Genomic DNA, 72089 nt, shown 5'->3' on the forward strand with positions numbered 1-72089 from the left:
TTGCCATAGCTTTCCTCCCCAGGAGCAAGCATCTTTTAATTTCTTTGCTGCATTCCCCATCTGCAGTGATCTTGGAGCCCAGGGAAATAAAATCTGTTACTACCTCCATTTCTTCCCCATCTATTTGCCAGGAGGGGGCTCAGGAGGAGGGCATTTGGGAAGCGGTGTTTCAGGTCAACCTCAACCAAATGCCTGTTGGAGGAGCTTCCTTTTGCAGGTCCTGCAAAACTGTTTAAGTTCCATCAGGACCCTGTTCTCCTCTGGGAGCTCGTTCCACCAGGTGGGGGCCAGGACAGAGAAAGCTCTGGCCCTGGTTGAGGCCAAGTGACCTTCCCTGGGGCCAGGGGTCACCAGGAAGTTGGAAGTGCTAGAGCACATGGTTCTTTGGGGGGTATAAGCAAAGAGGCGATCCCTCAGGTACACTGGGCCCAGACTGCATATGGCCTTGAAGGTGATAACTAGAACCCTAAGTCTGATCCAGAATATGATTTTTCACAGTTTAGGTACCCTGCAAGAATTTTTTTCTTGGGCCAACTCTGTTCACAGTTCTATTACGTTTGAATGTAACTGGAGTGAGATCTAATCCTCCTTTCCCCACAGCCATAGCCTATACCCAGACTGTCTCCTTTTCCTCAGATTGTACTTCAGGGCCAAATTATGAATCAAGAATTCTACAAGTATCATTTCTCGTTTGGACAAAGGTGATTACTTATGAAGTCCAGGGCAGGACAAGTGCAGGAGCACCACAGAACTGGTGTGGATTAAATTCCTCTTCTCGCAACATTGCAAATATTTCAGGACCTTCTCCTTCTTTATATATTACCACCCCATGCCCTTAAACACTGAAAAAAGAAGGATTTCCAGTGGGGAGTAGCTTTCTTCATTCTTGCAGAACACGCTGCACTGTCCCAGATGCTACCTCTCTACCAAAACCACGGGAGCTCAGTCCTGTCATTAGAAGTCCTTAGATGGATTTATCACTTCCAGGCACCTCTGATTTCTAACAAGACCACCAGGTGGCACTACAGTCTACAGAATACTCATACCAGCGACTGAGGGAAATCAGCCTTACTACCTCCAGATTTTCACTTAACAGCAATGGAATACTACGGTCATGTGGCCTGTAATCCCAGGCTCTCAACATGGAGATAGGTTCTGATCACTTATTTCCCCTCAAAAACTCCTCTATGCGTACAATTGGAAAGTTAGGTTCATTGTCACAGCTTCTGTAGAAGACACAGAAGTTCATGCAATCTTCAGGAGGTGGATCCAGTGGCAATGTTCACTGACAAAAGGGATTTCCATCAGTGGAATGGGCATTTGTTGCCCCCTTTATCCTGCTGCAGCTGCTGCTCCCCAAAATGCTGCTTTTGGGAGACATAGGGGACTCAGGAACTGAATGAGGGATAAGTCCAAGGTCTGCAGTGAAAAGAGGGAATTGGCAAAAATTGCCCCGTATCATTAGTGGAAATCTACTATTGGATTTACGTTTGAATTTACGTTTGGATTTAAAGAGCCTCTTGTGGCGCAGAGTGGTAAGGCAGCTGTCTGAAAGCTCTGCCCATGAGGCTGGGAGTTCAATCCCAGCAGCTGGCTCAAGGTTGACTCAGCCTTCTATCCTTCCGAGGTCGGTAAAATGAGTACCCAGCTTGCTGGCGGGTAAACGGTAATGACTGGGGAAGCCACTGGCAAACCACCCCGTATTGAGTCTGCCATGAAAACGCTAGAGGGCGTCACCCCAAGGGTCAGACATGACTCGGTGCTTGCACAGGGGATACCTTTACCTTTACCTTACTATTGGATTTATCCAGGAATTGCCAAAACCAAGTTTAAAAAATAGCCACCAGTGGAGTAAAATGCTATGGAGTCCTCCCTCCAAAGCAGCCATTATCTCCAGGGGAACTGATCTCTTTCATCTGGAGATGAGCTATAATTCACACCTGGGGCCTGGCATCCTAACCGTCTCACCCCAAAGACAGAGCTTTCAGCACCTCTCCTCCCCATAGGTCACTTGCATGGAAAGAATGCCTTCAGAATTCGGCTCGCTCTGCAACCAGACGTGGGTGGGCTTGTGCAGTATGCAATGTCAAACAGTACCTGCTTGTTAGCAACAGCTATGTGGTGCATGTATGCTCCCTAATGCCTCAGTATAAAGGTGAGAACATCACTGAAAATTAAATGTTGTCATATCTTCTGGAAGCTTCTGCAACTGCGTGAACTGAAACCAGAATTACTTCAAGCAACTTAGGGGAAAAGGGGGAGAGATACAATCAAAGTCAAGAACCTTAAAGTTCTTTTGATGTTGAAATTGCTCAAGCTCCCCCGCAATAACCCACATTGTCCCCTTTCCAGGATTTTTTTACACTCCTTTGCAAAAAATGCAGAAAACTGCTTGCAGGGGGAACAGATGTCATGGGAGAGGGAACATGCCCTCTTTAGCAAGGCAAACGAGTGTAATGGTTAAGTGTGGTGGCCTCTAATCTGGAGGACCATGTTTGATTCCCCACTCCTCCCCATGCAGCCAGCTGGGTGAACTTGGGCCAGTCAGTTCTTTCAGAGCACTCTCAGCCCCAGCTTTGTGAAAAGAGGAAGGGTAGGGGATTGTAAGTTGCTTTGACATTCCTTTGAGGATGAAAAGTGGAGTATAAAAACCATCTCTTATTCTCTTCTTCCTCTGCTTGTGCATAGTTGATCACCTGGGGCCCAATGCAGAAGGGGAGGTACATGAAGACATAAATCCAAACCCATACCCCACCGAAAGTAATGCAGGCAGACAATATTTGCATCTGGCTCATAGGCTTATTTATTAAATAGCATATGCATACCCTGCCTGCCCTGTAGCTCAGGGTAGCAACAGCTGGGCATCACTGGCAGGCAATGAAATCACCAGCTCAGCAGAGCATGATGAGAAAAACCGAGGCAACCAGAGTGTCGGTTCTTGACACTCCCAGACGGGGAATGAGGGTGCACAGGGGCTTTGCATGCCTTCCATGGTATCACAGAGCCAGGTCAGACGGGCTGTGCGGCACAACGCTGTCATATTCATTATGCGATCCCTGACTGACTGGTGGAGAAACCCTTTCGAAAGATCATATGGCTCTGGAGAACAGCCATTGGAAAAGACAGAGTTTTTAATACATGTGAACAAACTATGTGACCCAGTGGAGTGGTGTTCTTTGTTTTGTTTTGCTTGGCCCGATCTCTTTGGCTCCCCAGAGTGCTTCCACAGAAGACACGGAAGCTCGCAGCAATGTGGTGCTGCACTAGTTAATACGCATGAACAATAATGTGAGGAAATTTAAAAACCAGTGTCTTGCACGCATGACCGTGTGATGCCCTTATTTTTAACTTTGCTCACATTGCTGTTTCCAGCCCTCAGCACCTTGGCAAGCGGGACTTTAAAATGTAGATGAATTATGCATCACGATGAGTTTTGCTTGGCCTGGAAATGCGAGAAAAGCAGGCTTCTTCGTTCATGGGACATCCTGCGCCTCTGTCAGAATAACTTCATTTGACTGAGTAAAAAAACAACTGACTTTTGACATGACGACCTTGAAGTGCCCTTTCCCTTTTGCAAGCATGGAGGTGCTTGCCTTTGGGCACCTGCAATGCAGAGCAAAAACCAGGAAGCAGAATCCAATAGGACAGGGGTAGTCAACCTGTGGTCCTCCAGATGTCCATGTACTACAATTCCCATGAGCCCCTGCCAGCAAATGCTGGCAGGGGCTTATGGGAATTGTAGTACATGGACATCTGGAGGACCACAGGTTGACTACCCCTGCAATAGGAGCCTTTTTGTGAATAATATCACTGGCACCATTCACATTCTGCTCATTCCTTGTACTCTTTAATATGTATTAACCCTCCCCCATAGACACACTACTCAGGGTGGATACAGAATACAGAAGTAACAGGGATCCTGCCTGAAGGACTTTTGGCCTTCATAGCATAGGTAGGTCAGACACTGAGAAAGGAAGCAAGGCTTCATACATTTGGTAGGATAAATAGGACAGAAGTCTAAAATGCCAAATTGTAGACAACAAAGGGAAACTACCATGTTCCAGGAAACTTTGTGGAAGAACTGGGATGTAATGAGAAAATGTTCCAACAAACCTGAAGGCATGCCACATATGCCTCTGATATATCATGATACTAATATTTATTGTTATCTTCAGGTGCCATCTTTACTTGCTTGGTGAAGCCTACTGGCATCTGTTTTAACCCCCCTTTGTAGAAACGGTTATGAGTTCCATCTTGGCTCAGATCAGCTTTCAGAATTGCTTCTGGATTTGGTATTGAGGATGATTTGGCAGGTTACAATTGATTTATTCAGGGTCTGTCAAAATTTTGTGTCAATGAAATGTATGGATCTTATCAAAGGGGAAGTTTGGAGACGTGGAAGTTTGGAGATACAGTTTCCCAGTATCAGCTTCCCTGTAGCACCTTCTCAATAGCACCTTCCCAGTAGAAGAAAAATTAGTTTTTATACCCTGCTTTTCCTTGCCCAAAGGAGTCTCAGAGTGGCCTTCTTTTTTTCTCCCCACTACAGACACCTGTGGGGTAGGTGAGGCTGAGAGAACTGCTTCTAACAGGATTGTGACTAGCCCAAAATCACCCAGTATATAGATAAGCAAGGAATCAAATCCAGCTTGCTACATTAGAAACTGCTGCTCTTAACAATTACACAAAGCTGTACAAATTGCCATTTCCTTAATGAGATGTAGCTAGAGCACAGGCAGAAAAAGGTGTTGCAGGAGGAAGGTGTAAGTCTTGTTGACTTGCTCATTGACTGTTATGGGGTTCTTTTAGCCAATGGCAATCCAAGAAGGAAGAAACTCAGCTATTTCCTAGGTGACCAGATTTTAACATTGGTAAAGCGGGACACCATTGACCAGGGGGGTTCTTGATTAAAAATTTGGTCTATATGGAGCAACAAAAAGTTTCATAGAACGCATAGAATGCAAAAATAGTATTGTAATATATATATTTAATTTCAACATAAGTACAATTGACCAGGTACCCCCAGATGTCCCTCCAAAAGTGGGACAATATGGTCACCTTAACATGGAGAGAAGATTGTGGAGTTAATGTTTGCAATTTGAGAAGGGAGTATGTTATTCTCTCTCTCTCTCTCTCTCTCTCTCTCTCTCCCAAGCAAACCCTTTCATGTCCAGGGGGCTGGAGATGTGTTGTCATTGCAGTCTCCGCTCCAAAACAGCCATATCCCCCTGGGAGCTGATCTCTGTAGTCTACAGATGACCCCAAATTCCAGGAGATTTCTAGGCCATACATGGTGGCTGGTGACCTCTGGGTCAGGAATGTTCCTTGAGGTTTGGAGGCGGGGCCTCAAGGCTCCATGTATGGACAGGAGCTTTTGCCATGTTGCCAGCCCCCAGGAAGGTCACAGTGCAGGTGTATATCCTAGTGCCTGTTGTTTCCCTGGGTGCAACGGGCTTTGCCTCTAGTCATATATATAAGAATGTAAAAATATAAAATATACATTATGTTAATACACATGTTCTCACTGTGCTGCATTGCAGTGGGGTACCAAAAGCCCACAGTGAATCCTTGGCTTTGCATTTGCATTAAGAAGAGTTGGTTTTATGCCTCACTTTTAACTACCCTAAGGAGTATCAAAGTGGCTTACAATTGCCTTTCCTTTCTCTCCCTACAACAGATACTCTGTGAGGTAGGTGTGGCTGAGAGAGCTCGGAGAGACCTGTGACTGGCCAAGGTCACCCAGCTGGCAGTATATGGAAGAGTGGGGAATCAAACCCAGTTCTCCAGATTAGATACTCTGGCTCTAACACCGCTCTGACTCCATGACTGTCTTAGTGTCTATATCAGCTGCATGTGAGCATGATAATTGCATGTAGCTACCATGCACTGACCTAGCTTACAGAAAAGAAAAACAACATGATAAAAAAGATACAGAGGTAGGTATGGAAAACAGGGACAAAATGGAATAAAATCAGAAAGACTTGCTGAGCACCCAAAACATGGTTGGATCTAGACTACAATTACCACTCATACAAAGCACAGTTGTCCATGCAACAAAATGTTCATGCCTGTGCCTCCCATTGCAGCCCACTGATCCTCCAAACAAACTGCTCCTCAGGGACAGAAACCCTCTGGAACAGCATGAGAGGCAGATCAAAGGTTTGCGACAGGAAGAGGAAATTGGTAGAAACCTACGATTTACAAGTTTTGCAGCAATTTGGTTCCCTAACTACTGTAATCTCAGATTACTGGAAACACTCCACAGAAACCCATAAAGGACAAAAATCAACCTGGCTAATCAATAGCTTTTCTTACTGGCTAAGAATTAGAGAGGTGAAGGCTAGGATAGAAAGGGGTATATTATGATAATTATAATGCTGCACTTTCCAAGTTATAGAAGTTCTGTTGTATGTAAAACAACTTTTTCAGAAGATTCCCTCCCCCAAATAGTCTACTGTATGCTGAGTATGCATTTATGTATGTAAAATCTCATCTATAGAGTGTACTTGAGGGGGTACTCCCCAGGTTTGCAGAAAATTCTGAAAACTTAAAAAATGCATGGGGAGGTAAACCTTCCCCCAGTAAAATAACATTGTATGCAGACACAGATACAGGCAACCCACTTACCTTGGCTCTGCAAAGCTGCCAGTGGAGATGTCTGGAAGCCACTCTGGCCCAGCTGTGGTAGCAGACTCCGGGAGTTGCTCTGTGCACTGCTGTGGGGGACTCCAGGAGCCCTTTGGGCCCTGTTGTAATTGCAGCGAACTCTGGGAGTCCCTGGCACAGTGGGGGCAGATTCTGAGAACCCTTTTAAGTATTTCCATGGTGGAAGCAGACACCAGAAGCTGCCTTGAGCCCAACAGTGATGGAGATTAGAACAGCTCCCAGACATGGCTGGGCTCAAAGTTGGCTGTTGAGGCCAGAACTGTTTGCCGCTGAGGCCTACAGCCATGCTGGGCTCAGCAACAGGGGAAGAAATTAGATTCCCCCATAAGCTTTGCAGGCTATTGTGAATGAGTGTGTATACACACATATATTGGCAAGGGTGGTTATGGACCCTGGGTTATGGACCCCCAGAATCATTACCATGCCACTCTGCCTTTTGCCAGGGCTACATAAGGACTAGTTTTATCCTGTGTAAGGTGGGTGTAGACCTCTGCTTGAGCCCCAGATGGGGCAGTTGCAAATGGTAGCAAGTGCTACCACTTTTCTTATCCTACTTTCTTCCCCAGGGGGAACATGGATAGTTGAGGGCCCAGGATTGCAGGGCCTCCCCTGCTGTGCACTGGCTGAGACCACCCCAGAATCAACACTTGTTCTTAAGAGGCACATTATAGAAAATGTTGTTGCTCTGCAGAACTCCTCATCTTGTGCAGCATTGTTGTTGTCATCATGAATGCTGCGAGGATAGAGGCTCAAAGGGTCAGAAGGACCACTTCTAAGCTGATTTTGTATGCAGGGTATTCCTGAAATGGCAGGTTGTTTGTGCTGTTCCAAAAGCTCAGCAAATTTCACTTCTTGGATTGGGTTCTGAAATCAGAAGTGAAGAAGCAAATCTTTTGACAAAAACCTCACCTTAGCTTTGTAGCTTAATAAGGAAGGGAAGGAAGTCACACACTTCTAAGGTGCTAACAGAACAGCCTGCGGGAACTTTTGTTTTAGCAATGACTAGCCTAACACAGATATAATGGAACATGTGAAAAATTAGGAGTTACCCAGCAACCTCAAGAGCCTGAAAAGGTGTGAGATGGTTTTTAAGGTTTGCAAGTACATTAGGAACTCTGTGATATGCTTTCCTATTTCAGGGTTTTAGGGACGGCTACAGTAAGTACGTAGTGATGTACCTTGAGCACTAGTGGATCTGAGGATGGGAAGTTCATATATGAAAGATCACTTGCTAAGTCATCAAATGATAGACATGCTTGTCTCTTCCTCCTTTTATTCAACATGCCATCCTCAGCAGAGTTACACGTCCAATTCCACTGAAGTCAAAATGGGTTTCAAAGGGTGCACCTCTGCCTAAGACGGCACTGATGATACTTGTACTGAGCACATATAAGATTTAATCAGTCATCTTTGTTCTTAAAGGTGGGGAACGAATGAAAGTTATATGGTCAAGGACACATTCATTTAATACTTTTTGAACTCAGAAATGGAGCCGCCTATTCACGGCTGCTTTTAAGCTAAAATAACTGATCTGCTGTCAGGTATTCCCATACCCACAACAGAGGATAGAATTATACCTTGGGCTACCACCCAAACAGTAGCCCCATGTAGAGATCTCCCTTTCATCTCTTTTGCAGCATGTCATACAGCTTATCTATGTTATGACAACTTGGTGTTATGTGACACTTCATCCTTAAACAATATCGCTGGCTGCCATTGGCTGCAAAATGTATAACTTCATGCATGTTTTGCTACAAGTCATGCATAGGAAATGGATAGACCTCACCATACTAGCAGTCTTATAGTACATCACAGCCCTGACATAGATAGCCCTGCCCAGCCCAATCTCATCAAAAGCTAAGCAAGATTGACCTAACTAGTATTTGGATGGGAGATCTCTAAGGGATTCCAGGGGCAGGATGCAGAGGCAGGCAATGGCAAACCACCTCTGAACCCTACAGGGTCACTATACATCAGCTGTGACTCGATGGCACTTTCCACCACCACATGTATTGTTTTGTATTATTGAACGCATTTAAATCCCACCTTTCCTTGTAGTTCAAGGCAGCTAACAATAATAGTTAAAAACACTTAAGTTAAAACAAAAATAAAACAATCTCCAAATCTCTAAACAACAGTTAAAACCACTTTGATTAAAACCATCTTTACACCGCTCCGGGTGTTGCAAAAGTAACAAATAAGTGATGCTTGTTCAGCTGAAATCCCTCCACAAGCAATTGTCAGTAAAGTTTCCAAGCACAATACAGCCCCCTGTTCGACACTGCCTATAATTTCGGCCAGAAATTGCACCCGGGGGGGGGGGTTTAAAACTTTAAGAACATGTAAACGATTAAGCACCAGCTCCTACGCCAGCAAAAAAAAAGGTCTTTCTGATACATCGAATGAACAAATATGCGTTGCTACAGGTGTTTTCGGGTTTTTAAAAAACAATTTTTAAAAGGAAGCACGAACACACAGTTAATTGGCTGTTCTGTTTGATTGACGGCCAGGGGCAGGAGGAAGCATGGGAAAATATTGCCTCCTTTGTTGTGATTTCGGTGAGACCAAAAACTTGTGCATTACGAGAACAGCTAGTGGGAGAGCTGTTTTTCCAAGAAAAATGGCTATGTGTGTTACCGAGTCCTGTGCTATTGATAGCACTTTTCAATAGTGCTCAGATTTAGCTACATTGCCAGTTGTGCGGAATGGCCCTCAGATTTCAATTTTTTTTTAGAGTCAGCTTGGTGTAATAGCTATGAATGGTGGCTTCTAAGTAGGTGAACCAGGTTTGATTTCCCACTCCTCTGCATGCAGCCAGCTGGGTGACCTTGGGTCAGTCACAGTTCTCTGAGCTCTCTTAGACTCACCTACCTCCCATGGTGTCTGTCATGAGGAGAGGAAGGGTAGACAATTGTAAGCCACTTTGAGACTCCTTTGGGTAATAAAAAGTGGGGTACAGAACCTAGCTTTTCTTTTCCTGCTGTGTCACTGTCTCAAGTATCATATCTACTGCCCTGCCTCCTGAGACAACTACCTTTGAAAAAAAATATTAATTGTATACCTATGCTTTCCCTTCTGCTCCTGGCTCAGCTGGCTCCAGGACTTCCTGAGCAAGCCAGCTATGCTTGACTCTGCCTCAGCCTGGGGTGGGAAGGAGTGTGGCCAGGCATCCCAAATGCAGCAGGGCACTCCTTGCTTTGATGCAGCAGAGGGAAGGCAGGCTCTGAGACTTGCTTTCTAAGCCTGGGATTTCATAGCACCTGGTGGAGCCTAAAGGAGCCTCTCAGCTTGGGAAGGAGGGGGAAAGTTGGGGCGGAACCTGCACTACAATACACGTTTGTTAAAACAAAACAGCTCACTTTGTAATGGAGCCACTCCCAGCTCTCTCCTCAAAGCAGAAGAGTCCCATTTTTATAAACATGTTTATGGCATAGCAGTGCTTTCCCTTCCACTCCTGACTCAGCTGACTCCTGGACTTCCCGGGCACACTAGCTGGCTTCTGCTGCTCCTGATGCTCTGCTCAACTCCCTTCTTCTCAGTTCCCTCAAGCCTTTGGTTTTGCTTGATGTCCATACCTATCTGAGGAAGTGTGTGGTGATTCAAAAAAGTTCCTATTGAAATTAATGATGTTAGTCTTTAAGGCGCCACTGGACTTTTATATTTTGCTAGAACAGAGTAACAACAGACTAACATGGCTTGAGGTTATTGCTGTTTGAATCTGAGTAAATGAGAAACTGAATTCAGGTCTCCATTTCACTAATACAACACACTTGGTTTATAGATGAAGAATACTGCCAACTAACAATATTTTTTTAATTATGTAATGGGGTGTGCCAAAACTTGTAAATGTTACAAAAGCATAGCCAACATGGTGAAAGATCTGTTTGGATACATGACAGGATTAAACATTGTTTGGTAGCTTCTCCTTGGGTATAGGAGTCCTATTTAGGTGGTTCACACTGGTTCCCCAGTTTTATTCCTTTCTTTCCTTAAATCTGGATTCTGGTGTTTGTAAGTAAAAAAAAAATAGATCACTGATTTAGGGTTATAGTTGAAATAAAATTAGTAATCCTAATTGCTATAATTCCCCTTCACTCAACTCCCTTCCCCTCTGGGTAGCATAGCCCGGTCTCTGGAGCACAAACTAAAAAGCCAAGTAGCATTACAAGTGGCTGAACTGCGCTCCTTTCCAAAGCAAGTCACGAATAGAAAAAGTAAAAAAAATTGAAGAAAAACCACTACTGCACAATGGCTTCCATAGAATATTGGATTGGAGGTCAATCCATAGAAATAAAGAAGTAAGTCTGTAAGGCGGAAATGGTCACAACCATGTATCAGGCAGTACTCTAGACCTTTGCTGAGTCCAGGGCTGATTCTGCACTTACTTTGTTTATTCTGTTGTGGATCCTGCTGTTCAGATCAATTTGAACTCGGGTCTTCCTCTATCCCCCTTCCCCATTGAAACAGAAAAGTGATCTGCACATGGTTAGGGAAGCTCAGAAGAGGGGGGAGGTAAGTGCAGCAGGAGCCTTTTTCTTTTCTTGAATGGGGGGGGGGGAGGATTGGAGACAGCAGAGAAGGGGGAATAAATCCCAGAGGAAAATCTCTGACAGAGAAGTTAGGGCTTCTGGAGCTTCTGCTGTGAGAAGTTAGGGCTTCCCCTTTAAGGGAAGCCTTGCAACCTGGGAATGAGGAAGCCTTTGAACTGATGCCATGGCCAATCAGGGCTTTTCTACAGCATTGGAGGCTCAGCAGTAGGTTATTTCAGGGAAACCGGACAGCTGTACACTTACTCATGCCAATTTTTCAAATATTTAGGGTTATATCCATGCCAGGATATTGCGGGGGAAAGGTAGGGTTACTCTGGATCAATCATGCTTGTTGCAGAGGGAAAATTTAAATCACCCAGAATCAAAATGGAAATCACATTCTGTGCAGACAGCAGGGATTGAATCTACCTGGGATTGGAATAAAAGCTCCATGCAGATTCAGCCCAGGTCATTCTAGGCACTGCAGCGGAACTGTGAAAGCTGTTTAAGGAGCCCTGGAGTATTGTTGCAGCTGCTGCATGGAGTGATTAACTGAATCACCATTTCCCAACTTGGCATGTGACTGTCACTAAGTAGACTTCCTTAAGACTCCCTACCTATATAAGGAACTATTTTCCACAGTAAAACAACTTTCCTTTATGTTTCATGGAAGATGACCCAAACTTTATGACACTCAGTAGTAACAACAAGTGGAGTTATTAGGAATGGTTTGAGGAAGTGCTGCGAGGACTCCTAGGAGAAATTTCAAGCAACAGATGACTAGATTCGCAGATCATTGTCACTCCCCAAGGCTCAGGTGAAGAACCTAAATTGAAGTAAGCAGAGTCTGAGAGACACACGTTATTTCAAGGAAAGAATTTTAATAACCTTTTAATTAAAGCCTCTATTGCAGGGGTGGCCAAACATGTGCTGGCAGGGGCTCATGGGAATTGTAGTCACAATTGGAGAGCCACAGTTTGGCCACCCCTGCAATAGAGGGTGCTGAGACAACTGGGGTTGTCAGTAGAGCTGCTTTTGTCACCTGTTTTATTCAAAACATACCTGTTGATTAATCCTGGCAGTATCAAGAGATGTGTGCAGGCAAGGCAGTTTCAGAATGTGCTAAAAGAGCTACAGTGCACAGTTGTGGGGGAGCTGAACAGGAACAAAGAGGAAATGGCTCACTGGTAGCGCATCTGGTTTGTATGCAGAAGGTCCGTGGTACTAATCCTGACATCTTCTGCTAAAGGCTTCAGGTAGATGGTGACATTAGTAATATCTACCTGAGACTCCAGCAAACTGTCCAGAGCAGACAATCATGCCTTTGATAGACCAATGGTCTAACTTCATAGAAGGCACCATCACAAGTTAATGTCCAGAAAGCTGCCTGAAGCCAAATCAGACAATTGGACCATCTAGTTTGGTATTATCTTAACACCGCCTGTGGCGCCGCGGGCGCCACAGACTAAATAAATCTGTAAGGCGTTCTGAGGCGGGATGTGTCCGGGATGAGGAAGGGTCCGGATTGGCCCCTTCCTCTGGACAGACAATCGGAGGGACCAATTGGCAGGCACGAAACGCCTGCCAATTGGTCCCTCCGATTCCCAGCCTCGCACAACTGCGAGCCGCGCACAGCGCGGCTCGCAGTTGCTCCTTTGCAGGTTGCCTGACGCTTCGGAGGCGCGAAGTGCCTCCGACGCGTCAGGCCACCCACCAGGGAGCCACCGGCAGCCGCGCTGTGCGCAGAACAACAAGAACCACTGAGGAACAACACGAACCACTGAGCGCGGCTGCCGGGGCTCCCTGCCCTCATGGCTGCAAAACAACAAGAACCACTGAGGAACAACAAGAACCAATGAGCACAGCTGCCGGGGGCTCCCTGCCCTCATGGCCGCAAAACAACAAGAACCACTGAGGAACCACCGGAGCAGCCGTCAGGAGCCCCGGAGGTGCCACCGAGGAGCCGCCACAGCCCAGCCTCCCACAGGGCCCCCGAGATGAAGACGCGGCCGTCGAGCCGCTCCGCCGTCAGCTACACGCCGCCGGAAACCGCCATCACGGCTGCCGCCCCTGCACCTTCGACTCCGCCGCCGCGCCCGCCACGAGCCTACCATGGGTAACAGCGGGTAACAGTTGTCCCAAAAATCCCAATCAAAACCCCATTAAAAGACATCAAAAATCATAATTGTGGCGGGAAATAAATCAAATATTAAAAAAAGAAGTCTGAAATAGGCCAAAGTGACAAGGAGATATTAGATAGCAGGGAAGTTTTGCTAGCCAGACATGAGGTCTTCTTTATGAATAACCCCCCCCCCCCCCCAATTTAAGAAGCCTTTTAATGTGGCACCAGCACACAGAGAAACCTTCCTGGAGAAGTGCTTTACGTCCACCCAGCATCCTGTTTAAACCGGACCAGAAATCAGTTTAGGGCTCCTTTAGAAGTGATGAGGCTGCTCTGCATGTTTAAACATGGGAACTGCATCTATTAGAGAGAGGGATGGGATCTGGTTTTGCAGGCAAAGGCATGTACAAGCAAGCAGTGCAGATGAATGCATTTATTACCCCCCATGGCTTACCTCTCTGCAGGTTCACTGCTTGAACAGCTCCTCTCAAAGAAGCCCTGATACCAGAAGGGAGATCAGCTAGATGATCTGCACTGAGAGAAAGAAACTGCACCTATGTGCCCCTTTTGCTATTCAAACTGAATCCTCCCTCTCTTTCTCTGAGAAGGTCTAGTGTCATGCTTTTAATGCATAGAAATGCCACTATCTCATCTAGATTACCCTCATACCACAGGTTATGTTTGCGATATTTCAGTACTATAATATGAAATTTGGGGGAAGGTCCATGATTCTGTGGAATATGTATTTTCTATAAGATCCCAGGTCTGATTCCTGAAGTTTCAAGTTTAAAAAATCCCAGGACCAGCTATGAAAGACCCATCTAAACTTCAAAGAGTTCTTGCTATTTATTCATTTTTATTCATTTTGCATTTATATACTGCCCTCCCTGAAGGCTCAGGACGGTTTACATAGAACTGAAGAAATTATACAGGAAACATTACATATAATTAATTATAACATTGATATTATTAAATAATATAATAACAAGTAACTGTATAACATTAAACAGTAATACAACAGGCCCAGGAGTCTTGGTGGATTTCTGGGGAGGGAGAGAGGGAGAGGGGGGCAGGGGCCCTGCTGATGTTGTTGATTGATTGTGCCTGCCCTCAACCTTAAAGGATGCTACCTCAAAGGATGACAGTATAAAGATTTGAGGTGTGCGTATTGTATATGTTTTAGGTTCATTTGTGGGGATGGACACATACTGGGGAAAATGTGGCTTAGTTCAGGGTTCCTGGCATGTCCAGTTTGCAAACCATGAATCATTATATTTTAGGGATCAAATAAACCGGTTCATGTCATGAGGTTCATGGTTGCTCTAGTCCCTACCCCACCAGCATACTAGTGACAACAAACTTGTAAGACGTCTCTGATGGATACTCTTCTTCCAGATTTGGTGAGGATTGGATGTATGGGGTACAGACCCCCACCAAAGGTGCTCCCAGAAAAATGCTTCCTGGGAAAAAGCCAGGTGGTCATATGCCCAGAAAGCACTTTTCTAGGGGTATCTTTTTAGGATACTGTAACTTGGACCCCATAAATCCTATCCTTACCAGAATTGGAGGGCACATAGAGGAAAATCAGCTGGAGATCCCCTGTGATCTTGATGCCTCTAGCTTGTCCATGATCCATTCTATACTCTCCTGAACTTCCTGAAACAGTGCTTGTCAAAATGACTGGAGTGTGGGCTGTAGCCATTTTGACAGGCACAGGTTTAGGAGTGCATGGAACAGATCTCGTGCAAACTAGAGACACTCATAGGGGACCTCCCATGGATGCTCCTCTACAAGGTATGTTGCTTTGAATTTTGGCAAACATTTGGATTGAGTGGAGACTGTATGGAAATGTATCTGTTCATGAATGGACACAAACCTTCACAACTTGGAAGTTCATGGAAAGTTTGGGCCAGTTGACCTGCCATGAACTTCACTTTGTAAATCATGAACTGCCCAAAATTTCTCAGAGACTTTAGTTCATTCACGAACCCATTTCTACCCATGTCTATTCATTTGTCCTTGTTTGTATGTTACATAGAAGTCATTTTAATTTGCTCTAAGTACTAGTTACTACTATACGATGAATAATTCATATGCAGTGTTGATAGCACTGGCTGGATGATTTTACTAAATCACCAAGAAGAATAAGATGAAACACTAGACCATCCTAAGCTACACATATAAAACTCATAAAAGTTGGCATCATGTAAAGCAGTGGGCATTGGCCTTCTTGTGGTGACTGTAACATAGACACCATCTCTAAAGAAAGATGATTTTACACATACTTAACTTCCTTAGCTAGAATCTGATGTAATAAATTAACGTTGAGGTGAATATGAGTTTCACCACACAGGGGCAGAAAAGAGCTTGCTTGTTGGTCCAAATAGAGATGTTGCCCATATTAACAGCAATTAGAACTAATATTTAGGGAATGATACAAACATTTTATAAAGTTTAAACGAGGCAGGCATGCCAATATATAAAGTAGGACTTCAGCATGAACACAGTCCTTGGGCAAAGATTTTTATTTGAACTCATTCAATGACATGCAAGGCGAGTTCCTGGTCACATCACCACCTTGTTGTTTCCTGGGGTCACGATTGGATCATTAAATTGAATGGTTTGTGTGCACCCAATCACTTACTGTCTGTTCCCTCTTTATACCTGTACAGCTAGAGGCATCCTTTGAATCAACTGCATTGCCTGCTTTTTGCACTTATACATCAGCAGCCTCTATTTGGCAGGTGATCACAAGGGCCTATCACAAGATTAGCTAGGTTCATGGGCAGACACACTCAAGGCGTACAATGATCCCATGCCATTGCATGTAGGAAAAACCGGGGAGGGCGGAGAGGATTATAGTGCCTTTTAAAGCATATTGCCCTGGAGTTCTTTTCCTTTGCCCCATTAGCGAACAGAAAGGGGCACTGAAAGAAAAAATTATGAGGCTGAGATAAACTGACACTGCTCCTTGCCATGGACTATTGTTTTGACTATATAGTAGTATTCTTTTTATTTAGGATATAACTTGATCTCATCAGGTCATGGAAACTAAGCAGGGTCAGTATTCAGATGGGAGACCACCAAGGAAGACTCTGCAGAGGAAGGTAGCAGGAAACCATATCTACTTTTCACTTGCCCAGAAAGCCCTTGGAAGGGCTGCCATAGGTCAGCTACAACTTTTTATGACAAATTATGATTTAATGTGTGTGCGTACACCCCCCCCCCCCATAAAGGAGGATAATAACATTTATTAAAAAGACAATTGCATGAAACCTGCTTTGGCTTCCCTCAACAAAAATCTTGGGAGATACAATTTGGATTGGGAATTGAGAACTCTCTGCTAGAACTTTCTGTGTGTTTTAATTGTGGTCCTGCTGCAACAGACTTATGACAATGCTGCAGGCAAAAGGTTCTAGGCAAAAGGTAAACAGAGCTTTTTTGCCAATGTTTGCCTCTGTGTGATAACTATGGACTCCCTTGATGGTCTCCTACTCAAATACTAACCAGGATTGAGTCTGCACTTTGCTTTTTATCCACTCCCAGCTCCAATAAATCCCTCCCCTCTGCACTGAATTTGGTTTCCATTTTGATTTTGGGCACTTAAAATTTTCCCTCTGCAACATGCATGATTGATCCATGGTGACCCTACCTGTCTAGCCAGGAGATCACTTGGGGGTGGGTCTCCAGACACCGCCTGGAGATTTCTATTGCATTCCAGCCTGAGTGTCTGTAGCTATCCTTAAGTCCTTATAGCAAGTTATGTGGAGCCAAATCAGAGCAGGGTTTGGGGCTTTTTTTTTGGAGAGGGGGAGGGGGAGAGTTCAATGGAAGATGATGGTGATGTGAATCCAAGATATCAACTATAAAAGATGCACTTTCTTCTGTGATCTCTGATAGCAAAGCCTCATTTCATACTCAGAGGAAGAAACAAACATTTTTATAGAGATACATTAGTGTGTGGGGAATTCCCATTTGGCACACTGCAACCCAGGAAAGTAGAAGTGGGACAATACGGGGTGGGAATCTTCATGCTTTTACAAGATTCTGTTCATCATCATGTGTAAATAAAGGCAAGGGGATATTGACAAAATGGATTATCATTGGACCTTCTCTATAAAATGATCTTTGCAAAGACTTCACACTGCATCACAGCTCATCCATAATAAAGTAAATCAATAACAATGTGCTCACCACCACTGTACTCATTGGCCCCCCACCCCCAATAAAAATGTTCTGGCTATGGGCCTGCTCTCTTCTGGGCCCCAGAGCTTTGGGAGTTGGCTGCTGACATGATCTCCTGATGCCAGGACACCAAAGGAGATTAGGGTTGCCAGCCTAAGATGCCAGGGAAGAGCTAGCCTCAGAGGCCATCAGATCAGCTAGCAGGCATGGAGGCAACCAGCAGAGGCCCAACAATTATGGTCTGGCTGGGACACAAAAGGAGCCCAGACATGCAAGAACCTGGGAGAAGCCAGGCAGAGGAAGGGTGGCTGAAGGCCTCCTAGTAAATGGCCAGTGAGAGAAAGCAGGAGAGCCAGAAAATATGGAGCAGGAGTGGTCCTCCAACCCCTGGCTTAGATAATAGGGGCCAGGGAAGTGGGACTATGGCTGAGTGACATGGGTAGAGAGGAAGCATAAACTGTGGCTCCATGAGGAGCAGAAAGGAGGAGCATGGCAAACTTTGCAGGAATACTACTCCAGGAAACTTTGCAGGGATACTACTCCCCGCCAACAAGTTCAGCAACTTAGAGCCCTCAGCAGAAGAGCCCAAGGAGCCAAGGTCATCGGCCAAGGAGGATCAGGAGAGCCTAAAATGGTTGAGGTGCCCACTGGCCCATAGCCAGAAATAGTCAGCAGGATGCAGCTCTGAGCCAATAGTCCCCTCCTAGCTTGTGACTCTCACTTTGTAGGCCCAATGGTGGCAGAAGACCCAGAACAAGGTGGCCCCAAAGGAAGGTTAAATGCTTAGCCAATTGCATTCATCCCAGAGCCAGGCAGAAACAATTCTTTGCAGAAGCCTGGCTCAAACACACTACTAGAGCCAACAGCACAGCACCTGCCAGCAGGTCAGCTGAGTATAATTACTTCCTGGTCTACTAGGTGCATGCCTGTGGCTTAGCTCCAGCTCTTTGTCCCTAGTGCCTTGCCTTCAGTTTCAGCTTCTGGCTGCCAAGCCTTGTGATATAGACCAGAGGGCATTCTGAGGAGATCTGACTGGCCTGGTCTGCAAAATGTAAGACAGGGTGGACTTGGGCGGTGAAACTCCTGTGCCCCCTTTTCCATATTCTGAGGCCTGGGGAGTCTGTGGGAAAATTAAGCAGCAAAATGGTTAGGGGATGGTGCTGGTGAGGGAAGCCAGTATACATGCCATTGCTTTCTACAGAAAACAGCCAAGGGAACAAGATATAGAGGCAGGCGATGTACATAGTGTCTCTGTGATGCAAAACACATTTTTTTTTGTCATTAAACAGGATTTTCTGAGATTATGGTATCCCACATCTTGCTGATGTATCTATTTGCACAGTAAACTTCATAAAATAAGCAAGAATCAGGCCATTTTCCATGATTCATACCTCCTTGCTTGAACACAGACAAAATCTGTAACCCCTTCCCACTGACATCAAACAAACTCCTTTTTGAAGGTTGTTTTGATCTTGCACGCCAGATTCCCAAGTAGATATTTTGGATTCCCACCAGAGCAATGTCATGTGCCTGAATGGTTTGCAATGTTTCCTTTAGAATGAATGCAGTGATATGCTGATTCCCCCTTTCTAAGCATCCACGTTATTCAGCAATGCTATGGAATGTCAATAAAGGTAACGAACAACGAAAGTTATTCACAGGAAGAATAAAATCAGTATTCTTTTTGATCCCTTATGTAACTTTAGGTGATGTTCCCATCTCTGTTAATACATATGTAAATAATATTAAAAATAATTCTGGAGGGGACCTGCATACATACACCTGTTACTTCTGGCAGTTATCAATGTATATCTGAGGAAATTTTATACTCCAGTCTTTGTCCTGGTCATTCAGTCTCCCATGAAAGCCAAAGACTTTTCCTATAGACTTCCCATGAAACACATTCTGTTCTTTTAATGTAGGCGTACCCCCATAGAACCCCAAAGTGGTTTACAACATAGTTCTATCTTCATCCATGTTTTCCATACAGCAACCCTGTAAGGTAGGATAGGCTGAGAGAGTGAGTGACCAAAGGCCACCAAGCAAACTTCCATGATGGAATGAGGTTCTGAAACTGGGTGTCCCAAATCTTAGTCTCACACTCTGACCATTATCCCATGCTGCCTCCCAACATATGTCCACATAGTCAGTTTACATTTGCAACAAAATTCAAAGAGTGAAGATTCCTGTGCTGAAGGTGGACCCCAACATCACTGAAAGTGAAGGGCCACATCTCTTATTCCATAAATTGAAATCCCTCCCTCACACACTGTAAACTAACATGGAGAACACAGAATCGTACTTGTCCTTTTGCCTGTATGGAGAGCATGGAAGGACAGTTTCTGTTCGGTCCTAATGTTAATATTTTATCTGAGCACTTTTGAGAAATGACCTGTAATGATGGAATGGACTGACAATATTATATAAATATAATAACTATATTATATAAATATAAAAATAAATAAATAAACATACAACTGTTGTCAGATTATAGGATTTCATAGCTGACCCCTTCAGTTTTGCATTCAGAACTTGGGAAACTTTCGAACAGTTAGTGAATTCTAAATATTTGCAGCTATTTGTTTTGGCTCTCCAACCCATTTTACCTCTGGTTTTGCTGCATGCTTTCTATTTGTCTTTGGGGAATGGCTGTTTGCAGTTCAAACTCTCTCCTCAGGGAAGTCTGGGAATCTCAACTGGCCAAGTGTATTGCTGAGGTCTTGGAAAGGGAGCCAACTGTCAAAGGGAGAATTATTTATGATGGCTATTGTTATTTAAGCCTTGTGCAGATATCACAGACTGGTCTCAATGGAGTTTTATGGGACTGTATAAAACCCATCACTGCCATTATCAACAGCTTAAGGAAACAGACTTTTCCACTGTACTCAAAAGACCTAAGTGGCTTTTGGGACCCATAAAAAATTCCATCTACTCAGCTGCATACGTTTTGAAAAAATCTGGAGCATTTGACGATCATCTAGTTGTCTCAGTGATTGAAGAAGAATGTATTTCTGCTTCACTTCACTATGGTTGCTTTTATATCTTGGACACATCTGCATAACTGTGGTAAAGGGGATCAGGTGACTACCCAATCTATGTCTGGGCTTCCACCTCAACCCATTCATAAGAAGTTGAGCCGTACTGTGATACTGTATGAACAATGCGGGCTTCACAGTCCCAGCTGTTAGTCTCCAGACGCTTCTATAAATCAGTAAGGAGAGAGACATGCTGCTCTGTCTTCCCAGAGAACCATTGCTCTGCTGCTGAAATGAGAAGAGAGAAGGAAAGTGGAGGCTGCTCATGAGCCTTGGCTTGGTTCACAGAACCTCACTACACTTGTGGTGGTCAGGCTCCGACCATCAATGGAGGATGCCTACCCCAGAAAGACCACCCATTGCTTTGACACCAACCAATTTGTGGCTATGATGACTACTAAGGAGAGGGAAAAGGAAAAGACCAGCTTCAATTAACCATCAAGAAGCTACAGCTCCACCCCCTCCATATTTATTTATGTATTCTATTTATAATTGTATTTATGTACTGCTTCTTCCAGTATAATCACATGTTTAAGATCAATAATACATTAAATGCTTACTTTCTGAAGCCCTCAATGAAATGGCTCCCTTGCACCCTCTCTGCACCTGCACCAAGCCATTCCCCTGCTATACCCAGCAGCTATGTGAATGGAAATGGGAACTGAGATGGCAAGACTGAGTATGGTGGAAAACACGTGGTGAAACCTCAATAACATCTTATAAGATGCTTATGAATGTTTATCAGATGGCAGTGAAGGTCATCCATTCTGGCCTCCATTGCCTGTGTTAGCTCTCACCCAGCACTATTATTCAAAACAATTCAATCCTTGACGTCCCTAGTTAATGGAATGTCAGAAATTTCATGATTGGCTATTAGCTGTGAGGCATTTGTGAGCTTTTTTGCAGAGAAAATCTTGTTACTCTGCCAGAACTTTCCAGCTGAGACTGATGCAGTTAGAGACCCGGAGGCCCCTTGGCAGTCTCAAGGTCCGAATCTGGACCACATCAGTAGGCTCTCCCTAACTGATGTGGACAAAACTCTGACCCACTTGCTCCTTGGACCCTTTGCCTCCTGGCTGGTGAAAGTCAGGGACAAGAGGGTGTGGACTTCCGTCCAGGATTATTATTAACCTTTCCCTGACATAAGGGACCTTCTCAGAGAGACTGAAAGAGGCAGTGGTCAGGCTGCTTCTGAAAAAAAAAATGCTGGATGCAAATGACCCATCTAACTACTTCCTGGTTTTGCATTTGCCATTCCTGGACAAAATAGCTGAGCATGGTTGTGGTACAACTACAGAAGTTTTGGGAGGAAACATGAACCCTTGATCCTTTCCAATCCGGCTTTTAGGCCTGGCCGTGGGGTGATCTCCAGAGGAAGCTGGACCTAAGTGAGTCAGCACTGCTGATTTTATTAGATCTCACAGCAGCATTCAACACTATAGACCATGGCTACCCTTCCCAATGCCTGCTCAACACCAGGATACAAAATGCTGCCTTGAAGTAGCTGTAGCCTTTCCTCAGGGTCGCGGTCAGCTATAGGAGAGAGTACCTCCCAGTGATATGCCCTAACTTGTGGGGTCCTGCCAGGAGCAACACTTTCCCCGATGTTGTTTAACATCAACATGCATCCCCTTGCCCAGTTAATACAGAGTTTCAGGCTTGGCTATCATCAGTATGGCTATGCTGACAGATGGCCATTTTCCCACACCCCTGATATGCTGAGCAGCTGCTTAGAGGCAGTGGCTGATTGACTCAGGCAGAGTAATGGAAGTTAAATGGAAGTCCTCTGGCTAGGTCACTGAGCCCAGACACAACTCTACAACTCCCAGCCTTTGATGGAGTCCAATTAACTACTTCACCCACTATCAGGAGTCTGGCAGTGATCTTGGGCTCCTGATCTTGGACTCAGTGGAGACCCAAGTCACAAATATTTCCCACCAGGCTTTTTATCACCTTTGCTAGGCACAGCAGCTAGCTCCTTATCTGTCAGTGCCTGACTTAGCCACTGTGATCCATGCAACTTTAACCTTCAGACTAGACTACTGCAACTCACTCTGTGCAGAGCTACCCTTGTACTGGATCCAGAAATGTCGACTGGTTAAGGGCCTAAAGGGTCTGGGATCTTTGTACCTGCAGGACTACCTGCTCCTTTGTGCCCCTCAGAAAAGCTTAAGATCGAGCCACACAAAACTTACTGAAGAGGAATTAAATTAGCCTCAGCCAAAGTCAGGACTTTCTCAGCTCTGGAGCTGGCCTGGTGGAATGATCTCCCGAGGGAAATCAGGGCCCTGTGGGACCTGAGAGCCAGTTTGGTGTAGTGGTTAGGAGTGCGGACTTCTAATCTGGCATGCCGGGTTCGATTCTGCACTCCCCCAACATGCAACCAGCTGGGTGACCTTGAGCTCACCATGGCACTGATAAAACTGTTCTGACCGAGCAGTGATATCAGGGCTCTCTCAGCCTCATCCACCTCATAGGGTGTCTGTTGTGGGGAGAGGAAAGGGAGGGCAACTGTAAGCCACTCTGAGTCTTCTTCGGTAGAGAAAAGCGGCATATACGAACCAACTCTTCTTCTTCTAAACAGTTCCACAGGGGTGTAAGACAAAGCTATTCCACTGGGCTGATGGCCGAGGCCTACAGATTCACCATCAACAGATGGCCTCCCTATAAACAAACCAAAGTAGGAATGCACTAAAATAACATCTAGGTGTCATCTACTGACAACTGCACAACACTTTATTCCCATACCCCACTGGCATAAGAAATGGAAACAAATTAGACAAGTTCCTAGGTTATTAATATTAACAGTTTTAATGTTTAATGTTGGTTTTTATATTTTAATATGCAAATGTTTTAAATCTGTTATTCCAAATGTTGTAAGCTGCCCTGAGCTCTTGAGGAAGGGTGGCATATAAATTGGATAAATACACAGTGTCTGGCAAAGATTTGTTGGCACGCTGATATGTGTGCAGAACATGCAGGTAAATAGAGATAACCCAGCCCCCTCCCATTTTATATTGCTATGGTCTGTTTTTCACATTTCCTCTTGTTCCAACTCAGGTACCAGAAGTTAACTAGCCAATGAGAAATCGACTGAAATAAATGAGTACAACAAGGTAAGATGGAGAAAAGGAAACAAGGTTCATATTCCATTGCTATATGTTCCATTTTTTAAAAAGACTTCCTTCTCTCAGGTCCTGGAGAAGGAGAGAATAATTCACTCACACTCTAATTCATTCTCCTTGTGCTTGAATGATGAAGATAGTTTCAGAGGGCAGCCATGTTAGACTGCAGTAGATCAACTACATTCTAGTCAAGTAGCATCTTGAAGGGGAAGGAAGTTGGTGTGGTACAGACTCAGTCTCATCAGATCTCAGAAACTAAGCAGGGTCGGTATTTGGAAGAGAGACCACCGAGACAGAGTCTGAAGAGGAAGGCAATGGAAAACCTCCTAGCTCCTCATTTGTTTTGAAAGCCCCTTGCTGGAGGTTACCATAAGTCAGCTTACCATAAGTCTGTCACACACACACACACCGAGAGAGAGACAGAGTGAGAGAAAGCGCGCCTTACTGGCCAAAGATTATGTGGGAGTATAAGCTTTTAAATGTCAAAGATCTTTCCATTAGATTGACAAAGGGAGCTCTGACGCTAGAAAATGTATACTCCCTAAATCTTGTTGGTCTCTAAGGTGTTATGTAAATTATGAGAAGGAGAAATTGTTGAGTTAGGGGTACAGCCCTTGAGAATTTCATCCCAACTGTGAGTGCATGTGGACAGAACATTACACCTCAAAATATGTTTCTGATAAATCAACAAAATTTATTTCTTATCACTGACTTTCTCAAACAGGGATTTGTGAAACCCTGAGGGTTCTTGATGGTCCTGGAAGGGTTTCCTGAATGGGTGGGAGTTAATTTCTTATATATATTTAAAATTAGTTAAACATTTATCAGGTGATATGACTATATATGGTCATGCTCACACACTTATCCCTCCCAAAATGGCGGGAGTTTTGCGAGTTACAGTAGTCTTGTCTGGAGGTGACCGTTGCCTGAATCACTGTGGCTAAGTGATCTGAGGACAGGTAGGGTGCTAGTAGTCTGGCTTGGCGAAGATGGAAAAACGCCGTCCGGGCTACTTTCATGATCTGAGCCTCCATGGAAAGGGAAGCATCAAAGGTCACACCCAAATCCTGCTATTGGTGCAGGTGTTAATTGCACTCTGTCCAGGCATGGGAGGCGCGTTTCCTGATCTGGCCCTCTTCTACCCAGCCACAGGACCTCCGTCTTGGAGGGGTTGAATTTCAGGCGACTTTGCCTGAGCCATCCAGCCACTGCTTCCAAACAGCTGGCAAACATATTCGGGGGGGGGGGGGAGTCCGGCCAGCCATCCTTTAGGAAGTAGAGCTGGGTGTCATCCGGATATTGGTGACATCCCAGCCCATAGGCCCAGACCAGCTGGGCTAGAGGGTGCATACAGATGTTGAAAAGTGTGGGGGAGGGTATTGCCCCCTACGGAACCCCACATGGGAGCTTGCAGGGTTCCAATAACTCATCCCCCACTGCAGCCCTCTGCATCCGGTTCCGGAGAAAGGAGACCAGCCATTGTAGCGCAGTCCCTCTTATTCCGGTTCCGGCGAGGTGGTGTGCCAATATCTCGTGGTCAACCACATCAAATGTGGCTGACAGATCTAAGAGCACGAGTATGGCGGAACCACCTTGGTCCAGCTGGCTCCGGATATCATCCCTCAGGGTGACCACCATGGTCTCCACCCCATGCCCAGATCAGAAGCCAGACCGGTATGGGTCAAGGGCCAAAGTTTCCTCCAGAAATGCTAGAAGCTGGTCCGCCACAGCCAGCTCTATCACCTTTCCCAGAAACGCAAGGTATGAGACTGGGTGATAACTGGCGGGGTCCCGTGGGTCTAGCGATGTTTTCTTCAACAGAGGACACAACACTGCCTCCTTAAGTCCCTCGGGGAACTCTCCAGATGTTAAGGAGAGGTTGATAATCTCCCTCAAGGGACCTCCTACACGTTGGTCGCCTGATTTCAGCAACTAAGATGGGCAGGGATCTAAGGGGCAAGTGGTTGCATGATGGCACCACTTCTGTAGTTTCTTGAAGGCTGAAGAATGTTTCAGGAGTTTCTCAATGTTAAAAATGTTGAGAAAGGCTGTCTTAATGTGACTAAATTTGTTAGCAATGACAAAGAAATAAGTTTCTTTTTGAAGTAACAAAACTAGAGAGCCAAGACCCAATTATTTTGCACATGTCTACCATAATCCAGTATTATATTGTATAGTATCTGGCACCCATGAGTTAAAGGATAATTATGCTACCTATTGCCAATGAATTTATGGTAGAATTAGCTTAATTGTGGTCTCCCAGATCCACCTGGTTCTGAATGATCAATCTGGAAAAAATTGTTGAGTGCTGGGCTTCAAATATATGTTTCTTGTAAGTATCTATGATGTACTTCAGAAATAGCCCAGAGAATTCTTTAATATCACATGGTTCATCATACTTAGCACTGTTCCTGGGAGGTCCTCTGAACCTCAGAGACCTCATATTTGGAGGGTATGGGTGAAATCATGTGATGGGAAGATGGGCCAGAAAATTCTATTCCATAGACAGAACAAAGATTATGTACCTTAGGACCCAGTCCTAAGGAATTAATACTTTTTGATCCTATGTTGCTTTCGTTGAATGGGTTGTTCAAGGACTAGCATTCTATAATTTTCTGTCAAATAAGTTGAGATACATTCTGCTATGGGACATGTATTGGATATAGCCAAGTATCTTTTGAAAAAATGAAGCAATTCACATTTCCTTTGTATTTGTTATATGATTGTTAAAGTGGGAAGCCCAAAATAGAAAAAAATTGAGTCACGTGACATTTGAAGGATCATTCAGATCAAGAAACTTATGCTAAAAGGCTATTTCTGTCACATTTTCATGGAAAAATGAAGTGAAAACAATAACAACAATCTATGAGTTCACAATACATGAGATGGAAACCAAGGATCATTGGTAAAGATGTTGGCCATCCAAACTTTGAACATTTATTTGCCAGGAAATTTAAAGTGTAAGTGATTTAAATTTGCTGCAATGGCTTGATTTTGACAAGAGTCAAATATGGAATCTCATAACCTGTCAGCTACTAAAAACTGAGATATTCTAAATTCAATTTTAGAATATGCATCAAGTGCTGTCAGATATTAAAATATTGCTGAATATTGCTTTCTTCTGGCATGTGTTAATATTGCCATATAATGTTTCTGCTTTGTTTTTTGGCCCAGGTGTTTCGCAGATGAACAAAACAATCTGAGGACAAGATGAGGAATCAGGATCAGAGATAGTTAAGGGCAGAACAAAGGAAGGCCAAGATGAGATCAAAAGCAAATATAGGTTAATGGCTTAAACCAGGGGTAGTCAAACTGCGGCCCTCCAGATGTCCATGGGCTACAATTACGGTGAGCCCCTGCTAGTGAATGCTGGCAGGAGCTCAGGAGTCCATGGACATCTGGAGGGCCGCAGTTTGACTACCCCTGGCTTAAATTGTCAGGGGTTTCCTTCAGTTTGAAGAAGAATTTGTTTCTTTTTCACAGAGAGCTTCCAATTTCTATTCATGCTTCTTATGACCCTGATCAGCCAAAAGGAGGCAAAAGAGTGTAGGCTGATGTTTAGTCTCCTAAAAAAACTTGTGTTTAATGCTAAGCAATGATGCAAGAACAGTTGTTAGCTCCAATTCCAATAGCAGATATTGCAAACACCACCTTTGATTTCCTGAAAACAAGTTTACTTTTTATTGAATAGTCAAAACAGTTCTAAATTGCATTACAAATAGTTTTGATAGGTGCATTTTTGCATTGTTTCCAAACAGTATTTCCTGACGATGTCCCTTTTGGCTGCCCTCCCAATCCATCTGATGAAGAGGGGAATGAACTTACAAAAGAGGTGCTTGCCTTCATTGTGTTGCTTGTCTTGGGATGGTGGTGGCAGAACTGCAAGGCTTTTCTCTCTAAAATTCAGTCCTTCTCTGAATTTCATTCCTGTTGGATTCAATGATGAGTGTCCTAAATTGGATCACTGGTAATCTTGCAACCCAGCATGGGAAGTATGGTTCAACCCATTAACTTCTGAAGACACAAGAGTGTGATGAGTGCCCCTGACAGATTAAAGTCCTCAACTGTACAGGTCCAAAAGAACACACACTTGAAATGTAGATTATTTAAATGATGCATGACTTGTCTGTGATGGTCCAGAGGCTTAGACAAGTAAAAATAGAAGCAGAGATCTGTCCACTCACTATACTGAACATCATTATCCCAGATACAAATCCACTCAAAATATTTGAATCATCACCAAATCATCAGTATGATTATACAGGGTACTGAACTGCAGCCTACAAATATATGGTTTCTGGGGAATCCTGGACTTTCCCAAACCAAAAATGAGCAATTTTGTCACATTTCTAGTTGTTGTTTGGAAAAACAGCAATTCCAGCTTCATTGCCTGTCTTGCTTTAGGGAACAACATCAGCAGCAGCAACAGCAACCAAAAAAACTGTTAGCAAATCAGGAATTCCTATTAAGTCTACCATGGTAGGCCCCTTCCATGCACGTATTTTTTTCCAGTGATATGTTTTCTAGCAGTGAAACCATCTGCTCCTTTATTAGAAAAACCTGAGGATTTTACTTACCTGGCAAGATTTAATTGCAGTTTTTGATTTGATGGTAAATAGAGGCAGAACTATATTAAAATTGAAGAGAGAGATGTTCATCTTTAAAATGCCATAAGCTTTTGTACACTTCATTAAAAACGTCTCTGTCATTTGGATGTACTTCCTCCAATAGTCAGAATATGCATTTGAATGTAAAATGATTTGCTTCAGGGGAATACTCCTTACTCTGAGGGTGAATGAGGATGTTGTGAAATTCACTGCAAATGTGTGTTAAACCATTGAAATTACTGTGTTCAAAGAAGCTGATCAGATGTGAGCCAATAATCCAGCCTGTTGAATTTGTGCCAAACATCCTTCAAGGAACAGGCTTATATCAGGTTTTTGCACAGTTGTCCATGCACAAAGATGCTACTAATTGAAATCAGTGACTGGCTATTTCACCAAGAGGTAGGATTAATATTTATGATTTGTGACTGACTTCATTTAAATAAGGGCCAACCTGCCATAATTTTTCATGATTCACACAGCCAAAAGCTTTACTGCAAACTCTGAAAAAGAAGCTGATTCTCTTCTGAAGTTCTCATATGCGCCAGTAACCAATATACAGTTTCAATATGATCTCTAGTGCCTCTTCCTTTTCAAAATTTACTTCTCATTCCATATGTGGTAAAAGTCTTTGTTGTAAGATTTTGAGCATCACTTTACTTACATGAGTAATTAATACAGTAGTCCAGTAGTTGCTGCATTCTTTGATGTTTCTTTTAGGGGGACTGAATGTAGATTGAGCATTTCCAGTCTGTAAACCACTGTTTATTTTCCATATTTGTTGGCATAGTCTTGATAATGTTTTGATGCCCTCTGTTTCTATCACTTGGAATAGTTCTGTTAATATCCCATCTCCTCCTGGTGATTGGTGACCAGGTTGAGGCAGGCACCTGGAGCAAGAATAAACAAATATAGTCCAAACACAGTCTAAGGTCGAGGCAAAGACATTCAGAAGTCCAAGTATTAAACCACAAAGGCAAATTTAGAAAACACAAACTAGGTCACAATCCAGAAAGTCCAACATACTGAAATCTAGATTAGGGCACAAACTAGCAGCAACTGGTGCACAAAGGAGGTAAACAAGCTGCTTGCATGCCAATTTACCTCGCTTTTTTGCTACTTTTATCAAGAAAACCCTGCTGCGTCATTCAGGAGCAGGTGAAACTCATCAACCTACTGAGTCATCCAAGGACATGTGCAACTCATCAATGGTTCAGCAGGCCATGTTGCTTTCAGCCCTGATCCTGTGGTGACTCATGCTCACAGCCTATGCAGATGTCAGCCCTGATTCTATGGTAACTCAAGGTCACAGGCAGAGGTTGACAAGTACTGAGCTACCAGCTGTATGCTACGACACCAGTCCAGCACCTCTCTCTGGGCCTGCCTTCTACAGCATTCTTAGGATTCTAATGATGAGCTGGTGGCTGGAGATAAGATTGGTGGATACGGGGCTTTGGTTTCAAGTCTTAGGCTGCAAGACTGTGGGTGTGCCATGTTGGTTTTGGCCCAAGATACTCCCTTTGCAACTGATGAAGTATCCTCATCTTTTGGATCTTCCTGGAGTTGTTCTCGCACTGCTGCGATTCCCAGATGCATTCCCTAAGTGAGGCTGAGGTTGATATGGTGGTGAGAGGATGGTGACCAGTGGCTGTTCCTCCTCTGGTGATATGGTGTCACTGGCTTCCAAAGGAGGGTGCCTTCCTGCTTGTTCTGGGCACTAGGAATGTACTTGTGTACCTGACAGAGATGGTAAAACACCATGCAGGTTATTCCCATGAGCTGGGCCTCCACAGAAAGTGAAGCATCCATGATCAAACCCAGATTCCTGGCCAAGGGCGAGGTGTTAAGTTGCACCCCAGCCAAGGTGGGCAGATACGCTTCTTGATCTGCTGGCTTTCTGCCCAGCCACAGGACATCTATCTTGGAGAGGTTGAGTTGCTTAAACTTTCATCACAACAGTACATTTACATATTGATATTTTACGGCTTTAAAAAATAGATGGGCTTGTTGTGATGCCACTGAAGATGACAGCACCTTCCCTTGAAAATCCTCATTTTTTAGACCCATGTGGAAGAAAATGAACTGACTCCACAACTCTGAGAATGCAGAGGGAGGGCAGATGTGCAAAAGATGTGGGTTGACTGCCAGGAAAATCATGAGACAGTTGGATATGCAGGAAAGAGTCTGATTGGACATTAGGTGTATCTAAGATAGATCACCACTAGATCAGACTCAGCATTGTAACCTTCACATAATGATTTCTCTAGGCTAAAACTTATGAAAACAGTGTCACATGAAAATAGACATTGTTTTGTGCTACCACTAAACCAAAGTACTGTGTTATTTACTTCAGAGAAAGTAAATGTTGTGATCTAATATGCATTCTAATGCAGGCCACACTCAAGAAAAAAACTTTGTATTTATATTCCATTGAAATATATCTGTCAAGAAAGCCATTGCTAACTTCTTCCCCATTACTTTTTATTAAGTGCAAAGGCAGAGTTGTTGCTCACACACATGTCCACCTTGTTTGATTTCTTCAGCCTCGATGACTGATGGCTAAATTGCATTGGATTGGATTTGGGCTGACAGTAGATGAACGAACGTTCTGTTTGTGGGGCATCATCCATGATGGATCAATCACACAAACACAAGTCATCACTCATTTGCTTCAGCCAAAAAAGAGCAAACATATATAGGGGAGCCAATTTTAAGCCACATTCTGGATGGCAGCAAATGCACAAGGTCATCACATTTATTTTTATTTTATTTATTTTTAATTTTTATACTACCCTTCCTGGCGGCTTATACCAAGTATTTCTGTACAAAAATGGAGAACTTGTACCTTGACAGTTAGTGTTTTTTAAAAAAAGATTTCAACCTGCAGCAATGTCATAGTAGCCACGTATTTAGGGACCTCACTATGTTTTTGTAAATGATCATTTAGGGTTCCAGCCCAAGAAAGATACCTCTCATTGTCTACTATCCCACAGCCTCACAGCTCATCTATACATGCATCTATGTACCCAACATCTCACCACTCATTTAGAGCTGAATGTGAATTGGCTGCACTGAAAATGACTTATCTAAAGAGCTGAAGGTTTTGTCCATGCTGCTGAAAGCTATGCCACTTCATGATACACAGGCAAAGGTGCCTTAATTATGTAAGACACAAACATATAAGCTTTAAATGCATAGAGCCATTGGGATCCACTGGAATAGAAATCTAACTCACAGAGCCCTCAAGCCAGTTCTCATCATCCTCCCCCCCCCCACACACACACTGAATTTAAGAGCAAGGGAAAATATAGCACAAGAATCAAGCCTTGAAAAGAAAACAGTGTTTCAGCCCCCAAACCTAATCATAATCAAAAGGAAAATTGTTCCTCTAGATAAAGAGAGGGTGGTGGGGAAACAGAGGAGCCTTCTTACTCCTGGCTTTTCCCGGCCACTCTCCTTTTGAGACCGGTATCAGTATCACAGCCTGAATAGGGAGGTCTGTGAGTGGCACCTGCATGGCTCCATGGTGAAGGTCACATACCAGTGTAAAAATCTCTCCCTCCCATTGTATGAGAGATACAATATGCTACATTCCTGCCTTTGTTTGAATGCGTAGTGGCTCCAAGTCCATGTGCAGGCCTAAATAGGTGTGAGTTGTGACCTAATCAGAACATGTGATTTTCTATAAGCTGGCTGTCAATGGAAACCTGAGGTGACTGCCCTCCGTAACCTCTGCATTGTGACTCTTCCCACTGGTGAAGCACAGTGACCCAATCTCCCTTGAGCAGATTAGAGATCTAACTGGAGAACTGTACATGTTCAGGGCTGCAAGAAGCCTAGCTCAATCATCTGTAGAACAGTTGGAACATTCCTAATGTGTTTGCACCTATGTTCCAGGCTCTAGTGTGTGCCAAGCTGGAAAATATCCTATGTATTATCCATGTTTTGTCTGTGGAGAAAATTCTATGAATGGAGATAATAGCATGTGAAACAGTCCATTTAAGAATGATCAACGCATATGCCATGGATATCTTCATGAATCTGATGAAGTGAGGTCTTCCTCACAATACCTTATGTCAGTCTTTCTCAACCAGGGTTTCATGAAACCCTGGGGGTTTTGACGGCCCTAGAAGAGTTTCTGGAATGGGTAGATGTTAATTAATTCTTGTATATTTTTAAATATGTTAAACATTTATTGGATGATATGACCACATATGGTCATGACGACCCACCCACCCCCTCTCCCAAAATAGCCAATGATGGGCCTAGAGGGGCTCAGAAGGGGAGGAGCCTTGGGTGGGTGTGTACACAGTTATGCTTCACAACTATATTCTGCATGATCGTGTTACTTCTGAGAGCCAGTTTGTATGTATCTCTGGTGCAGTATGTGGTGTGTGACTGAGTTATTGGGCTGGATCTAGTACAAAATTCCTGCTTGTGCTAGAACTCTTGTGCAAGGGGAAATGTAAGAAAACCTCCATGGTACTTTAAATCAGACTTATTGTATCTCCACTTATATGTATGGTGAGCAGAAAACAGAGGGTGAAACCCCTGCTTCCTGCTCCCTGCAGCTTTTTGCTCCCAGCCATTTAAACCAAACAGCTGAAGTGTTTTTTATTAAGACAAACTGCCATGAACTGCATCAAATTTGTGAATGTTGGCCAAAGAACTGCAAAGGGAAGATCTTACAGAGGAAAAGAAGGAGAATCTTTAGTGAACAATGAGAGAAGAGAGAATGGGATTCAGGTATGACTGAATGGGATTCAGATATGATCCCCTAGGGGGATCCAGATGCCACAAGGACGGGGGAGTACCGGATTTGATGCAACCTCAAAAAGCATGTCAAGTTAGAAGCCAACTTGAGCCATTATTTCAGTTCTATTGTTTATCCAGAAGTAGAACTGCACAGCTGACAAACCCAAAGTCAAATTCAATTAAGTTTATCACTTCAGAAGGATATCATGTTGTATGTCCGCAAATCTGCAGATCCTGTCTAATCACTTGCCGAACTTGCCTATAATGGAAGTAACTAGCAGAAAATATCTGCCAGGATTTTCATATTGATTTACGTATGTTGTCTTTATATTTTCTTGTGTTTATTGTTCATTCCACCTGCTTTTGTACTTCAGTAGTCACAACACCCCCTTCCAGGAGCCAATTGTGGTTCAGATCATCAGCTTTTTGTTGCAAAATTTAGGCTTAAATTGAAGAAAGTAGGGAAAAGCACTAGGCCACTCAGGTATGAACTAAATCATATCCCTGACGATTATACAGTAGAGATGACAAATAGATTTAAGGAATTAGATCTGATAGAGTGCCTGAAGAACTGGTTCGGAACATTGTACAAGAGGTAGCAAAGAAAAAGAAATGCAAGAAATCAAAATGGCTGTCTGAAGAAGCTTTACACATAGCTGAGAAGGGAAGGGAAAGGCAAGGGAAAAAGAGAAAGATACACCCAACTGAATGCAGAATTCCAGAGAATAACTAGAAGAGATAAGAATGCCTTCTTAAATGAATAGTGCAAACAAATAGAAGAAAACAATAGAATAGGGAGGACCAGAGATCTCTTCAAGAAAATTGGAGATATGAAGCGAATGTTACATGCAAAGATGAGAATGATAAAGGACCAAAATAGTAGGGACCTAACAGAAACAGAAGAGATTTTAAAAAGGTGGCAAAATTATACAGAAGAACTATACAAGAGTGAGCTTAACATCCCTGATAACCAGAATGGAGTAGTCACTGATCTGGAGCCAGACATCCTGGAGTGTGAAGTCAAATGGGCCTTAGGAAGTCTGAGCGACAATAAAGCTAGTGGAGGTGACAGCATTCCAGTTGAACTATTCAAAATCTTAAAAGACGATGAAGTAAAAGCGCTACACTCGAAATGCCAGCAAATTTGGAAAACTCAACAGTGGCCACAGGATTGGAAAATGTCAGTTTACATTCCAATCCCAAATAAGGGCAATACCAAAGAATGTTCAAACTACCACACCATTGCATTAATTTCTCATGCTAGCAAAGTTATGCTCAAAATCCTACAAGCTAGGATCCAGCAATATGTGGAACAAGAACTTCCAGAAGTACAGGTGGGATTTTGAAGAGGCTGAGGAATTAGAGATCAAATTGCCAATATACGCTGGATCATGGAGAAAGCTAGGTAGTTCCAGAAAAACATCTACTTCTGCTTCATTGAAGCCTTTGATTGTGTGGAGCACAACAAGTTGTGGCAAGTTCTTAAAGAGATGGGAATACTAGAGCATCTTATCTGTCTCTTGAGAAACCTATATGCAGGTCAAGAAGCAACAGTGAGAACCGGGCATGGAATCACTAATTGGTTCAAAATTGAGAAAGGAGTTCGGCAACGATGTATACTGTTGCCTTGCCTATTTAACTTGTATGCAGAGCACATCATGAGCAAGGCGGGGTTAGATTAGTCACAAATTGGGATTAAGATTGCAGGGAGAAATATGCAGATGATAACACTCTAATGGCAGAAAGCGGAGAGGAACTAAAGAGCCTGTTGATGTGGGTGAAGGAGAGAGTGCAAAAGTTGGCTTGTAACTCAACATCAAGAAAACGAAGATCATGGCATCCGGCCCTCTCAATTCCTGGCAAATAGATGGGGAAGAAATGGAGGTAGTGACAGATTTTATTTTCCTGGGCTCCAAGATGACTGCAGTTGGGGACTGCAGCAAAGAAATTAAAAGATGCTTGCTCCTAGGGAGGAAAGCTATGGCAAATCTAGACAGCATCCTAAAAAGGAGAGAGACATCACCCTGCCAACAAAAGTGTGTCTAGTCAAGGCTATGGTCTTCCCAGTTGAGAAGGAAGGATTCCCTGGAGAGGAGCCTAATGCTGACAGCGATTGAGGGCAAAAGAAGAAGGGGACAACAGAGAATGAGGTGGCTGGATGGTCATTGAAGCAGTCGGTGTGAACTTAAATCGATTCCGGGGAATGGTAGAGGACAGGAAGGCCTGGAGGATCATTGTCCATGGGGTCACAATGGGTCAGGCATGACTTCGCACCTAACAACAACAGCAACAAGTCACAACACAGCATAAGAACTGGCTGGTTCTACACAGGGAAGCAGAGAAGAATGAACCAATGATCTGTCCTAAACCAGAAATAGTGAAAAGATCTTTAGAACTTATCTGAAAAAGTATTGATACAATTCTGCGCTTAAAATGAAAGTTTTCATAAAAGAAATCCTAATTTTGCTATACTTTATTCTAACAGGAGTTATCTAGAGAACCTGGAGCCCATTCCCCCTCCTTTTGCTATATGCATAGAGGACTAGTTCTGTAACTTCAGCAGCACCTTAGGCTTGCAATAATATTTATCACTGGATCTAGCCGTATGTGGTGAGTCCATAGCTGTCCCCAGAAGTTTGTGCCATAAATGACTGACACTTGCCAGGATCTGTCCTCAGCATATCATGAAGAACATTTTTCAAAAGTCATAATTGAAAATAGTAATATTGATCCTATTTTTCCTTTAGAGTTTTCAGGACAACTTATATGGGACTTCCAGTGGTCTGTCACTCAGGCATTGGTTAAGTCCACACTTGCATAACATCAACAATCCCCAAAACACTGGGTATTTCCAGACCTGTCACTGGGATATTTATTATCTTTTAAAAGCATCTTGGTGGTATACATTAGTAGATTACCCCACAAAAGAACTGTATGTGAGATATTTCTGGCATGTGGCAGGTTACACAACCCACCATTAACCATGGCCTTTCTTTCTGGGCATTGCCTATTGTGGTGACGTCAAACCCATGTAAACAAGTCCTTCATTTGCAATGACCCCAGATCACTGACAGGGGAAACCTGAAAACACAAGGAAAGCAGAATATTTAAGATAAGGATGACTAAGTAAACAAGAAATAGATACATATACTTACTGGCCCTAAGGTGATGTCAGGTATTTATTGTGAAATAAACCACATGTTCAGAGGCCTACGGTTACCTTGCCTGAACTACAGATTTTGCAGGGTGGCTTAAAGCTGACCTGGTATTATTGCTCATAGAGAAGATTGCCAGCCACTAAACTGAAGCATCCATTGTGTGCTTTGATGGGTAAGGACAATTTCAGACATCCCATTTATGTCGTAAGAAGATAGTGGTCAATCATTTCATGTGCACAAATAACTTCATGTGCACAGCCAATGGACAATATAGTAAATAGGCTTTGTTTTACTGTGGCTAGGTCATCTGACACTTTTTAATTCAGCACAGGTCACTTAAAAACTTCTTGGTACTCTGCAAGCCACTGCCCATAGGGTCCACAGTTTTTTTCCAGAATCAATTTCTTTAATGCACCCTGCAAAATAGCAAAAAAAAAGAGTGGTTCATTCAAGCAAAGGATTCATTGGTTTCAGATACTGAGCAAGAAGAGTGCCTGTTGTATTCAGCTAATCCTGTGCTTTCAGCCCTTAATGTGCAATTATAAGTCACTGACAGCTTCTGACTGCATTCTTCACAACTGCAAACTCTTTGAAGTGATGCACTGCACTTTGGCCTCCTTCACACCCTTGCTGAGCTGCAAGGAAGATTTGTCTTTGCGTCCCTCTCCCACAAAGCTACTGTATATATGAATGTGAATATGGCAGGCATGTAAGTGGGGTTAATCAGGAGGGAAAAATCTCATATGACTGACATCTCACCCCCCCTCCCCCTCCCAAAAAAAAGTAGAGGAGAGGAGAGGAGAGGAGCAATTTTATGATCAGGTCCTTGCACAAGGATGTATGGGACAGAACAAAAGAAAAATGACTGGGATGGGGTCAGTCAGCATGTGACTGTGAGAAGGGACCTTTGTTTTCAGAATGAACCACTTATTGGGTGAGGGAGCCCACTCCACCCAGTAGAGGCAGCCATCCTCCCACACAAGCAGGCTGCATGGTGGATCACCCATATTGGAAGAGGAATGGGGAGTCACATAGGGGGGACAACAGGAGCCCTGGATCTTACCCTGTGAGGTTCAAAGAGAGGTTTCCTAGCAGGGGGAGGTTGACCTTGAGGACAACCAACTCATCCACCCTCCTGGCTCAAGATGGAAGTGGTAGAGGGTGCAAATATCTCACAGTTTGGAGAACATCCACTCACTCTGAACACTGGTGGGAAGGCAGGAGAGGAGATTCACGACAATTCCAAGATGTCAGGCCAGATGGCAGTCTTCTGTGACTAGTATTCCAGGTGATGTCCTTCAGGTGTACAACCTTGACCATTGCCAGCATGTTGCTCTGGTGTCCATGCCCATGTAGCCACAGACAATGTTGCCGCTGCTCACCCACTCCCTCAAGCTACTCTGTATCACAGCAGCAATGTTTTGTGCCATGCAGTCTGCATCTATCTCCTGAGCATGGAGCACAATTATTTTGTAACCCAGTGGCAGGACTGTCCCCTCCTGGGGCCTGGGCAATATCCTGACAGTCTGGACAGAAAAGTCCTCTGGTTGCCACCAGTAGGTGAGGGAGAGGTAGCCATGCTGCTGATTGCTGTAGAGTTCTGCCATGCAGTGCATGTTTTTGCCTTGTACTCTGGAGAGCTCACCCTTGACCATCACCGTTGCAGAGTGGAGCATGGCAGATAAGACTTGTTAGTTGCATTTAGTTGTTAAATACTTTAATAAACTCTACTTTAATGCATAATTGACTGGCGTCTTTTTCTTTTTACATTGTGAGGGCCAAGCCCATGTGGGAAGTTACCAACAATAACACTGAATGTTTATGTTTAGGCTGTGCTGCAGAAAAATTGCCTTTGAAATGGGGAAATGCTGATTTTGCAGGGGACTGCTTCCCTAGCCAATTCCGCAGAAAAAAGGGTGAAGCAATATAATGTAACATTCCTGGTGCTCAGGGAAGCACACCCTCATTATAATAAAGTTTGATCTCTTTGTTGGCTGGAGGATGAACAAATCAAATACAGAAAGTCACTCCCTGCATGACTTGAGAGCTGCTTTGTCCAACAGGTGCATACAAATCAGTGGCCTTTACTCCTCATGCTGAGTTTCTTGGAATTAAGAACCAAGCCCCATACTTATGTAAAGCCACTGGAATCCAATTAAAACTATCCACTAGTCTAGACTTGAAGCATCTTTCCATGTACTGTTGGGCTCTGAACGAACACTTTGCGGAGATAAGTGGTGAAAAACTTTCAGGGCAGGTCAGTGTGCCGCCTCACTCTAGCTATACGGCAAGTACTCCTAGAACAGGTCTGGAAAGAACCACCATGCAATTTGAGGTTTAGGTGTGTTTACCGGCACATTACCTACTGTCTAGAAAAGAATCATTCAAATTTTTGTTTGTTTACTTTACGAGATATGGATTTCATAAATAATATAGTTATAAATTAAACAAAATTCTGTGCCCAGAGGGGAGACATGGTAGTCTGTTGTGGCAACATTATTCCAGCAGTAGCTTTTGTGAGTCAGAGCTTAAAAGTCTATCAGATGTACAGAAGGTACATTGTGACTCACAAAGCTGGTGCCAAAATAACTTTTGATAGTCTTTAAGGCGCCAGGATCAAAATTAGTAAAATTCTGCATATGGAAAAAATATAACTCATTCTGTTTCTAAAATTTGACACTAAAAATCAAAGGGTCCCCCTGGAACCCACTGGGGTCAGAAAAGCGCTGGCAAGAGATGAAGCATTGCTGCCTGCCACCAGATGGGGAGTCAACAGCTGCAGACTCAGTACGTATATGCCAGGCTCTCAAGTTAGAAGAAGAAAAAGAAGTGTTTTCTTTGTACCCCATTTTTCACTATCTGAAGGAGCCTCAAAGTGGCTTACAACTGCCTACCCTTACGCTTCTCACAACAGACACTCTGAGAGGTAGGTGAGGCTGAGAAAGCTTTGAGAGAACTGTGACTGTCCCAAGGTAGCCCAGTTGGCTGCCTGTGGAGGAGGAGTGGGGAATCAAAGCCAGTTCTCCAGGTTAGAGGCCACCACTCTTCACCAGGGCACCATGCTGGCTGAGCATCCTGGCCAAATGACACATTGATCTACTGGAGTACTTCTATGGATGGGAAGATTTCTGTTCCCTGAGTGTAATTCTTATCACCTCCCCTTCTGCCTGAAGTGAAGGCTTCCGTTTTACCAAATGCATACGGCCATCTTCCCAGGAAAATCATTCAAACCCTTATCGCCCCTGCTATTTTTGAGGGGTTAGTGAAGAGGGAAGCCAACATCCTTTACTTAATTTCTGGTTTACATGTAAGGTATATTATAATAAAGACTGCCATCTAAAAGAAAAACATGTTAATGCTCAATCACAAAGGAGATTGGAAAATGGTTACCACACAGACGGCATTAGAAACCCTTATATACCGTGGCTGGTCCACGAAGCAGCACTGTGGTGCAACTTCTACTCAATACAGCTGCACCCTATTGATGTGCACAGTTTCCAGGCCTTCAGCAGGAATGGTGTCTAGATTTATAAGGTATTCATTTATTTACACTATAGTCCACCTTTGTCACTGGGGTATGACAAAGAATAGATCAATACAATCAATAAACCATTGGTGAGGCACAGCATTAAGATTAACATGTCACGCTAAACAAAAGCAATATTACATAGTGAAAAACCATTAATAGCAACGGATAATATACAGTGATATAGTCTTCAGTCTCTAACCCTTTACCCTCAGCTTTCTTCTGAACCCTATTGTTACATTCCATCCTTATTTCCTGTGCAAAAATCCCCTTTCAATGATTCAGCTTTGCATAGCTTGTGGAAAGCCAGGAGGGCAGGAATCTCCCTGACCTCATCAGGCAGTTCATTCCATATTATATTCCATACAAGAGAGAATGTGCAAGTATAGGCAGTTATTGCTTTTGCCCTTTGCAGACTGGCACCCATAGAAGGCCCTGCTCAGATTAATGAAGTTGTCATGGGTGAGCATAGAGGGAGAGGTGGTCCTGCAAACATGAGGGACCAATGCCATGGAAGAGTTTGAATATGGCTGCTAGTATCTTAAACTGAGTCTGGTACCTGAAGGGCAATGGATGAATTGACTGCAGAATGAGACTAATATGTATGCTGTTTGGCTCCTAATAAGAACCGAGCTGTGGGGTCTTGTTCCATCTGGAGTCTCCGGACTGACTTTGAGGGGATATTTGTAGAGTGCATTACAATAATCTAGCTTCAAAGTTACTATGCTGTGGATCCATGTAGCCACATTAACTATATCAAGGCAGGGGGACATCTTCTAGGCTAGGCTGACTTGAAACAGCGATTGAGGATCGTAGGACTCTGCCCTGTGCAACGCCACAGGATAGGTCCCATGCTGATGAGAACTGTTCTCCAAAGGCAATTCCTTGAGTCTGGTCTGAGAGGAATGACTTGAACCAGTCCAGTATACAACCTCTGATACCTAATCTCACTAGGATTTGGTTCTTTTGTTATTGTACCAATTTATGCTGGATTCTTTAATATCCGAATTAAAGCTAGCCATATTAGGAAATCAATCCATAGTCATTTCTGTTTGTTTAATCAAAAACACAATTTGAGGTATAATTCTATCTTCAGATTAGAATGAAAAACTCAGGCATTGAATTCCTCACCCAAAGGGCCCTTCTTACAAAACTGCAGAGGAAAAAAGTGAAAATGTTCCCACTATTGGTTAGGGTTATATACACACACAAAAAATAGAGTTCATTTTTTATTCAGCCTGAATCAATTCAGTATATACTGAATCACTCATATCCCATTATTGATATAGGGACTCAGGTTCAGCAAGATTCAGATTCCCCGAATGGATGTGGCTTCATTATAACATATAGAGCCATTAAAGTCTATGTGAAATCTAACCTCTTTCTCTATTTGGTGGTCTGGTGGGGGCAAGGGTTAAGACAGAGGCACCAAATTTTCAGTGAAGCTGCTAGAGCTGCTCCTCAAAAGAACATCCAGATTTCAAAAAGATTGAACTAGGGGGTCCAATTCTATGGGCACCCAAAGAAGGTGCCCCTAGCCTCCATTGTTTCCTATGGGGAAAATAGCAAGACAATATGAACCCAGAAGAATGTTCCAAAGAATCTCTGCATTGGTCTGACTGCCTAGGATTGTGATTATGCTGCAGCCCTGTCAAGCTGGCATTTGTCACAATGGGGTACTGTACTCTGCTAGTGCTCACTAGTTGGCTGGTACTGGGTTCTGCTGCTGGGCACTAGGCACTAGTATATTCATTGATTGTAGTGATTCTGCTGCCTCCCCCCTTCACTTTCCACTCCAGAGATTCTCTGATGTGGACTTGGTCCTGTTGGGTTGGGAAAGCCACTGTGGCACTGGTTCTGCTGCTGGGCTGACCTTCTCTGTGACATTCTGCTGGGCTTGTATTACCTTGCTATTCCCCTCCCATTGTGAACAATGTAGGACGAGGGTACTTTTTTGAGTGCACATAAAATTGGAGTCCCTGGTCAAATTTCTTTAAAATTGATGGGGGGGGGGGGGTTGAAGAGCAGCTCCAGCAGCTATGTGGTAGATTTGGTGGCTCTACCTTAACCCCCACCAAACAATTGAATATACATTGCATGGAACTCTGCAGCGAGCTCTTTTCCTAGTTAAGTGTATAAAGGAATATGAGCTGCACAGGACCTGTTTGCCATGGAGATGTGCTAAATGTTCCTGTTGGACAATGTCTTTGTGTTACATCTATCTGCTGACTCACTGTCTTCTCTTACTGCTGTCCCGGAACAGAAACAAGACAGAATAACTATGAGATCAGGAGATTTTGTATATGCCAAAATAATTTTGTGTGATTTGGAACATTTCAAATATTTGTAAATGGACATTATTTTGGGTCAGAATTAAATTAGTAAATAAAGGTAAAGGTAAAGGTATCCCCTGTGCAAGCACCCGGTTATGTCTGACCCTTGGGGTGACGCCCTCTAGCGTATTCATGGCAGAATCAATGTGCCAGTGGTGTGGTGTGCCAGTGCCTTCCCCAGTCATTACCATTGGGCAGAGATTTATAGACTGCATGTCTGCTGCCTTACCACTCTGTGCCACAAGAGGCTCTTTGCACCACAAGAAGCTCTTAGAGCCTCTTGTGGCGCAGAGTGGTAAGGCAGCAGACATGCAGTCTGAAAGCTCTGCCCATGAGGCTGGGAGTTCAATCCCAGCAGCTGGCTCAAGGTTGACTCAGCCTTCCATCCTTCCGAGGTCAGTAAAATGAGTACCCAGCTTGCTGGGGGGTAAACAGTAATGACTAGGGAAGACACTGGCAAACCACCTCACTAATTCAGTACTCCCAACATCTATGGTCCATCAGGTGGTACTGTACCTTAAGCTGGGTGACTGGGCTCATCAAGCAGATGCTTCCCAGACCACTGAACGGATGGAATTTTTAGTGGGCTAATTGCCAGGTCTGCAGCAGGTAGACTTGAAATTGCCACTCCCCCTCCAAAGGAGAATGAGGGAAGGGCCTGTAAGGATCTATTTTTAAAAATTATTATTATTATTATTAAAATTTGTTACCTGATGCTATCGGTGAACCATCAGAATAAAACCCCACAAAAAAACCAATTATTATAACCCCATTAAAATATAACACACACGCTGGCAAGGAAAAAAGCTATCTTTCCACCCCACAACTAATCCCCTCATGATGCATCCTGGGAGCATCATGGATGATGATGGTTCATTCCAGCGATGGTCTGGCCTAATGTAAACTTGCTTGGAGTCTCTCTCGTGGAGGGGCCCATGATCTTCCGTGCCATGGCCTCAGCCATAAGCCTGGTGGAAGAGCTCCATTTAACAGGTCCTGTGGAACGTAGAAAGCTCCCACAGGGCCCTCAGCTCTTCCAGGAGCTCATTCCACAAGGTTGGGGCCAGGACCAATAAGGGTTGTGTGCTTTGGCTGCCGAAGTGGCCATTTGAGCCTGAAGCAGCCAGCTCTGTGCCTGTGTGCACTGACTGGCGCCAGAGCGCTGCCCTTCCCCCCTGCTCCACATGCTGGCTGCTTCAGACTCAAACAGCTGTTTCAGTGGCTGAAGTGCACAACCCTAGTCTTGGCCCTGGTCACAACCAGGCAAGGTTTCTGGGGGCCAGGAATCATCAACAAGTTGGAGCCCACAGAACATAAAGCCCCATGGAGGACATAAGGTGACTTCAGATATGTGGGTCCCAGACCGCAAAGGGCCTTGAAGGTCAAAAACAGAACCTTGAACCTAATTTGGACTACAACTGGTAACCAATGTGGCTGCCTCAGCACAGGCTGGATATGAGCCCACTAAGAAGTTCCTGTGAGGGCCCTAGCTGCTGTATTTTGCACCAGCTGCAATTTCCAGGTCAGAGACAAGGGCAGGTCCACGTAGAGCGAGTTACAGAAGTTAATTCTGGAAGTGACCATTACATGGATCACCATGGCCAGGCAAACCCTTTGAGGAAAAGGCTAGGAGAAATCCTTGGTCTGTTCTTCAAGGTCACCTACAAAAAGTCATCCAACAAGAAGAAGAGTTGGTTCTTATATGCCGCTTTTCCCTACCTGAAGGAGGCTCAAAGCGGCTTACAGTCGCCTTCTCATTCCTCTCCCCACAACAGACACCCTGTGGGGTGGGTGAGGCTGAGAGAGCCCTGATATTACTGCATGGTCAGAACAGCTTTATCAGTGCTGTGGTGAGCCCAAGGTCACCCAGCTGGTTGCATGTGGGGGAGCGCAGAATCGAACCTGGCATGCCAGATTAGAAGTCCGCACTCCTAACCACTACACCAAACAGGGTGAGGAAGAGGAAGAGAACATACATGCAGGAAACACAATGATTTCCTCAGCCGAGTCCTTGGTAGATAGTTGGCCAGATTCTCAGAGCTACTCCGGCGTAGTAAGAAAGCCCTCCCAAGCCCCTGATATCATAAGGAAAGTGGGAATATTATGCACAGAAACAGCAGTTTGGTGTTTGATGGAGAAACTGACTGTTATGATTAAATGATATCCCCGGCAGGCACCTTCTTGTGAAGCCACAGTCTCCCCTTGAAATTTCTCCCACCTCCGTTGTTTAGTCGAATGAAAGTAGACAGTGAGGCACCAGAGGAACTGTCCAGTTGGAAGGTCTTCAGAGACTTTCATATACTGGAAGTAATTCCATTTGGATTTGTAACATTCCATTATTTATGAAGGAGCATGACTCAGGTCAGATCTTGATTAGTAAAGTTCTAACTGCACACCCCTTATTTCCACAGATTCCAAGTGGCTGACATAATTTAAGTTTGGGGGGAAAGCTATAAAGCATTCTTTAAGATGTCAGATGCAAAACAGCAGGAGACACTGCTTTTGTAGAAAGCTACTTTAGCAAAATGTTAAGGAAGCTGAAGGCACTTCACATATTCTAATCTTCATGATCCTCCACCTGCAAAGTCAGTTTTTCTTTATTAACAGGGATTCAGCCTCCAAAGGCAGGGAGCGATAATATAAGCCAGTACCAACCAACCCCACCCCAAATGACATTTTAAATAAGATAGTTCCAATAAAGCCCTTGACAGTGACCAATGAAATAATCATTCTGACAATAATTCAAAAAAGAATGGAAGAGTAAGTTAAGACAGATGCTGGAAGCTTGATTATCCCTTGAATAAGAGCCCCAAGTCAGGTATACTCACAGCTTTCTTCAAGGTGAGGTTAGACAGATGCCACTGAATTCTTTTTAGTGCCTGTAGCCCTTTACAGACAATCTGTGTGGCCAGAAGATGGACAGACAGGGCTGAACCAGCTGCCTCAGTCCATTATTGTTTGATCCCAAACTGTTGTTTACAGCTGCTTTAGAGTTATGCTTCTTCTCCTAAGAAGTGCAAATGCTTTGTGAGTTCTGGAAGGATGGTGGTTGTGGGATGGTGGGGTGAAGTGGCAGTTTTAGTTCAGTTAGGTTATTAGATTTTTAGACCACCCTCTCAGCAACCTGGCTCCGGACAGCGTAGAACAAAATATAAAGTACAAACTACAATAGATAAAAATTGCACTTAAAATTAATTTAAATAAATAGTGACAGACTAAAACAGCAACGATACATTCATATAATGTCTATTGTGGGTACTGAGTTCTTCCCAAACTTCAGGATGATTTGGGGTGGATCGATGCCTAGATAGAGGAACAGATGCGTGGGTGGGGCCCTCAATAGGTATGTAATGAGATGTTAACTTTGGCCCCAACCAAAACTCTGGCAGAAGAGCTCTGTCTTACAGGCCCTGCGGAACTGTGCTAACTCCATGAAAGGCAATGAGGTTTATGACGCTATATTCATCAAGACAATAACTGTGCTCACTTGGGCAGAGGGAGAATAAACATGGTTTGCCCTCAGGAAAAACAATCCTGGTTTGAATGGTGGAAAAACTCAACAGCCGGCAATTCAAGTACTTCTTTAAGAAAAACAAACAAACGTCTTGTGCAGCAGCTAATCATAATCTAACTATTGCTCTGAAAATATCTGCCCAGAAAGGCCCTCACAGTTTGGCACTGCACATTAGGGAGATGAGCTCCACAAGGTCACATTGCTGTCACTTTAACAAATTTGTTAAAACGAAAGTGCTGACCAAGTAAATGCCCCCCCTCCCCCCAGTTCTTCTCACAGAGCTTGAGCAAAAAAATAAAGCCCAAACGTGCTTCAGCCACAAGGCTCGGCAAGCGTGCTGCCTAGGTGGGCGTTCTCCCTGTAGATGTTGGTTTAATCACGCTCTGGGAGACGTGTGCCTCCATATGCAGCTCTGCACAGGAAGGCCACATAACAAGACAATTAGCCTCTGTTCATATTTGATATACAGCCAAAGCTCTTTTGTGCAGGAAGAGAGTGAGTTACCCATGGGGGAAAAATAAATTGCTTTTTAAGAACATCCATCACTATGACTATCCAGAATGCTTGTCCTCAAGCAACCCCTTCCCCCAGATAAATAAATAAATTAATTAAAAACCTCAAGGCGGGGGGATGCTTTCGGAATCAGGGTGAAACTTTGGGAGGAGGCTTTTTATAGGCTTGGGTAAATGCACAGAGTTTAAAATGGATATATTAAGGAGGGATAAGAAGTCTTTCCGGGCTACCCATTTCTCAGGCAGGGAATGCTCAGCTGTTTGTTCTTTTGAGCTGGATCCAAGCACCTCTCTCCAAGGTGGGGCTTCAGTTTCAGGGGTATCACAGTTTCTCACAATTAGAATCTGGCATTGCTTAGAAAATACAACTCTTGCCCACACTAGCTTGGACCACTGCCCCCTTTTCTAGAGTACATCTGGAGGGTGGCTGGGAGAGTAATCTGGACATCTACTGTACAGTGTCAGTGACATCACTGATGATGAGCAATAGAATTTCCCAAGGACTCAAAGCACCCCCTGAAATGTTGTTTCCGGGAGACTGAGGTGCCCCAAGAACAGCATGATGGGGGTGTAGAAGTTCTATAGTGGAAAGTGAAAATCAGCAAACTCTTCTTCCATCAGCAAAATTTCCCCCCTGGATCCAGCTCACTGACTGGCCCAAGATCATCAGTAAAGAAAGGTGGCTGATTAAAGATTTGAATGCAGCTCAATACTTGAATCTGCTTCATCGGCTGGCTCTGTGAATTAACTTGGCCTCAAGTCTTCCCAACTCCCTTATTAGCACCTACTTTGCAGCCAGAGGACAGAAGCATGCCTATACCCTCGTATGCAACTCGTCTACCACGTGTAGACTGGATATCATGCTATTAACTTTGAATCAGGATTTGTAGGATTATCCCACAAAGGGCTAGAATGTGGTAGAGGCACACTTTGAAGTGATGATCTGGATAAACTCTAAGCTGACCCATATTCCTACTGTGATACTAGATATAATTTAATACCCCAGCATCCAGCAAAGTGCTAATAATTGGATTATTATTAGTGGATGAATAAGCAGCTTTAGCTAACCTTTATTAGGCTAATGAACAGATTTTTTTTTTGCAGCTAATATCCCCAATTGCCATGCCTGCCGTAAAACTGCTGGTTAAACCCGACAGAATTAAGATCCTTGCTAGGATTAGAGTTACGGAGCGGCTGGCACCTTGGCCTCTGTTCCCTAATTCTGCCTAATTCTGGAGACCTCCTGCTTGCTTCCTGCTGGTAAAGGAAAAGGCAGGAATGGAATAAGAAAAATTACCATCTTTGCTGAATATCCCCCTTTATGCTTTCTTAATGAGTATTTCCTAAATTATAGAATGTGTGCTGCAATTCAGGCAGACCTTGTAGAATAGTGGAATATTAATAGTAATACTAATCATAAACCATAGGCAGTATCCAGGTACTACAAAATATGACATTATTAGAGGAATTAATATAAATTTCCCACCACTGTCAAGTCCCCCCCCTTTCCCTTTGCCTTCTAATAATAGCCTAATTTATTCATGCTTTGATTTGGCAACAGAAACTAGGCTGACCTGCCTCCCTTTTTATTCCCACAGATAAAAAAGAGCTTTGGCAAAAGAAAAAAAAAGGCAGAGGACTCTCTCTGCATTTAAAGGTGTCTAGCATTGCTCTCCAAAGAAATCACAGAATTGCTTCTGCTTCATTCATTGGCCCAGCTCTGCTCCTTTGCCCCCCACCCTCTGCTCTCTCAAAACTAGGTTAAAACCAGGGAGGGAGAGGGAATCATGAAAAGAAGCCCAAAGAAATGGAATGCCTGGGATAGCTTGCTCAGAATACAGTACTACGGCCTAGTATTATTGAAATGGATTATCCTTGCCGCTGTCATCAGGGTTTACAATAGACAGGGTGATTTGTGGACACCAGGGAAGCCAAAGTAAAGAGGGAAGAAGGGGGGATGTGACAATTCTTTTTTACAAAGAAAAAAAACGTGAACTCTTTTCCATTTTTTCCAAAAAATAGACGCAACTAAGACTAAAATCCTGTCCTATATGTAATTGCCAGTCCTATAATTACCACAATCCCCTGTGCACCGTGGTGCTTACTTCTGAATAAGCACACATGTGCTGTCAATCTAGCAACACATAGCCCCATTTACAGACATTTCCTCACCTCTACATGCAACAATGCTGAATGCAGCCAAGAGTGCAAATCCATCTCAGAAGGAGGTATGTTCCCACAGCTGAGATGAAGCCTCCATGGACAGTGTATCATCATCCAGACTAGTACAATGGGCCACAAGCACAAAACATAAACTAGAAAGTTGTGCAGAGCCAATAGACTATTTTTATGGCACATGTGCACACATACAGAAGTGGGGACATGCAACAAAGTTGTTCTGGTCTGTTTTGAGCTTTCCCAAGGATGGCTGCTGAAGTGGGACAGTTCTCACCTTGACAGCCATCCTTGTGAGTTAGAGACTAGCGGTTTGGGTAAGCACAGCAGCTGCTTTCTAACTTGTTCCACCTCTTTTTGGCTACCATTCCTCCATTACCAATTTCTCCCCACCTCGGGCTCTTTTCAGCTCCCCCATCTGTCATCCAGCCTCCTGCCCAGTCTTTCATTCCCATCTCCTGACTCTCTCCTACCTACCTTCTCAATTGTCCTCCCTTTCACTGTAGGGCCTTCTATTTCTCTTTCCTCTCCCTGCTCCTTTTTGCCCTTCAACTCACCTATTTCAATGTTAGGCCCCATTTTAGGTTGCTAAAGCACCAGAAATGATCCTGCCCCCCTCAGTGCCATGCATAGACTGTAACGGTTTTATAAGACTTCTTAGCCCATAACTTTTTAGTTTAATTTTTATAATTTTCAACAAAAAGTGGGTTTGCAGAAACAGCATAGTGCTAAATTGACCAACCATGGCTATTAGACATATAATTTTTTGGTTAAAATGGAAAAATAAACCCTTAAATTTACTTTGAGGCAAATTTCTATTGTTCTCTGTTCACCTAAAACAGGAGAAAGATTAAATACTAAGAACTAGGCATAATTAACAGGTTGACTGAAGATAGTTCAGCCAAGATAGTTACTAGATGAGCTGGTCTCATCCTTAATGGAATGGAATGAATTGTCACATAGAAGTTTAGAGCTGGAATTTTAAGGAATGTTTAAATTAGTTTTAACTGATTTTAACTAATATTAATGGTATTGTTGAATTTATCTTGTTGTTATCTGTCTTGAGATAGCTTGCCAGGAAGGGCAGCATATAAATCTAAATAATAAATAAAATAATTAATAAATAAGGGGAGAAAACCCTAGGATTTATTTATGGCACAAAGCATCATTGCAGCTCCATGCAATTGCATGTACATATATATCACATCATCCAAATTTGAAAACCATTATCCAAATGCTTTCTTCTTCATTTGAATAGGGATTTAAAAAAAAAACTGGCCTCAGAGGCAAAAATATGGGTCTATGACACTTGAAAAGGTATTTGACCGAATGAAAACAGCAGCTACTTGCTGATCGGTCAGTAGATTCAGTTTGTACAGGAATCCCTCCTCCCACTTCCATGGCCTACCTTTGGAGAGGAGTGTGTTTCCATCCGTAGCTAGGGATGCTGTGCTGTCACTGGGCAGGGCAGGAACTCTGGGGACAGGGCAAGGGGAGCATGTGGCATTGCACGATGTACCATCAGCATATTGGTTGATGCTCTAAAACTCCATGATAAGTTTCCACAGTGCCAGTTGACACATCTAGGTTTGCATCTGGACATGATATTCTGTCTAAAGTCCATTCTGCCTCCTTCAGTTCTTCTACTAGACATATAAGCAAGGCAGTTGGGAGGGCCCGGGGGCAGGAGAATGCCTGCCCAATGCAATCAAGTGACATGTCCGGGTGTGGCAGTGTGTGCGGACTTCTAATCTGGTGAGCCGGGTTCAATTCCACTCTCCCCCACATGCAGGCAGCTGGGTGGCCTTGGGCTTGCCACAGGGCCATTTCGCACGGCTTCAAAGTAGCAGAATGGTTGCTATTTGGAAACGCTACTAATTTGCCATAACCCACGACGTCGTAGACAATCTGCAACAATCCTGAAACCAATCAGCAAAAAGCGCTTCGTTGTGGCGCTTTCAGGGGAATCCAGAAAAGTGGATTCACCCTCCGGATAGCGATACACTCCTGCAACCAATCTGCAACAGTAGCGCTAAAGACCTGTGCGTTACCATTGTTGCTGGTTCTTCAAGGTCCCTCCCCCTGGCTCTCTCCTCCAAACTTCCGGCGAAGCGATCGCCATTTTTTTTTCTCCGACCGAGCGGGGATAAACGCACCGGCGAGCCTCTTTCTGTTTAGAGGCTTCCCTGGCTTCAGTCCTTCACCTTTAGTCACTAAGCACAAACCACTGAAAAGCCCGTTTGCTGAAATAAAGTCCCTTTATTTTTTACAAATAAATTCAGCCGAAAATCGGGCCCGTGAGAGGGGGGGGATTTTTTTTTTATCACTCGAGGCAGCGTGCAAACGATCATACAATCAAACGACAGCTCACATTAGGCAGCTGGATGGGTCTCTCCGTAGCAACGAATCTACCTAGATTCGTTGCTATGGGTCGTTTTTTTTTTTAAAACCTTTCTTAAAGGGAAAGGGGCTGTTTGGGAGCATGCTAACGGCTGCCCATTGGCTGCTTGACGGCCAGGGGCGGGACGAGCTTGGCAATAGCGCTTCCTTTCTAGCGATTTCTGCCGAGACCGGAAGCCTGTGGGAAACGCTAAAAAACGCAACTGATTCCACTACAAAGGCAGGTATGCATAACGACGAATTCCACTATTTTAAATGGCGATTTTTCATTCCGCAAACAATTTGCAACAAAGATCCCTGTGCGAAAAGGCCCACAGTATTGATAAAGCTGTTCCGACCAAGCAGTAATATCAGGGCTCTCTCAGCCTCATCTTCCTCACAGGGTGCTTTTTGTGGGGAGAGGAAAGGGGACTGTAAGCCGCTCTGAGCCTCCTTCGGGTAGAGAAAAGCAGCATAAAAGAACCAACTCTTCTCCTCCTCCTCCTCCTCCTCCTCCTAGCAGAGGGCAAAGCAGTGCCCTCCTTGGCTCTCTGGCAGTGAGAGCATCACTTATACATATTGTTGCTCCTGAAATGGCAGCTGCTTTTACAACACTACAGGTCACCTACTGATTATGTTATGTGTAGTCTTTGTACACATTTATTCGTGCTATACTTGTTGAATGTAATTAACTATTGCACAAGGTTGCACTTAATGTAAAATGAAAACAGCACATTTGCAGTGCCCTTAAAAAAACATATATGGATTTCACAGTGTCACATCTGTTCTGCTCATATGATGCTTATGAAGCAACGAAGAGCAACAATCACTGTGGCAGCTTTTTAGTACCTGTCACTGCTGCCACTTCACTGTTCCTGGGAGGAAAAAAGGAGCACTTGGAATGTCAATTGAAAACTTTGAGGCTTATGCAGCTTGATAAACTCATATGGAGTATGTGGTTTGAACTTGTGAACCTTTCCTGTGACCTGAATTTATCACAGAGAGTGTCAAATAATGCTTTCTCCATTAAATTATACAAGTTTGACCATCCAATTTTGGTCCAGTTTATATAAACTAAAGATGGTAAATGTTCCTGATTGTGTGCCACACTATATTTGAGGTGAAAGATCACATTACTGAATATTTCTCCATACACCAAGAAAGTTTCCTGCATCTATAAAATACATATCAGGGAGAAGAGTTTGGCCTAGCCTTCCTGTTGTATAGTTTTTGAATGTTCAGGAAATGTTTCCATGGAGAAACACTCAACCACATAGATGCCTACCCTCAGTTTGAAGTGGTCCTGTGTAGGAAACCTATTATAACATTTAGTGTTTATGCAAACTAGTCTACTCTTTTTCTTTTTGCCTTTCTCTTTAAAAAAATCTAATTCACAACAGAAAAGCAAAACAATAATGACACTGTGTCAGGCCCTGCGGTTGCCCTCACCTTCCCCCTCCCTCCCTCCCTCCCTCCCTCCCTCCCTCCCTCCCTCTCACAAGCTTCACCAGAGTGAATATTAAGAAATACACTACCCCCTCCCCAAAGGTGTCCCTATCCACCATTGTTTCTGAAGAATGAAAGTCAAACCAGAGAATATCTACAGTAGAAGCTAATGGGGTGGAGGCATTTATGCAAGGCCTGCAGAATCAGTGCAGTGTACAGAGTACTCAGTAGTACTAGTGCAATCACACAGTGCCCAGCAGAACTCAGTCTGATTGTCAGAATACCAGCGGATGTCAAGCACAATATCACAGTCCAAGCAAGGGGGAATGCTGGATGCCTAGCAGAACCTATGCAACACACAATGCCCAGCAATCCCAGTGCCTTTTGAGAGGAATGGGAAGGCGACTGTAAGCCGCTTTGAGCCTCCTTCGGGTAGGGAAAAGCGGCATATAAGAACCAACTCTTCTTCTTCTTCTGTTCTCAATATTAACAAAAGTTTGCTACCATACTATTCTTAAATACATTCTGTCACCAAGCAGACTTGAGATCAAGTAATGAAAATAAGGAGAGGATGGAATGAAAAAATAGATGAAGGGAAACAGAAATGAATGAGAAACCTGTAGAGAAGGGAAAGAAATTAAGAGATGGAAAGGTTGTTTTATCTTGTTACAACACTGTAACTACTGTTTTGTAAGATCTGGCTGAGCTGGATGCAAGGATAGGAAAATAACCTGCAGGGTGGCAATTACTGTAGCAGTAATCAACATGGTGGCTTGGTTGTAGGATCTGTTAAGCAAATTTGCTTCAGACTTGGAGAAAGGGAAGTGTAGCTGATCATAGAGAACTTTATGCTATGGTCAGACTTCACTGTGACCCTAGTGGCTGCAATTGGTACTGCATTTTTAGAAATAATCAGGTGGACACATATTGATACTGGCTTCAAGAGTCTCAATTCAAGGGCCTTACTCAAAATGTACCTGGGGTGAAGCACACCTGCCCTGCTATTAGTATACCACTAGTAGCAACATATGTTTCAGCTACTGTGGTCACAGAATTTGCTTCCAAAATATTGTGAATGGAGTAATGTATCACACATTTGGTTCTCCACATGAAAGCATTCCCATATATAGAAAAAAGCCAAATTGGTACATTTCTGGTCTTCAGAGTTTTTAGATACATTATTTCTCATAGGCTTAAATGAGAATACAGATTATTTTAAAGGCTGCAATCTCCCACTGTAAGGTCAAGTGATCCTCATAGCGAGAGCTTTCAACATTTTATTTGATTGTTTACTTTCAGAGATCAAGTGTTAAGCGTTTTCTGCTCCATTTCAGCTTTCCTGAGCACAGGTATTTGTGTTGGCACTTCTTTTACAAGTGAACCCTCCAACAGGTTAGCAAATATTGGCTCTCTTCCAAGACCCCTCATATCAACTCCCTTCTTTCTGTGAAACTATTTCCCTCTTTCCCAATAATTTTCCCCTTCCCATCTGCTGCTTCTGCCAAGATTTGATCACAGAAAGTGGATCACAGTAATTAATACATGTTCTTATCTTTCATATATTATTTCATCAAAAGGTCTGGTTTAAAGAACATTGACTTAAAAAAAAACAGCTTTTTAAAGAAGTTCTTGCATTTTGCTATAATGAATTCATCTACCATGACTTAGTCTTTTCTTTAGAATTTGGTCTTGCTTATTATAGCTTAGAGAAAGACTGAAAATGCAAAGAGCCACTCTGGATGTGAAGCCATGGGAAATCTCAGTTAATGGAATCTTTTTTCAAGGCACAACTGGAAAAGGAAAGTCAGGCAGGTCCAATATGACCAATATCAAAAATGTGATCCATAGAAGAAGAAGAAGAGTTGGTTCTTATATGCCGCTTTTCCCTACCTGAAGGAGGCTCAAAGCGGCTTACAGTCGCCTTCCCATTCCTCTCCCAAGAGGAAAGGGAAGAATTGTCTCCCAGTATGCACATTTCTCCAAAATCATTTAGAGGACTCAGAAGGCAATATCATGTAGCCTGATCTTGACTCACAAAAGACAGTTTGGTGTAGTGGTTAGGAGTGCAGACTTTTAATCTTGCATGCCAGGTTTGATTCTGCACTCCTGCACCCAGCCAGCTGGGTGACCTTGGGCCTTGGGCTTGCCATGGCACTGATAAAACTGTTCTGACCGAGCAGTGATATCAGGGCTCTCTCAGCCTCACCCACCTCACAGGGTGTCTGTTGTGGGGGAGAGTACAGTAAGCCGCTTTAAGCCTCCTTCGGGTAGAGAAAAGTGGCATATAAGAACCAACTCTTCTTCTTCTTCATTCTTCTTGACCTTCCTATGGCTGTTCTCCCTTTCCTTAGCAGTGCTTAGCCCTGGTTTATGTTACACTGTTAGCTTCATAACTAACCAACAATCATGATTGTTTTAAGGATAATGTATTGAGTTTTGGAGAAAAGCTGAACAAGAATGCCACCAATGTCCAACTCCAAAACTGCTTTATTCTGTAACAATGTAAGCCTTCATGCTAAACTCACAGCTGTTATAATTCTTTTGTGCCCAAATGTCAAGAGCTCTCAGTAACTTTTCCTATGAACATACTAGCTGTGCTAGCCTGGAAAATGTAACATTAGTTGCTGGGTGACCAAACATTCTTGACTTCTCCAACCACAAATTAGATTAAGACAGTTTAATGCATTCAATGTATTAAGACAGTTTATGCACTTAATGCTTTAAGACAGTTAATGCACTTAATGCATTAAGACAGTTTAATGCAATTGCAAATGGAGGCTGTTGAATAATCTTTTTGAACCTTGATTGCTAACAATGCTTAAGTGTAAAAGATAACAGAAAAATATTCAGCATTCAAAACTATCTTGAGATACAATGAGAGGTAGGGACAATTTGTATAATCTAAATGTACACACAGCCCAAAAATTAACATAGTAGATTCAAATTAGCTGATTTTCCAGTTTAATTTTCTTATGTTGTGGCTGTTTAATATTTTTCTTTCTTTATATCCCTTTTCTGTTCATGGATACAAGGTCTTGAATACCCCTAAAGCCTAGAATAATAACATACTTCTAAAGATTTTTAAATTTTATTTATTTTATTTCTTAGGTTTATGTACTGCCCTTCCCAACAATGGGCTCCAAGCAGTTCACAGAATCTATGAAGAAACCATGTTTGGATCTGCAGGGCCAAATCAGCTACTGCCTCAACTTGCACTTATTGTTTCTGGGAGAGGTGGGTGAATGTGTGGCTGTGGAACCATTAAAAGCACACCTCAATGAAGTATCAGTTCTGGACCCATTCCAGTCTGCATTCTGATCTGGCCATGGGGTGGAAACGGTTTTGGTCACTCTGAGATGACCTTCATAGATAACTGGACTGAGGTGAATCGGCATAGCAGTGTTTGATCTAGCAGATCATGAGCTTCTAGCTCAATGCCTTGCTGACCTGGGGATATGGAGTCAGCCTTGCAGTGTCTGGTTTCCTTTCTCCAAAGTCGGCAACAGAGGGTTGGTCTTGGGGAAGAACAATTGTGCTGCTTCCAACTCCAATGTGGAGCACCACAGGGCATGATTCCCTGATATTATTCAACATCTTCATGCACCCTCCTGCCCAACTTGTTTGAGAGTTTGGACTTGGGTGTCACCAATATGCAGATGACACCCAGCTCTACCTGTTAATGAGTGGCCAACTGAAAACTCCACCTGATTGCTTGGGTGTCTGGGAACCATGATGGAGTGGCTCCAACAAAGCTACCTGGAGGAGTCGGAGAGAAGGGAGGGGAGAGACAGCGGGAGGGAGGCTTGGTTAGTTGCTATGGTATAGTTTCTCACTGGCCTCAACTGTAAGCTCAGTGGAAGAACTCCATCTTGCAGGCATTGTGGAACTTGGAAGCTTCTGTCAGAGCCCTGATCTACCCAGGAGTCTCATTCCACCAGGCATGTGAGGCCAAATGTACTTCTTTAGGGCCAGAGATCCTCATTCAGTTGGTATTACTTGACTGAAGTGCTCTCTGGGGAACAAGTTCAGGGCCTGCATTGCGTAAGGCCTTAAAGGTTAGTACCAAAACCTTGAACCGGATCTGGAACTTTACTGGAAGCCAATGCAGCTGCCGCAAAACAAATTTTATGTGAAATCTCCACGGTGTCCATGTGGGAACCCAGGCAGCTGCATTTTAGATCAGCTGTAATTTCCAGAGCAGTGTCAAGGATAGACCTGCATAGAATGAACTACAGTTATCAAGTCTGGAGGTGACGACTGTGTGGATCATGGTGGCTAGGTGTTCTGGGGCCATACAGGGTGCTAGTAGCTTTGCTTGGCTTAGATGGGCAAACACCAGCTCTGCTACCTTCATGATTTGAGCCTCCATTGTTAAGGAGGCATCAAGAATCACTCCCAAGGTTGTGGCTGCCTTTGCTACTTTAAGTTGCACCCCATCCAGCCTCAGGAGACATGCTTCCTGGTCTGGTCTATTCTTCCTAGCCAAAGGTTCTCTGCCTTTGAAGCCAGTTTGGTGTAGTGGTTAGGAGTGCGGATTTCTAATCTGGCATGCTGGGTTCAATTCTGCGCTCCCCCACATGCAGCCAGCTGGGTGACCTTGGATTCACCATGGCACTGATAAAACTGTTCTGACCGAGCAGTGATATCAGGGCTCTCTCAGCCTCACCCATCTCACAGGGTGTCTGTTGTGGGGAGAGGAAAGGGAAGGAGACTGTAAGCCACTTTGGCCCATTATGCACAGAGTGGAAGGTCCACATTTGGGATGGAATGGGGGTGGCTAAAATCACCAATTATGCACGCTGCAGGCGGCAACCGGGCGCAGAGTCAACGTATGCCACTGAAAAGGTCGCGTTAGAGAGATGCGGAAGAAAGGCCTATTATGCACAGCCGCTGAAACGCCGGCATGGAGAACGTGGAGGAGGAAGAAGCGAAGCAAACCGCTTACGCATGGGATGGAACGCAACGGCGGCAAAACCCAGAGTATCCGATTATGCACACGGCTACTCCAGAGCCACTTCTGGTTGTGCCCTGGTCCTGGGAAGCTCGACTTTCTTCCACATCTCACTAACGCGGCTTTTTCGGCGGCATACATTGAATCTGCGCCCGGTTGCCGCCTGCAGCGTGCATAATTGGTGATTTTAGCTGCCGCCATTCCACCCCGAATTCCAGTTCGTGCATAACGGGCCAAAGTGGAGCTTCCCGGGACCAGGGCGCAACCAGAAGTGGCTCCGGAGTAGCCGCGTGCATAATCGGATACTCTGGGTTTTGCCGCCATTGCGTTCCGTCCCGTGCGTAAGCAGTTTGCTTCACTTCTTCCTCCTCCGCGTTCTCCATGCTGCCGTTTCAGCAGCCGTGCGTAATAGGCCTTTGAGACTCCTTCAGGTAGAGAAAAGCACCGTATAAGAACCAGCTCTTCTTCTTCTTCCTAGCCAGAAGTTCTCTACCTTTGAAGGGTTCAGTTTGAAGCAACATGTTTTAAACCACTCTGTCACTGCTTCTAGTCACTGGACCAAAGCTATTAGAGTCAGGAAGTAATAAAAAATACTACAGTCATGATCAGAGAAGAATGTAGTTTACCCAATTCTGCCATTCATAATGTGGACAAATCAATAACTAAAATTATTATTATTATTATTAATAATAATAATAATAATAATAATAATAGAACTTCTATAGTGCCCTCTCAATAAGTCTGCCAGCATATAGATTTATTTATTTATATTATTCATAGTCTGCTTTTCTCACAAGGACTCAATGTAGATTACAAAGACTGAGTTGAGTTGATACAGTCAACAAAATAGGACATTCAGCTGATGTCTTTGTACAATACTTCACTAACTTTGCTGGATTCAAGTGGATAGCCATGTTGGTCTGAAGTAGTACAACAAACTTGGGGTCCAATGGCACCTTTAAGACCAACAAAGATTTATTCAGGGCATGAGCTTTCGAGTGCAAGCACTCTTCTGAGCATTGTCTGAGGAAGTGTGCATGCACACGAAAGCTCATAAATCATTACTAATTGGATACCAAGGAAACAGAAGTTGATAACTCCAAATAGAGATTATGTAAATTTCACAGCAAACTTCTCTGATAGCCGAATATGTTGTGTTCAGCTGTGGAGATCAGATATGAGCTAATCACCAGGTCGATTTGGTTCAGCAATCAAGCCTTAAACATCTGTTGAACAGATCTGCTGTTCCCCCCTCAAAAAAACCATGTGCATGTGCGAAAATGTTATCATTACAGACTGGCACTATTAATGTGATGAAGGACTACTTAAGGCAAATACTGAATGGTTGATCTGTCTGTTTAGACAACTGCTTTCTGAACAGAAGAGCAGCCCAGCTTTTTAAACACACCCTGGCATTCTTGTAAGCCCAATGTCCTATCCTCCCACAGCATCTTAGGACCAACCTCCCATAGGCTTGTTCCCAGTTCTCCTGAAGGCCATCCCCAGGACTTGGCCTTACCTGGACCTCTGTGGCCACTCCTGGCCCCACCAGATCCCTTTGTTATTAGATGGGTAGATGAGTGCTCTCTCTCTCTCTCTCTTCCCTGCTGCACTCAGCTGAGTTTCAGTCAGGGGTTTAAAGGGTCTTGTTGCCAAAACATTGGCCATTTCAAGCCCCATCAACCAACAACCAAAGCAAAACAAAGAGTGGTTTTGCATGGCTAGAATCCCTGCCCACTGTTGCTCAGCAGGGTTACAGACTGACAACGGCTTGGACTGCACATCCCTACATTTGCTTTTGCCATTTCAATTTCATGTTATTGATCAGCAGTCATTAGAAGGAAAACTAACAGTATCTGAGTCTTTGCTGAATGGTAGTGTAGTAGTAGTGGAATTGTAGGCCAAAGGTGAAGCACCTGGGTGCTGTACTCTAGCATTCATCCCAGGGCAAAGGAAGGAACTCAAGAGCAACTTCTGCACAAGGACTATTTGGCGACACAGCCTCCAAAATGCGGCCCTTTTTAAAGCGCAATGTGGTAAATCCAGGAAAGTGGATTTACCACTCTCTATCATGCATCCCTTTTGAACTTGTCCATTGGGTTTTCATGGCAAAGATACTGGAGTGGTTTGCCATTTCCTTCTCCAGTGGATCACCTTTTGTCAGAGCTCTCAGCTATGACCTGTCCGTCTTGGGTGGCCCTGCACGGCATAGCTCATAGCTTCACTGAGCTACGCAAGCCCCCTTGCCACGGCAAGGCAGCGATCCTTGAAGGGGGGATATACTGTATACTGTCACCTTGCCTATTTAACTTGTATGTGGAGCACATCATGAGAAAGGCGGGATTAGATGAGTCACAAATTGGGATCAAGATTGCAGGGAGAAATATAAACAACCTCAGATATGCAGATGATACCACTCTAATGGCAGAAAGTGAAGAGGAACTAAAGAGCCTGTTGATGCGGGTGAAGGAGGAGAGTGCAAAAGTTGGCTTGAAACTCAACATCAAGAAAACTAAGATCATGGCATCCAGCCCTCTCAATTCCTGGCAAATAGATGGGGAAGAAATGGAGGTAGTGACAGATTTTATTTTCCTGGGCTCCAAGATCGCTGCAGATGGGGACTGCAGCAAAGAAATTAAAAGACGCTTACTCCTGGGGAGGAAAGCTATGGCAAATCTAGACAGCATCCTAAAAAGCAGAGACATCACCCTGCCAACAAAAGTGCGTCTAGTCAAGGCTATGGTCTTCCCAGTTGCAATGTATGGCTGTGAAAGTTGGACCATAAGGAAGGCGGAGCATCAAAGAATTGAGGCTTTTGAACTCTGGTGCTGGAGAAGACAGGAAGCCCTGGAGGACCGTTGTCCATGGGGTCTCAATGGGTTGGACACGACTTCGCACCTAACAACAACAATCATGAGTCCCAGAGATGAACAAGACTATATGGAGGGGGAAACATGCAAAAATCTCTTGAACATTGTCCTACCATTGCTGCTTGCTCAGCTCTCCTGCTCGAGCAGCTCAGGTGGTGTGGTGGCAGAAGCTCAGGCAGCACAGCTTGGACTCACTGGAGGAAAGGGGCTGATGGCCGGGTACTCCCCCCACTGACCTTTCCCTCTCCCAAGCAGAGACAGTGGGCAGCTGGAGACAAGCTGGCTTACCAGCTGGGCTTTTTTCACAACACCTTCCCCCCACCGGCCAGGTCTGGCCTCCTTTCCCTGCTGTGTCCCTGCCTTGAAGCCCAGCCCCTGCTGACATCCTAGGCAGAATCTTTTAAGGATTTTTTTGGGGTGAGGGGTGCCAGCAGGATCCAGCAGCTCTCTGGATCACTTCCTTCCACAGAGCCATTGAAATGCAGCTTGGGTGGCATGGCGGTGAGTGGGGAAGGGAAGGACTGAGAGGCTAGTGAGGAGGGGAAAACATGAAGAAGAAGAGTTGGTTCTTATATGCCGCTTTTCCCTACCCAAAGGAGGCTCAAAGCGGCTTACAGTCACCTTCCCATTCCTCTCACCACAACAGACACCCTGTTGGGTGGGTGAGGCTGAGAGAGCCCTGAGATCCCAGCTCGGTCAGAACCATTTTATCAGTGCCATGGCGAGCCCAAGGTCACCCAGCTGGCTGCATGTGGGGGAGTGCAGATTCGAACCCGGCATGCCAGATTAGAAGTCTGCACCCCTAACCACTACACCAAACTGGCTCTCCAAACTGAGATGGGGAGGCAGAGTGTGGAGGTGAGAAATAGTGCAATTTACTATCCCGCACTTGTGGGAAATGCCAAAATCAATTGCGTGTAGGAGACATCACACAATTTGGCCCTGTATGCTGAAAAGGTTTAGGTAATACTCCACAGTCCCTGCAAAAACATTTGTGTCAGGCTTGCGTATGGAAATTTTGGTTGGATCCATGCCCCACCCCCAACAGAACTGCTACTACCAGATGGAGGCAATGCATACAGCCTAATTCAAACTTTAGACCTACTATTAGTCCCAGACAAGGGAACAACAGATCTGTGCCAGCCTCAAGACTATTGTGACTATATAAATCTAATTAATAATGATGATGATGATGATGATGATAATACAGCATTTATGTTGGGAAGAGGGTAATATTGGCAGCTACTGCTAGGTTGGAGAACAATAGAAGAGTGCTATAGTAATAGCTAGCAAAGATACTATTCAATTACAGTAGCACAATGCTTGTAGGTGTACATTTCCCCCCTTCTGGACTAAGATATATAGTTTTGAAAAGAGCTCTGCAATTAACTTATTAATTTAAAATGGCAGGCACAGCTTTACTTCCTCTCCCTGAGGACACACTTATTTTTGGGGTATGGCGTATATTGCCCAAATGCTTAGAAATCCTGCTACAGCTTATTTTATGGGTATGTCTTATTTTCGGGGAAATATGGTATTTGCATGGCCATAGCTTGTAAAAAACGAAACAAACAATGAAATGTGTTTGAAATTGTGAAAGTATCATTGTAAGTGGAAAATGTAACATTCCAAGAATTTTCCACTTGGTGAGGGAACACTCTTGTGTTTCAATTTTATGACAGGGCAATTGTTGAACATCTAAAAATGTTAGAAAATGAGTAAATAAGATACTTTAAATGTGTTTAAAATTGCATCAGGCCTGTGGAGAGGAATTTTGTTATTCATCACTAGTTTTGCCACAGTTACTGGCACAAGCCAACTGGCACATATGGTATCCTCACAATCCCATTCCACACAGTCTTCACCATTACAATAAACAAATCAGCTGCAGGGGCAAAAGAGGTGAACCCGACGCCTTCCCAGTGATCCCTTGTTTTCAGTTTGAATTCTGGGAAGGCATGACTACCTAGTAACGTAAGCGACTGGCTTGAGGAAAGACAACTTGCTTCTGCACGACAAGTGCATTACAATTCCATAGTTATTGTGCTTAAAAAATAGATTTGGAAACCCTCCAGTGAATGATCTTCCAAATATGATTATGTAAATTGAAGATAACAACACTACACACAATGTTCATTTATAGGCATTACAACCAGATTACTCACAGCTTGAGGACAGATTTCGAATGGGTAGCTGTGTTATCCTGTTGCAGCAAAAACAGCCGAGTCTTGTGGCACCTTTAAAGACTAACAGATTTATTGTGCCATAAGCTTCCATGGACTGGGGCCTGCTTTGCAGATGCACTTTGTCCGCCCAAGAATTTGCTGATAGGTTGAGCACACTGCAAAACCCATAATATGCTGCTTTCAGCTGAAAAGAAAAATGCGATGTTGCTTGTCTTCCCTAACGTGCAAATCTGTTGCTTAAGCAAATCTGCTTCATTTTAATCTTTTCAGAATGGAGCCTTTTGGCCACAATAGCTTCCATCTGCTCCTCTGAGTCATGTTGCTCTTTTTCTCCAAATGATCAAAAAAAGTTCCAAATTCCTCCATGAATCCTTCGGAGCAATTTCCTCAAATGTTAACGCTTCCAACTATACTCTCATACTTCCTTGTCATTCAAGCAATTGAAGAGCAGACAAAAGCCAGGTGTCCGGAATGGTCTAGGCGGGAGTGAGGGGGAGGGTAAATCAGCTCCATTCTCTCCTGTGGGAAGATGCCAGCTTCCCAAATACTCCTTTTTCTGGCTAGGTCCTAACTCTCTAAAAGCCACTGATAAGATAAAAGAGTATGCTAGCCTTCGAGCTGATATGGTGCTAAGCTGAACATCCTTAGGCAAAGGGATTGCTGACATGCCCTATCCAGCCCACCTAGTAACATTTTCCTTCCTTTGTTCAAAATATCAGTAGAGGACCATGTTAGCTCCAGAGATAAATGGACTGGTAACATCTTTACACTTGTTGTCTGGATCTATTGTTGCATGCTACCACTCAAGAAAGTGAATGTGTAAAGCATTTGATTCTGACTAACCACACTTCAGTTTCATATACGTGTAAGAAAGCCTAACATAACTTTTCGTGTATTGTTTTCCACAGTTAAGAAGCATGGTGTCACTCTCACCACAGCTAACAACCCCAAACAACAGGGAAATAGAAAGAGACTAGAAGGTGTGTGGAGCAGCAAAACACACAGCCCCACTATGCACTGGCAGGTGGTAATCATTGGGGCTATTAGAGCAGAGGCCAGCATGGTCAACAGGCGGGGAATCAGAGCCAACTAATTCTGGCTTTATCCTTATCCTCCTGTTTTGCAATACTACTAGAAGACACATAAACCAGCTCCAGGTTGGGAAATACCTGGAAATTTTGTAGTTGAAGACTGAGAAGGGAAGGGGTGGCAAGGGATGTCAATAGGATACAATGCCATAAAGACCACATTCCAAAGTGGTCATTTTCTCCAGAGGGACTGATCCCTATTACTCAGAGATCCATTGTAATTTAAGATCTCAAGTCACCGCTTGGAAGTTGGAAATCTTGGAAATCTATCACTGATCCCTGTGCAGGTTCCAATTTAAAACAACCTGTCCTTTTGCGATTATATTTTCAGACCATTTCTACATGAGAAATCTGCCCCTGGACAGCCTCTAGTTGCTGGCAGGTTTTAGAGCCTCCTCCACATGACATTGCCTGTATGCTGAGGCTGTCCAGGGGCTGGCTCACATTTTGCCCAGATTTGCCTTCGGATGAGAAAATTGCAAAAAGTGGATTTGCCATTTTTAATCTCACATGCCATTAGTGAGCAACCAATGAGCAACCAGGGGCACCCATCTTCCCCTCTCCATTTCCTGCTCTGAGAGTAATTTTTTTAAAATGCTGCAGTGTGCATTACAGCATCACTGCAAAGCTACCTTATCAACGGTAAAATAAAAACTTATGCAAAGTGTCCATGGTCTTTTTAGGTAGGCAAAACACAGTCCCATTTCTATTTTCTGGAGGTGGAGAATTAACTGAGAAAGGGGGGGGGGTGATCAAGCAGCCTTCTTCCAATCATCCAGGAGTCTGAGCATTTAGTTTTCAAGTTGTTTATCAAAAATGACTTTTGGGGCTCCAGTTACCATGTCCAGCCTTCTCACAATGCAGGCAGGTGAAACACAGTCCTGTTTTTGTTTTCTGGAGGTAGGGAATGAATGAGGAAAGGGGGGGCATGGGTTGAAGCTGCCTTCTCCTCATCATACAGATGTGCATGATGCTAGTTTTAACGCCTAGCATCCACACACAAGCACTCTTTGAGCTCCAGTTACCATGTTCAGCCTCTCAAAAATCCACCCTGACATAAATAGAGTCCAAAGCACCATGAATCCCAAAAACGGGGTGGCGGTGGAGGGAAATGCTGTATCATTCTGGTGTGTCTCCATGGCAACTCAGAAGTGTTACTTTTGTATTAAAAATGCTTCTGTGTTGTGGTATTACTGCATAGCAACATGGAAGTGCCTTTAAAAAATAATTCCAGAACTTGGAGGGGAGGGGAAGGAAGTTTCAGTCCATGAGAGAATTGCTGTGCTGTGATTGGTGCACGAAAAAAATGGACGATTCCAAAACAATGACGAAGGAGCGACAGAATCTATCCAGTGGCTTAATAAAACATAAGAAGATAAAAAGTCTCTTATGTTATTAATTTAAGCTTTGGCAGAGTCAAAGCCTAAATAAATAACATAAGAGACTTTTTATCTTCTCATGCTTTATTAAGCCACTGGATAGATTCTGTCTCTCCTTCATGCTGTGATTGGTGGTTTGTTGTGATTGATGAGCTAAGGAGTGGGGTGGGAAAAAGTCCAGCTTGTTTTCCCTTGCAGCCTTGTTGAGAAGCAAAAAGTTGTGATGGGGCTGAAGGAAAACGCTGGAGGGGTCCATCATATGAAGGGCTCCAACCTGTGTTTGCAAGCAAGAGGCCACCTGTGTTTTACCCCGCCATGCAGAAATGGCCTCAATAATTCCCAATGAGGGAAAAACATTTTCCACATACTTCCCCTTTCCTAAAGCTCACCACTCAGCCCATTAATCAGAACAGTAGGGTGGATAAAACAAAAGAAGGATATGATCACTATAAGTGTCAACTTGATCAGCTCTCTAAAATTCTAAAAAAACATACTGAGCCAAGGGAGCGGTTGAAAAACTATGCTAAGACAGAAATCACCGCTGCAGCAAAATTTCAGTTTGAAACATATACTTTTGATTCTTGCTTTGTGGTTTCCCCCTCTTATTAACAGAACATAGCTGCCTCCTGCTGTAGTTGAAAGGCCAGGGTGAAATGTCCTGAACCAGGCATGCCCCTTTTGGACACCAAGTTGCAGTCAATTTGGGCTCTATAGGGACTTCAAGACAAAATATGTTTATTACCTGACTCTGCTTATCAGCTCTGGCTTTCTTGGTGGTTTCCCATCCAAGTCTCAACTGGAGCTAACATTCCTTAGCTTCTGAGATCTGAGGACACTGGGCCAGATTGGCCTCTCCAAGTCAGGGAGGGAGGGCCTGTGGAAAACTAACCAGCAAACAGTAAAGAAAGAATCCAGTGAAGTGCTCTTTTTGGCTTTTTTTGGCGGTAAGTCACAGTCAAGTTGATCCTGTAGGGCAGCCTTTTTCAACCTTTTGACTATGAAGGAGTGCCTGAAATAAATGTTCAGGCTTTGAGGACCCCTGGAAGTGATGTCAGTTGGTCACAAACTCCTGCCACAACCCAGTGACATAAACACCCATACTCTTGATCATAGTCTTAGCGATGGCAAAAGCTGACTTTGCCATGAATATAATGATAGTATAAATAAGCCCTTTTTACATGCTAGTAGGCAATCCCCTCCCTCTGAGTTTAGGCCATGGCAGCCACACAATCTTCTTGAGGCTTTGTCCCCCTTCCTTCCAATTCAATGAATTGTCTTACTTGTATACCAATACTGCTATTGAGTTCTTACTAAAATGCATTTGAAGTCTAGACTGTGATATCAGAATAGCATCTCAAGACTGAGAAGATTTATGAAAACTTGCAAGGGATCCACCCAGAAGAAACTCTTGATTATGTATGAGAATACAATTTTTACACTTTTGCAGCTGTGAAGTGAACGCACATCAACGGAAACTGTTTATGCATCCTTAAAACTTTGAAATGCAAGATACAGCATGACTCTGAGCAAATTGCATTGGTACTGTGACACAACTGAGAAGGAATTCACATGCACAAAAACAGCTGTGGCCTGTATATCAGTGCAGTTGCTAACCCCAAATTCTAAAGGACAAACTGATTCTCCGTGGAAGTTGTAGTGACAGAAGGTACAATTCAGAGACATTCACTGATATCCTCAGGTGTCAAAGAGTTGGTGGGCTTGCTCGAAATTCAAATGCTTGTTCTAAATTGTTTGCTCCAGAATAAGGCTTAGAGACTGCTGTACAATATGTTTTAATTGTTCTTTGTGATAAAGTTGTTTAAGCCGTTCCTCATTCTGCAAGACTGGACCCAGAAGAATGTTGCTCTGGCCCAAGGAAACCTTTTCCTCCTGAGAGGTTTCACAGATCCTACTGTGTGTCTCAGGATAACAGTCCTGGGAAAATAAGTCTGAGCTAACAACCTCTGAATCTAGATTGTGTAAACAAGCCCTCTGTGGAGATATGGCCTTTTCTTATCAGGGACACTTTACTTTCTTAATGCATAGTTAAGGGTTGTCTGGCTTCATTTATTATGGCCTCTATCCAAGGTCAGCAATTTATTCTAAGACTGGTTACGACTTATGCCAGTCTTAGCGGGCAGGTATGAGGACTCTTGCCTTCCTACTGTGTGATTTTCATCTGCACCTAAAGCTATTCCCCTCCATCTCAGCACACATACTGAATATCTGTCCAAAGAGTTCCAACAAAAAAGGCTGCAGATTTTCCCACCACCTCTTTTAGGTTCACCAGTTAATTCACAACTAGCTTGCATATGACCATAGACATTTGTATGCCATTTCATTTATTTGGCTCTTGTGGGTAAAAAAATAAATGGAACTTGGTCAACCGACAAATTACTAGGACCTCTGCCTCCACATTTGCTGTCCAGAAAGAACCCATAACAGCTCTAGTAATTAGGTAATTAAATTCATGAATGACAGGAGCACAGTGAGAAACTTCCAGCCTGTTATACTGCATCAGCTCTGAGCAACAAATAGCTTTTAATTTCTAAAAACAAAAGCCATGCAATGAAGACCAACTAAAGCATCAGAACATAGCATATAAGAAGTTGAGGTCACTTGATATTTTCATCAGACGGGCTATTAAAAACTTGGGTCGTGTAGGGAAGAGATATTTTGGTCTCTGATATTTAGCTCTCAAGTCTGTATCCAGTGGAGAATGTGCTATAGGCTCAAATAAATAAGGTGATGCTGGGTGAGCTCTTCAACTTGCACCTGTACAATATGAGCCTAGGTAGAGTTATAGCCCCCTAACTCCAGTGAAGTCAGTGGGCTGAGAAGAGTGTGACTGATTACGATGGCACTATTTGCTTTTTAGGATGGCACTGTTAGCCTCTCTAGTTCTAACAGGAATATACATTCCTTAAAAGACATGGAGGACAAATGTGGTGTGGAGGACCAAGGTGGCAGTCCTTATACTGAGAAAAGCAGCCTGAATAGCTAAATTTGGCTCAAGCTCATCAGGACTGGAAAGCACCAGGCTTGGCCATGGTGAGGATTTGAATGGAAGACCACCAAGAAAGACTTGGGTGATGAAAAGCAATGGGAAAACACCTCTGCTCATCTTTGGAGGTCCTCCATGAATCACTTTCAATTCAAACAGCACATTCATCTTATGTTAAGAACACTGGAGATTCTATTAAAATGACACACTAGCTAAAGAGTCAACAGAAGCCAGCTTGGTCAGTACTATCCATTGAAGTATTCCCCCCCCCCCCCCCAACTTGCAGACATCCTCACCTGAATTCATAAGAATATGTGCCAGTTTGGAAATGTACAGTACTTTCAGTTGTTGTTGTCAACAGGAAATGTTATCTCTAGCTAGGAATAAACCAAAGGTTAGTATCAACAGCTTTCTAATTTTTCCCAGTGAAGTTTCTATGCTTCTTATTTTTTGGAAGTTGCTGTAACACCTCCAGTGCTTTCTACAGGCCTCTGAGGTTTAGCAAATGAATTAGCAGCAACTAAAAAGAGGTATTTATAGAGAACTCTTCTTCGGTTTTGCCCAGAGGCAGTAATACAAACCATGCCAAGTTCTATCAGTCTGTGCACAGAGAAGCAGATGCTCACATGTGCTTAATTCTCCCGTGAAAGCCACTGGGATCTCAAAGTACTTAACTTTGGCTGAATTTCATCTATAATCTTCTCTAGAATGTAACCAAATATTTCTGGAAAACTTTCAGATTCCATAATATAATTAACACCTATTGTAATTTGAATTTCTCTTTTAAAAGGTAGATTTTAAAGTATCAGTGATTACAAATTGTTTCAACTACAGCTAGTTATTGTCCTGCATGCACCAGAAGTGACATAATTGCTTCGCTGGTGATCTGAGACGCTCTAGTAGTTGGGCAAAAACTCCATGGTAAAAGCCATTTTTTGCACAAAGGTTTTGCCAAATTGCCAGCAATCTAGTGACATTACTTCCAGTGCACACTAGAAGTGACATCACTACACCACCTGCGATTGTGACCTAGGCCTCCTTCTGCTACTAGTAACTCCCCCTGCGAGCCAACTGATTAGTAGTGGGGGTGGACAGGGCCTGAAGATGGGAAATATCCTGCCCCAACAAGAGCCTGGCAATCTAGATTTCACATATAACCAACATTATTCCCCAGTTCTTTCCACAGGGTATTTTCTACAAAGGGACAGGCATGTGCGGTTTCCTCATAGCAATAGGGCTTCCACATTGAACATTTCCTCACAGTTTCTCTGCTCCATGTTCCTCAGCAAGGGTCATTTCCTGCCTCTCTCCCACGTCACCAGAACTTTTCACTTTAAAAAAATGGCAATTTAATATTGTTATAGCGATATAATATTACTAGAGGCAAAGTCTGTTGTACCCAGGAATAAAATGGGCGCTAGGATGCACACCTGCACTGTGGCCTTCCTGGAGGCTGGCTACCTGGCAAAAGCTCCTGCCCACCTTGGGACCCACCTCCAAACCTCAAGGAACATTCCTGACCCAGGGGTCGCCAACCTCCAGCTGTGGCCTGGAAATCTCAGGGAATTGAACTATAGAGACCAGCTCCTCAGGAAAAAAATGGCTGTTTTGGAGGGGGGACTCTGCAACGAAAGCTCATCTCCAGGCTCTTGATGCAAGGGCTTGTTGGGAGGGAGGAACTCTGTGGCAGAGGTTGCAGGATGAGACAGCTTGGGATCTGGGGATTTGCTGGAATTGCAGGTCATCAGTCCCCCTGGAGAAAAGCCCTGACTTTGGATCCCATGAAGGTGCAAGGAAACCAGATCCAAGTGGGAAACAAAGAGAAATGCTGGGTGGCAGCATTTGCTAATAACAATAAATATCAAATAATTCATAAACTTGTCACAGTTTCTTCCTTTAAGGAAACTATTTAATTGATAGCAAAATTTGTTTACAGAACACCTTTCAATCGGTACATTCTTCAGTTCAGTTCAATATCAGAGTTTATCAAAAACAGTTGTATGTTACAATCAAACATGAAAAGATTGGTTGGCAAAGAACTTACAGAGGGTTTCTCAATTACTGCCTCTATGTCAGGTTTTCTCAACTTTTTTTTACCATTGAGAAACCCCTGAAATATTCTTCAGGCTTTGAGAAACCCCAGAAGTGGGATCTCCAATTCCCAGCTGGAGGCTAGCATCCCCACCACTGGTCATGGGTGTCAGCTTCCAGGTGGGACCTGGAGAACCCCTAGAATGAAAGCTCCTCTCCAGACAGCAGATGGGGACAGAGGACTGTGTTGCACTCTGTTCTACACACACACACACAGAGAGAGAGAGAGAGAGAGAGAGAGAGAGAGAGAGAGAGAGAGAGAGAGAGAGAGGACAAAAGCATTCCTCTCTTCTCAAATAGCAAACCTAATTAACCACACAATCACCTCTCCATGTAGGAAATACCTGAGTGTCTCCCTCCTTGTAATGCTCTGAGAAGCCATTGGCCAGCAGGTCCAAATATAAAGGGAAAATGTCCCATAACAGTCAATGAGCAAGTAAAAAAAAATTGCACCATCCTCTTGCAACAGCTTCTTCTGCCTGTGTTCTTGCTAAAATTTGTACAGCTTGATGTAGTGGTTAAGAGGCGTGGCCTCTGATGTGTGAGCTGCATTTGATTCCCTGCTCCACCACATGCTTGGGCTAGTCACAGTCCTGTTAGAAACTGTTCTCACAGAGCAGTTTATCTCCCCCCCCCCTAGAAGGCACACAGAGGCTATACCAGGAGGTGGGTTGCTCCCTTCTCCATGTCCTACAAATTGATAGAGCCCAGGAAAACTTACTGGCAGCAGGGCATGCTCTGAGGTCAGCTTCACTTTCACCCAACATACTTCTGAAACTGGCAGGAAATTGGAGTCAATGAGCTGATCCCTTCCTAGCCTTTCCTGGCTGAGAGCTCCATCGTGGTTGGGGCTAAACTATCCTGGCTGAGGGCCATGACTTACTCATGTGTAAACTTTCCCAGGGTAGGGGCCATGACTTATGTATGAGTAAACATTCCCAAGATAGAGGCTTTTCCTTGCTGTCTGCATGCAATTTGTCCTAATTGGCCCTCATTGGCAGAGTGCAATTTGAACTGATTGGCCCTCATTGGCAGAGTGCTTCTAATGGCAGGATACCCTAAGGTATGGCCAATCAGGTAGGGAGTGAACACAAGTTCAACTTTTTAGTGATAACAATGTGTAACAGTTTCTCTGAATTCCTAGCTTTCTTTTTTAAAGAAGTTGCTAGACTCTTTTGTTGCAAAGATATGACTTCCTCATTCTGTCACCACATCAAAAGGTTCTAAAGTCTGCTGGTAAAGGTTAATACCATCTGTGAGTTCCCAGTCTCCCAGATTCACTCTAACTCCTATGGTGTCAAAAGCAGTATCCTTTTGTATAAGACCAGGGAAACCATCAAAGCTAATTTTCCTGTTTAACTGGGCAAGGATTCTTCTTTTCTTCCAAAATGATCTCCCTAGAAGATTCTTTGGCCTGATTGGGAGTCCCATTTCACTACACCAAATCACTCTGCCAAAGATTATCCCCAGTTCTCCTGTTTGGTTAGAACTCGTTGCAGCTTAGGGTGAATCCAGGATGCTTAGTCAAAACCATGGGCCATTCCACACAATGGTCAATTTCGCTAAGTCTGAGTGCTATTGAAAAGTGCTGGGAGCAAAAGCGGCAGTTCTCGGTAATGCACACAGCTGGTTCAATCGAAAAAAAGGCTCTCCCACTAGCGCTGTTCTCGTAACGCACAAGTTTCCAGTCTCGCTGAAATCGAAACAAAGGAGGCGATATTTTTCCACGCTTCGTCCCTCCCCTGGTCGTCAATCAAACAGAGCAGCCAATAAACTGTTGTGTTCGTGTTTCCCTTTAAAAGCTGTTTTTTAAAAACACGAAAACACCAGTAGCAACGCATATTCGTTCATTCAATGTATCAGAAAGACCTTTTTCACTGGCTTAGGAGCTGGTGCTTACTCGTTTACATGCTCTGAAAGTTAAAAAAAAAATCCCCCACCCCCAGTGCTATTTCTGGCTAAAATTACGGGCAGTGTCGAACAAACAATTGTTTGTGGGGGATTTCAGCCAAAGAAGCATCGCTTGTTTGTTGCTTTGGCCAGTTTAAGGGGGAAAAATTGGCGATCGCAACATCAGAAACTTGGGTGCAAGAGATTAGGCAGGGACATTCTTGCTACCGCTGTATTGAGAATACACATGTCTTTTCCAGATGTGTTGCAGGTTGTTCTCAAGAGTCTAGTGTTTTTTTTTTAGGGGGAATCCATTTTTGTGGATTCCCCAAAAATTGCTACAATGAAGCAATTTTTGCGGGAGTGTTGCAGGAGTGTTGCAGATTGTGTACGACGTCATGAATAATGAAGAATAAATAGCATTATACAATGGTAACACTTCAGCAACATTAATGCTGTGCGGAATGGCCCCATGTTTTCTCACTAAAAATCTCCTCAGAGTAGATATTTGACAGCTAAGGCACAGAATGGTCTTTTCTTAATGAAGGTCTCTTTCATAAACAAAG

General features: G+C 43.8%; 1 long non-coding RNA gene across 1 annotated transcript; it reads left to right on the forward strand.

Annotated features, from left to right (window-relative positions):
* Nucleotides 1-18434: 18434 nt before the first annotated feature.
* On the forward strand, nt 18435-55250 carry LOC143828678 (uncharacterized). Its single transcript, XR_013227826.1, has 4 exons — nt 18435-18553; nt 23598-23653; nt 27421-27494; nt 55173-55250. It is a non-coding gene; the product is annotated as an uncharacterized LOC143828678 (long non-coding RNA).
* The last annotated feature ends 16839 nt before the right edge of the window (nt 55251-72089 follow it).

The sequence above is a fragment of the Paroedura picta genome, chromosome 2 (assembly GCF_049243985.1).
Source record: "Paroedura picta isolate Pp20150507F chromosome 2, Ppicta_v3.0, whole genome shotgun sequence".
NCBI lineage: Eukaryota > Metazoa > Chordata > Lepidosauria > Squamata > Gekkonidae > Paroedura > Paroedura picta.